The 62,125-nt window shown below is 41.2% G+C and overlaps 4 protein-coding genes and 1 long non-coding RNA gene across 8 annotated transcripts; 1 reads left to right on the forward strand and 4 right to left on the reverse strand.

The window, feature by feature from the left end:
* Positions 1 to 853: 853 nt before the first annotated feature.
* On the reverse strand, positions 854 to 11,385 carry LOC133135560 (casein kinase II subunit beta). Of its 4 annotated transcripts, none has more exons than XM_061252648.1 (7): positions 11,226 to 11,385; positions 9,671 to 9,751; positions 6,682 to 6,784; positions 6,308 to 6,423; positions 5,365 to 5,440; positions 1,659 to 1,848; positions 854 to 975 (listed from the first exon to the last, which is right to left on the reverse strand). In XM_061252648.1, exons 2-7 carry the CDS (start codon positions 9,740 to 9,742, stop codon positions 885 to 887), a joined length of 648 nt encoding a protein of 215 aa, XP_061108632.1. In that variant the 5' UTR covers positions 9,743 to 9,751; positions 11,226 to 11,385; the 3' UTR covers positions 854 to 884. The 4 variants fall into 4 exon arrangements, with proteins under 4 accessions (XP_061108632.1, XP_061108641.1, XP_061108662.1 ...); XM_061252657.1 differs by having other exon boundaries at positions 11,290 to 11,355; XM_061252678.1 differs by lacking the exon at positions 11,226 to 11,385 and adding an exon at positions 10,680 to 11,063.
* Positions 11,386 to 12,055: 670 nt separating this feature from the next.
* Positions 12,056 to 35,525, reverse strand: LOC133121809 (protein PRRC2A-like). Its single transcript, XM_061231303.1, has 17 exons — positions 35,143 to 35,525; positions 27,938 to 28,089; positions 26,368 to 26,545; positions 25,701 to 25,797; positions 24,546 to 24,621; positions 24,054 to 24,197; positions 23,364 to 23,617; positions 22,688 to 22,770; positions 21,944 to 22,077; positions 21,568 to 21,670; positions 21,188 to 21,347; positions 20,712 to 20,780; positions 19,503 to 20,052; positions 18,927 to 19,165; positions 18,509 to 18,806; positions 18,177 to 18,363; positions 12,056 to 17,974 (listed from the first exon to the last, which is right to left on the reverse strand). The coding sequence occupies exons 2-17, from the start codon at positions 28,050 to 28,052 to the stop codon at positions 14,926 to 14,928; spliced, it is 5,736 nt and encodes a 1,911-aa protein (XP_061087287.1). The 5' UTR covers positions 28,053 to 28,089; positions 35,143 to 35,525; the 3' UTR covers positions 12,056 to 14,925.
* On the forward strand, positions 33,191 to 40,838 carry LOC133121823 (uncharacterized). The gene is made up of 2 exons (XR_009708046.1): positions 33,191 to 33,326; positions 37,860 to 40,838. It is a non-coding gene; the product is annotated as an uncharacterized LOC133121823 (long non-coding RNA).
* On the reverse strand, positions 39,362 to 45,685 carry LOC133121816 (allograft inflammatory factor 1-like). The gene is made up of 6 exons (XM_061231316.1): positions 45,529 to 45,685; positions 41,964 to 42,025; positions 41,545 to 41,611; positions 41,174 to 41,215; positions 40,222 to 40,387; positions 39,362 to 39,806 (listed from the first exon to the last, which is right to left on the reverse strand). The coding sequence occupies exons 1-6, from the start codon at positions 45,545 to 45,547 to the stop codon at positions 39,719 to 39,721; spliced, it is 444 nt and encodes a 147-aa protein (XP_061087300.1). The 5' UTR covers positions 45,548 to 45,685; the 3' UTR covers positions 39,362 to 39,718.
* Positions 45,686 to 50,118: 4,433 nt separating this feature from the next.
* LOC133133235 (uncharacterized) lies at positions 50,119 to 56,377 on the reverse strand. Its single transcript, XM_061249338.1, has 8 exons — positions 56,284 to 56,377; positions 55,786 to 56,073; positions 54,952 to 55,245; positions 53,354 to 53,662; positions 51,831 to 52,100; positions 51,484 to 51,591; positions 51,229 to 51,263; positions 50,119 to 50,498 (listed from the first exon to the last, which is right to left on the reverse strand). The coding sequence occupies exons 1-8, from the start codon at positions 56,360 to 56,362 to the stop codon at positions 50,379 to 50,381; spliced, it is 1,503 nt and encodes a 500-aa protein (XP_061105322.1). The 5' UTR covers positions 56,363 to 56,377; the 3' UTR covers positions 50,119 to 50,378.
* Positions 56,378 to 62,125: the final 5,748 nt, after the last annotated feature.

Here is a 62,125-nt window from a genome sequence, read left to right on the forward strand (position 1 = left end):
AAAAAAGAAAAAGACAGAATTACAGGCTGTTGTTAAACTATGAACTTAAAAACTGCAGTAAAATTGGATTATCCCATTTGAATTCCTCTGATATACATTACATCAATAACCCAACTAGAAAAAGCTGAACAGCAACTACACACACTTGAGTATGCAACAGCGTAAGGAAGAGGTTCCTGTCAGGGAGGCACAAACACAGTAGAGTGCAGCTGAAGTCTCAATCGGCACATGGCTTTTATTAAAACAGGACCATTATTCGGTGAGATTTGCACAATTCTCCAAAGGCAGTAGAGCAGATCTGAATCCAAAAGATTTTTATTCTGTTGCCCAGCACTTAAATGAATCAAAACTGTGCTTTTGTTTGGAAATATGTTAGGACCTTTTCGTTGATACTTCCATTCACCCTTTCCATAAACAAACAAAAAATAAAAATAAAAGTGTGCTAGCCTTCCTTCTCTTAATCTAAAACCACAGCTATTCCCTCAACAATTAATACTTTAAAGCTTACATGGGAAAATGGCTTGGTTCAATTAATGGTGCAATTAAGAGATGGAAGGCACCATTTTAAAGAAAAAAGTAACAAGTAACAAACCAACTAATGAAGTACAGTGCGTAACAGGCTTCATTCCCCACACCATGCCGTTTCTGTGTCATTGCCATTGCCATACACGCAGGCGATTCTACTCCATAAAGAGAAAGAGGAACTGCTCGGTGTCTGTATTTGTGTGCATTCATTTCTGTACATGACTTTCTACATAATCTAATACATATAGTCTGGTGTCCTCCATTTAAGTAGGTATCAATATATAGCTCAGTACACCTCCCACCCCTATCCCACCCCTGCCCCCAAAATCCACCCCAATCCCTCCCCCCTCCTGAAGGTCTTAGCGAATTGCCTTCACGGGGCTCTTGAAGCTGGAGGCTGCCTGAAGCTGAAGCTGATATGCCATGGGGTGGATCTTGAAACCATACAGCCTGTAAGGAGGAGAGAGGAGATTTTTATTTGTATTTATTTTAAATCAAGCACATTAGCTAATATTAGCATAACTTTAGTAAGTGGATCTACACTCAGTGACCACTTTATTAGGTAGACCTGTACACCTACATTATCTACAATCTAATATCGAATATAATATTTTCTAAATGGATGAATGAATGCAAAGGAGTTGAAGGTATGGTGCCATGGTACACAGTAGCTGATTAGGCTACTGTTTTAAATGTTTAAAATGCTCTCCCCAGTGTTCTTTCCGACTGGATACTGTACTTCAGAATTCTACCACTTCCTTCAAGCTACCTATTTAGCTCCCAAGGAGGACAGGTTCCTGTGAGCTCCTGTAAACACCATTCAGGGTGTCAGAATGGCACTTCAGCTTGTCATGAAGGGCACAAGAGAAAAATAGCCATTCAGACAGCATCCTCACATGGTAAATGCAGTCAGACATTCAAAATAAAGGCATAAAATATCACTTGAAAAATGTTTGGGGCAAATTACCAGCCAAAACAAACGAGTTAGCAACAGCTATTTATAGAACCATGAAATTGCAAATCAAAGATGAATAAGGTGAACAGGCCATTCAACCAATCCTGGCCCCTCATTGCACCTCTACCTCCACAACTAGCCCTGTTAAATGCTTCTATTCACTAGCAATGGTATGTACCTGGGCACAAACTGGTTAGCAGGCCGTTTGGGCCGATACTCAGGGTGCACCATGAAAAGCATGTGAGGGAAGCCTGTCCCAAAGTAAGCCCCATCAGTGTGGTGGTGTCGGGAGGACTTGGGTGTGTAGACATCCATACACTTTGGGCAATACAGCTTCACCATGGCTTCTCCTGGGATGTCTGACAACCCTGAAGAACACAAAAAACAGAGCGCGGGATCAGTCAGTTTTATTTTTCAATATTAGATAATCATTTCAATGTTCATGAGTATGTACAGGTCTGAAACAGAGCACCGTGCAAAAGTCTTGGGTAACTCGGGAAAATATCAGTGTTAATTTGTTAAGAGAAAAAAAAAATGGAATTAAACAAAGAAATGTTAGCACAATGAAAATAACAAAAATGTCTCATTCTGAACAGGTCAGTCTTAGAATGCAAAAACTCAAGCAATGATCTGGTTGATTAGCGCGATTTTTCTAAAAAGCTGTCATGTGATAAATTCTTCCAAGCTGCTTGCAGGATTTGCCATACTCTTCTTTTGACTTTTTGTTGACACAGCTTCAGTTATATCAAAGATGGGGCCAATCTAGTCTAATCTGCTGATGGAAATCTTAAGTTCTCCAAAAAGGTCTTAATTGTGCTTGGGGTCATTATCCTGCTGAAAATAAAGACTTTGTCATTTAGTAATTTTCCAGCATGATGAAGATCTGCTTATATTTCCTCATAATTCCGTCTGTTTTGACCAGATCCCCAACACTGTTGGTTTAAAACACACCCCTAGACAATGAGAGCCACCATGTTCTTTACATTACATTATTGGCATTTGGCAGACGCTCTTATCCAGAGCGACGTACAGTTGATTAGACTAAGCAGGAGACAATCCTCCCCTGGAGCAATGCAGGGTTAAGGGTCTTGCTCAAGGGTCCAACGGCTGTGCGGATCTTATTGTGGCTACACTGGGATTACAACCACCGACCTTGCGTGTCCCAGTCATTTACCTTAACCACGATGCTACAGGCCGCCCTTAACAGAAGGCAGAAGACAAGTGTAAGGGTAATTTTCTTAATTGATTCTTAATTGACAATGTGGTTAACAAAGACAATCACATGATTACAAATAACCTTTTAGTGATAATCCTTATTACTATTAGACCACTTTCTGAATTAAGTGCTTACTATTAGTCTTTCTCTGTCTCTCTCCAGCAGACAGACAGCCTTTGACCTTAATGTCTTTGCTTCTCAGCTAGCACATTCTGGTCTTACAGCAAGGTCTACAAGGGGTATTCAGAAGACAAAATACCAATAAATGTTCATGGCCAGCTTCATGTATTTTTGTTTTGGTAAAGCCCCCCCTTCTGGAAAAGTGTGTATAAGCGTATTACTGCCGGTAAGCTCTCATTTTCTGTCATTTCTTTGCAAACAAATACGAAAGTAAAAGAGAAGAATAGCTATTGTTGTGTTTTTACTGGATCTGTTTCATCAGACGATGCTCACCTGTGAAATATTTAAAAAGGTATCTTATCTGGACATACGACTCCATAATACACCGTCACAGGTTGTCACCCTACGCTTCAGGGTATTCCGGTTTCGCAATCTTGTTGCCTTTGCAACAATGGTTTCTTAGCTACAACATGCCCCGCACAACCATTTCCTGTCAGACGACTTCTCACAGCCAAAACGTGTGCTTTGGTTCAAGGTCACTTCACCGGAATTCGTTCGGTCCCTTAAGGAAGTATTCCTTCATTAGATGTCAGTTCATTAGATGCATGCTTTTGCATCCTCTGCTGTGTTTTGGTTAAACTTGCCCAGTTCCTTCAAATTTCTTTACACCACATTGGTTGCTGGGAATCGCCTTGCAGAGCTGTGATTTTTTAAAATAGTTTAACCCTTTCCGCACTATGGATGTGCCTGACAAAATTATTTTCAAATACTTCATGGCTATTGAGAGCGAAGATGAAAAATCTGAACCTCCCCCAACCCCGGGCGCCCAAGGAAAGACAAGGCAGACAATTAAATATGACTTTAGTCTTGGTTCAACAATAGTTTCTGAATAAAAGAAACCACATTCAAATCTAGGGTTGGGGGTGTGAGGGGTTGTTAAGGAGGTGGCCAGTGGAGCTTTTTCACCTTAAAATCTATTTCCTGCATTCTGGAGCATTACAACCACCCACAAAAAAAAAAGCCTTCAATTAGGGGTAATTTGGGCCAGTGATCAAGATAATATTCCATAATTTCCACTGAAAAGATATTTATGAAAAGCTAATGAAAAATAAATATTCAAAGTGAAAGATCAGTATATGTCATATTTAATAAGCTTTAAAAAAATGTAATACTGAAATATTATGAAATCTAGGAAAAGTCCAGGCGAGGCTTAATGTGTAACCAGAAGGAGTAATGTTGCACAAACATATTGGAACAGAGAGTGTTTAAGTAAATGAAAGTAAATGACTATTTCAACACATAATATTTGGCAGCATATCCCTTGCTTGCAATAACTGCATCAAGCCGGCAACCCATTGACATCACCAAACTGTTAAATTCTTCTTTTGCGATGCTTTTCCAGGCTTTTACTGCAGCCTCTTTCAGCTCTTGTTTTTTTTTCAGGAGAAGTGCATGCTCAATTGGATTAAAGTCTGGTGACTGACTTGGCCATTCGAAAACCTTCAACTTTTTCTCCCTAATGAAGTCCTTTGTTGTGCTGGTAGCGTGTTTTGGGTCATTGTCTTGCTGCATGATGATGGTCCATCCAATTTGATTGGATGCATTTCTCCGTAAGTTGGCAGAAAGTTTTTGCAGACTTCTGAATTCATCCTGCTGCTAATATCATGAGTTACATCATCAATAAATATTAGTGCGCCCACTCCAGAAGCAGCTATTGTAATCTCGCCTTTCCGATTCTTACGACTGATGAGTGGTTTGCATCTTGTGGTATAGCCTCTATATTGCTGCGTTTTAAATCTTCTTCGAATGGTTGATTGAGATACCTTCACTCCTGCTCTGTGTAGACTTTTTGTGCTGTCACTGACAGATGTTTTGTTTTTTCTGCAATCAACTGCTGTTGTTTTCCTTGGCTCGACCTGTTCAATATCCGTTGCTCAGTACGGCAGCAGTTTTTCTTTTTCAGGACATTCCAAATTGTTGTATAAGCTATCCCCAATACTGGTCGATTTCCCCTCTTTTCTAAACTTAAAAATGGCTTGCTTTTCTCTCAAATACATTGCTCTAGTGTTCATATTCGTTTGTTATCACAAGTAAAACCCAAGGCTAAAACCAAGAGTAGACATTCAGAACTATTTATTGTTTGACCAATCAATCTAACAGGATACATTTGGGCAACAAAAAACACCCGTCAGTCACATGTTTAAATACTTTTGGTCACCTAAAAAAAGGTCACCTGAGGTCACACGGGCCAGGCTACTTCGTTACACAGTAGTGCACCACCTACAGTTACATTACTTACGGGAGAACTCGGGGTTGATAACTTTTTTCATTAAATGACTGAAATCACTTTTTAAAATGTGTTTTACGTTTACTCGGGTCCCCTGAGTAACAGGTTCAGTGTTAAAAAAAAATGCAATAATAGAGGAAATCAGAAAGGAGACAAGTACTTTTTTTACAGCACTAAGTTTAACAGAGCAGAGGGTAGATAAGGGTGGAGCAGACAGGGGCTCAGGCCCATTGGCAGATATAAACACAATATGAGACTCACCAATGGGGAGCATAGGCTGGTTCTCACAGTAAACTCTGGGACAGTACCCAAAGTCTCCCTGTTGGTACTTCTCCAACTGAGTGTGTAAAACAGAAGGTGGCTTTAATTCAGTACATACCATACATACCAAAGGTATTAGGCCACCTGTGGGCTTTTTTAAAATGTATTATTTTTTTCAACTTAAGGTAGAAATGTTATAATTCATAAAACTCGACTTAAAAATTCTACTTAAAAAATGGTCCTCAAAACACAACTGTCCTCAACTGTTTTAATTGCAATTAAACAAATTATTTAAAGTATATCCAATTATTTTACGAAGTAGAAGGTGGAAAGGTCCGAGGGGTAGTTAAATTGACTGAAATCGTTTTCATTTTCATTTTATTTTTATTTATTATTATTTTTAAACCACAGGTTGCCTAATACCATTGGCCTGATTTGTCAGTAAACTAGGCACAAAATAAATACGGCAAAGAACGAGGAGTTAGGCTTAGATCAAGTACTTGGCGGGGCCAAGTAAACATATTGTGTATTCCCAATGAAACCATTACATTACATTACATTAATGGCATTTGGCAGACGCTCTTATCCAGAGCGACGTACAACAAAGTGCATACCCATAACCAGGGATAAGTGCGCTGAATTTCAACTGCTACCTGTACAAACCAGTTTCTCTGGCTACAGTGAAATGATAATGATCTGCTGGTCTAAAAGGGAGTATATCTGTGAAAAAGACCCCCATGCTGTTAACAAGAAAAGACTCCAGTGGGCCAAGTGCCATCAACACTGGACCAAGAAAGCCTGGGAAAAGGCTTTTGTCACAGACAACATACAACAGAAAAGCGCACCTCTGTAAACGGATGAGAGAATTTTACATTTTCATCCAAAGTCACTTACAAATGCATACATATCAAAGAACAGACAGAATAGGAGGGTGGCAGCCTACCATCTGAGCGATGCCTCGGTTTGTGAGAATGTAACGTGCATGGATGAGGCCGTAGAGCATCTCTGCTGCCTGCTCAATCAGGTCACTCTGATTTGGGTTATCCTCCAGCTCCTCGTCTGGGAGGTAAATGGAAAAATGTCAAACCTAATCACAAATTTCAAAACGGCACAAACAATGGCTGACATTTCACTGCAAAATACACTGCAGTGAAATCTAGAGGACATCCATCCTTTGCCTGGAAACTGTGCAGCCAAGCATATTCACATTCTACCCTTCTTGAATTTTAGTGTGCATGTTGCCACAATACTTATCAAATAAAGGGATCAATGGCAAAGCAGCTGTGTAAGACTGAACAGAAGCGGTATTACACTGACCAGGTTCTAGGTCCAAGATCATGTCCAGAGCCTGCCGATAATGGGGCACTTGCTCATTGAGTCCTGTCAGGTTAAACTTATCCTGGATATAGTCCTCATCAACCTGAAAAGAGAAAAAATAAAAAGTGAGAATGAAAAGGGCTCAATTCAAACAACGGGTCAGCAGTCTTAAAGGTACAATAGGTAATGTCAGACTCCTAATAGTCAGGAGAGGAACTGCAGCAAGAAACACCATCAAACCACAACACTGTTTATCCCTCTCCATTATCTGTGAATGTGAATCGGCTGTGGCAATTGGAACCATTTTCAACCAATGAGCTTGAATTATTGTACAGCTGTACAATGATTTGGTAGTGTATCGGTGCATCAACTGTATATTTTGACCATAATTTAATGACTATAAACACAGGCAGAGGGTGAGTCAACACCTTTTCAATGATAGGAAGGGATTTACAATGGTCTTGTAACAATGTTACAAGTCTTAGCTATTGTACCTTTAAATGTAAAATAATACACTCAGGGAGCACTTAATTACGTATTTATTAGACTTATTTTTTATTCTTCTACTGCTGTAACCTATCCACTTAAGTTATCATGGGTTGTGTATTCAGAGATACTCTTCTGCATATTACTGTTGTAATGCGTGGTTATTTGTGTTACTGTCACTTTCCTGTCAGCTTTGACCAGTTTGACCACTCTCCTCATTTACAAGGAGTTTCTGTCTGCAGAACTGCTGCTCACTGGATTTTATTGTTTTTTTTTTTACACCATTCTTTGCAAACTCTAGAGACTACAGTGTGTGTGAAAATCCCAGGAGCTCAGCGGTTTCTGAGAGACTCAAACCACCCTGACTCTCCCAATTCTGAAGGTCGATGTGAACATAAACTGAAGCTCCTTACCAATATGTACATAATTGTAAGCATTGCAATGCTGCCACACAATTGGCTGATTGGATAATCGCATGAATAGGTGTGATAAAGTAAAAATGTTCCTAATAAAGTGTGTGGCGAGGGTATCGCTCATGAACAACATATACCCGAAGAAGACACAGACATCGATTCTAAGATTCAACTGAAATACTACAATCAAAGCACAAAACAAGTATTTTACTTCCAAAACAAAAGTGTTAGAAGAGAGTGTGTTAGAATGTCATTTGATTAACCAGAATGACTAACCATTCAGGTGACCGGGGCTCTCCCATATTTGACCCCCCACTCTACCTAAAGATACTGAGATCTTCAAAAATAGACATAAGAGTACGGTTTTGTTATCAGAAAGCTTACAGTCCCTTCCAAAAGTATTGGCCATAAGGCCAATTCCTTTGTTTTTGCAATACACTGAATACATTTGGAGTTGAGAAAGATGAATACGAGACAAGAGTTCAGAATTTCAGCTTTTATTTCCTGGTATTTACACCTAGATGTGCTGAACTACTTAGAACATAGCTCCTTTGGTATCCAACCACCCACTTTTTAGGAGAGTAAAAGTACTGGAACAGAGTACAAGTAAATTAACTTAAATAACACTTTATATTCGGTAGCATATCCTTTGCTTGCAATCAAGCCTTCAACCTATTGACGTCACCAAACAGTTGTATTCTTCTTTTGTGATGCATTTCCAGGCTTTTACTGCAGCTTCTTTCAGTTGGTTTGTTTCGCATCTTTGTTGTGTTGGCAGTGTGTTTTGGGTCATTTACTTGCTGCATGATGAAGTTCCTCTCAATTAGTCAAAGTCGTTTAACAAATCTAGATAAACACTACCAGGAAATAAAAGCTGAAATTGGGATCCGTCATCTCATGTAAATCTTTTGACCAGACACTGAATACAAAAGGTCAAAAGGTCAAAAGATTTACATGAGATGACGGATCCCAATTTCAGCTTTTATTTCCTGGTAGTGTTTATCTAGATTTGTTAAAAGAGTAGACATTCAGAACTATTTATTGTTTGACCAATCAATCGAACAGGATACATTTGGGCAACAAGAAACACCCGTCAGTCACATGTTTAAATACTTTTGGTCACCTGAGGTCACACGGGCCAGGCTACTTCGTTACACAGTAGTGCACCACCTCAGTTACATTACTTAGGGGAGAACTCGGGGTTGATAACTTTTTTCATTAAATGACTGAAATCACTTTTTAAAATGTGTTTTACGTTTACTTGGGTCCCCTGAGTAACAGGTTCAGTGTTACAAAAATGCAATAATAGAGGAAATCAGAAAGGAGACAAGTACTTTGCACTAAGCACTAAGTTTAACAGAGCAGAGGGTAGATAAGGGTGGAGCAGACAGGGGCTCAGGCCCATTGGCAGATATTTTTGAGAAAGTTGAGAAAGATGAACACGAGACAAGAGTTCAGAATTTTCAGCTTTTATTTCCTGGTATTTACACCTACCTTTGGTAAACACCAAAGGTAGGTGTAAATACCAGGAAATAAAAGCAGAAAATTCTGAACTCTTGTCTCGTATTCATCTTTCTCAACTCCAAATGTATTCATTGTATTGCAAAAACAAAGGCATTGACCTTGCTGTTCCAATACGACGTCCACAATTTTTGGCCCAAACTAAATAAATATGTACTTTGTAATTTGAAGGAGAAAAAAAATCTCTCAACTTTTCATTTTGCTATCGGTTGAGCTACAGCAGACTTCGGAATATATGACGGGAAGGTCAAACGAGTCCATAATGCCCATAATGTTGCCTTTCTTTCTCGCCTCAAACATTACTGAATTATTAGCTGCATTTCAGTCAGGCAAGAACTTTCAGGCACAAGAAATCTTCACTACTTTCAACACCTTTCCAGGGCAAAGGTGAAGGCACACAGTTCTTCCATTCAAATAGAAGAACCAATCACAGTTGAAAATGACCTGACCTTTGAAAAAAATCAAAGACTATGTCACACGTCAGTATGCCAGAGACTGCTGGCTTGGTATGGTGGTGTCTATTGATCTGAAGCAGCAGGTAAAACAGAAGCTAACAGATATCCGCTTACCTCACAGAAAAACTCATTCCCTCTCAGTCCACAGAACCAGGAGATCCACGACACTTCCTCTGAGCTACTCATTTTGGTACTCTGCAAAAGAATCGCAGAGATTTTTTTATTTTTATTACAGATATGCTGAAAACAGTGGTATGTCATACTTTGAAGTATTGCTGACTTTTTAACCTGAGGATGGGACATGGGTATGGCAAATATAGGCCCAGCACAGAAACCAGGGTCCGACATCAATTTTTTTTATGATGGCTCTTGCCATTTTTATGCGCACACAAATCTGAAAGGATAAAGTGCAGACTAGCAGTGTAAGGAATGCCAGAACACAAGCCAAACACCTTTACAGCATTAACCTAAAGATACACGTTTTGTGCACCCCATTGAGAATATTTGATTCATAGTGAGATGTGAATTGTTTACAAAGGGTGCAAGCTTACCTAGCGAGCTAGACTATACAGTTGGGTTCCATGGCGGGTAGCTAACTAACGTTCGCTAAATATCTGAATAGTTTTATCTAATGAAGCAATTTAACGTTATATCTAACGTTAGAACATTTAGCTAGCTAGTTACGTTTTCTAAATGGCCGAACTGACACAAAAATTAGGCAAGTTAACGTAGTATGAGTAACGCTAGACATTCGTAGCTCACACTATATTGGCTTATATTTTGATGGAAAAACAAACAAACACCAAACTTAAGTCAAATGACCTAGTTAGCAAGCGAGCGTGTAACATTAGGAAATATTGCTAACAATAAGTTAGCTAGCTAATAATGTACGCCAACTTGCATATCACTGTTGTTGCGTTTAGAAATAACGAAATTTACCTCCTACATAACATTAGATATGGTAACTGTTATGGTATAGTTACGCTAGACTAGGTCTCTTACCAATTGTACTAACGTTAGATAACTAGCTAGGTAGGCAGCGAACTAAATACAAATATAAACTACGAAATCTAGCTAATAAGAGCCGTTATGCGGCCCGCTGAAACACATTAGTTACACTTACCTAATAAAAACACTGTCAGCTAAGATAGTTAAACAGGTTGGTTTCAGACACTGTCAGCTAAGGTTAGCCAATTTGCTAAAGTTAATGCCCAGGTTAGCAAACACTGAATTTGTAATCTAAAGCAACACAGCAAGGATCATGGATCGTAGCTAACGGGCAACAACGCCAAGCTAACATTGGCTTGCCAGGTTTCTGTTTCGAATGCAGTGTGACAACAAACTAGCATAACTATATCTAAGGTATACGAAGCTGGTAGCCATATGGCTAGTAGTCAAATGCAAGAAACAGTACCGTTAGTTAGCTAGCAACTACTCTTAACTAGCTAGCTAGTTAGCATACATACAGACGAGACGGAACTCGCAATCTAGCTACTCGCCATCTCATTTTCAGTACGGATCGGCGCACTAGGCCGCATAAATCCGGATAACCGACACCGTGTTCTCAGTTGCCATTTATGCAGTTAGCTAGATAGCCTAACGTTAGATATATTATTGTTAGCTAGCCACAGCTGACTACAATCATACATTGCACACGCGAAGTACTTACACCGTATGTGCTTTCGTGACTGTAAAGATTAGTTCAGAGGTTGGTTGGTTAGCTAGTTACTTACTATATTTAAATTAGCGTTTGTCTCTAGCTATGCTCCCCCAGTAACCAGCTAGCTAACACTGCTAACAGTAATTTTCCTTTGCCACAGTGATGACGTAAAAACCCAGGGACCTAAAGTACGAAAAGCCAAACGGTTCAAAAAGTTGGCAACGACTAATATTATCTGTAACCGGGATCGACTTATGCTGGGAACAGAGATAAGGCTGGGAATATTACTCGGCTGATATTCACGGTCACAACAAAACAATCAATAGGCCACCATTTGGACATTTTATTTATGTTATTACATTGTTTTGAACCTTATGCGTTGAGCTTCATAAACAAAGCAAAACCTCGAGGTATCAATAACAATAACAAAAAAAAAGACAAAAAAAAGTATATATATATATATATATATATATATATATATATATATATATATATATATATATATATTCAGCAGCTATGAATAGCTCACCTGTTACGTTAATCAAAACTCCAATATTATTTATATTAGGCAAATAAGTATTCGGTCAGTGGGTGTTAACCCCTTTTTTGCGGTGGCACGTATGACGTGACTGAGCCTGAACTATGTAATGGAAATGGAACAGTTAAACTTGAGCACAGGGCTAAAAGCAGAGCTACATTGTTGAGAATTGCGTAAGTGGTTAAACCCTGTGACGTAGTCTATACAGACCTATACTGTATTTAGGTGTAGAACGTAAAAACTGCCAAAAATATCAGGAAGCAATTTGTCATTCAATAAAATATTACGCAGACAAAGCAAGTTTTCCAAACAAAATGAATTTTACTTTATTTTACTTTGAATTATTTTACTATAATAAGACACTTTGCTGCTCCCTTTAACTTTTAAATGCCAACATCCATTTGTGGGAATGTAAACTGGGCAAGATCAGCTTTTAATATAGAAATATACATACTTACGTATATCAGACCTGGGTCAAATATGTAACCGTTACAGATTTAAATACTTTTCAGTGCTTGAGCAATCTTGCCTGGTGCAATTCAGCCAATCAAGCAAACCAGAAGGCAGGGATTACACTTTTTGAGTCTTTTATAGGTTTCATTACACCAGACAAGCTCAGTAAAGCATAAAAGATATTTGACTCAAAAACAATTATATATTTGACCCAGGTCTGGTGTAGATTTATGGTTGCATTTAAATGTTAGAAGCTTGAACTCTTCATTTCTATTACATTGTTGGAAATACACTTAAATGCCTGTGTATATATATATATAAAAAAAGTTTCCATACAAAATTGTTATGTTGAACCTAAGAGACAAACAAGTGAAGTAATATACCAATATCATGTTTAAGTACTCCAAAAATGGACAGGGAGATTTCAATAGACCAATATCACAGGGGCGAAACCATGCAAGATGCGGAAGATCACATTGTAATTGTAAAAAAGAAACATCATACAATTACTTTTTAAACTCTGTTGATGGTGACAAAGATTAACACCAGTAACTAAACAGATGTTCATTTGGATACACATAAGCTTTTGAGAACACGTATATGCAAAATGAACAACTTAACTGTGCATGTCTGTCCTTCCTCTGTTTAAAGTACATCTGAAGAAAGGATATGCAGAAACTGGGGAAAAACATTTCCACTCAAAAGATACACGCATAATCACACACCAACACTTCAAATGTGCTACTTTCCAAATCTCTGGTTATCCAGAAAATGAAACAAATACAACTGTGGTGAAAACAGTTCTATGTAAAAATGTAAAACACGTCAAATTCTCTATTTCTCAAACCTAGCCTGACAATTTCATGTTCTCGTTTGTGTGCATGTGGTTAGAATGCACAGGAGTCAATTTTCCTGTAACTTACACAATCCTGTCATGTTTTGTTATAGTCATTAAATTCTAATAATAAAAGGCCTCTCTGTAGTGAACAGAGAATATGCAAAACTTCACATCAATCACACAGTAGTCCAGATTTCAGTCAACATACCGTCACCAACACAGTTAAGGTAGTGGTTCTGAGGGGAAGTCTGGTCAAAAAACATTTGCCATTTAGTTTAAAAACTTGTGAACACAGCTTAAGCATTATAAAACAGTTGATGACAGTCATACATGGGAGACAGTAGGAAACAAAACCAATGAAGTTGTCCATTCCATGCTTCTGGAATGTGTTTTTTTATTTCAAACATTAGTTGTTTAGCTTATGTTTTCATTAAATAAAATAAGAAAAAGAGCAAATCATCACCACACACACTACACACCGATACAAACCTGTATACATGATTCTTTGAATCTTTAATTGCTTAGAGAGCTACAATATCTGAAGATATATATATATATATATATATATATATATATATTTTTTTTTTCCAGCAGGAATTTATCTTCTCGGTCACTCAAAAAAGGGCAAAAAGCCCAGCTTACATCATTGAATATAACATGGTTATGTTTGAGGTTTACAGGATGAGAATGCTTTACTTTGCATATAAGAAGTTTATTTATATGATTTTCTTAAATCAAATATGCAATGTATTCTTTGACCAGGCTTCCCTTTCAACTTTACAAAGTACCCATGGAGAACTGAGGTCTACATAACTTGCCATCCTGGTAATTTATAAAGACATCTGAATGACAGCTGCGCAATGCAATCGTGTTCTAGTACAACACAGTACACTGACAATAACATCAGCAGAGTATAAGGTAGCATAATGCTCTGTCATATTCTGGCTCTCCACACGCAGAATTTGAAATACTGCACAAAGCAAAGCTACTCCATACACACTACATAGTGCTTATGGGGTACAATAAACAAACTGGCACAAAAAAAAAAAATGAAAAATAGCTTTGACCTGGAGGTGTGTTTGTTAGTAGACTGGGCAATTCTAGTCAAACCACTGCAGGATGAAATAGAATTGCTTGGCCATGAAATTAGAATTGACCAAGAGACAATCATTTGGGAATAAATACAAGAATAAAGCGTGGTCATGTTTGTCAACATGACCACACCAAATCTCTGTATAAGCAGCATCACAATGGCTTTCGGAACCGAATGATTCCAGATCTCAAATGCCCTATAAAGTAGCAGGGGTAAGAGGTTGACTACAAACTGACAGAGACACAGACAAGACACAACACAAAAAAGCTTTGTTCTCCTTGTTAAAAGGAACAAAATAAAATATGAAAAAGCGGGAGTTACCGACTGAACAACCAGCCCCAATTTTAATAAAAATATACATAGAAATATAAACAATGTCTTCTCTAAGCATCTGCATCATGTCCTTTGTATGTCCATAATACATGTAGTGTTTGCTACTAAGTGTGTTTGTATGTCTGCTAATTTTTTGTGCTTTTCGGTTTCAATCACATATGTCCTTTTAACAGACATGGTATTTTTCCATAATAACTGATGAATAATGCTGGAGAACAGATAAACAGGGAAATGTGTATGGAGTAGTGTGTGAATTTAATAAAAGGGCAGGAGACAGTAGAGTAGAGAGACTGAGAGATGGGGAACAAAGTAAAAGTTTATGCAGTCTTTTGCTATACAAGATAAATTATACTGGACTACGCAAAGAATAGTGTTTCAATGACAGCTGAACAGTATGTGAAAGATGGGGGGGGGGGGGGGGGGTAATTCAAAAGTTTTCATAATAATCTTCATATTACTTCCTGGATTTGAGAGATGACCAGTTGCCACACTTATCGTCAAGGCTACTGCCTGCATTGCTAGGGGCCCCTCCACCGGCTCCTGCCGGCCCTCGAAGGCTCCTTCCTCCTCCTCCTCCTCCTCCCCCACCGCCTGAATTCACTCTCCTGTTCTGACGCTCCATTCCAGGTCGCTGGCTGGAAAAGCTTCTCTTGTTGGCAGCAGATTCTTTTGAAGTCATCTCTCGCTCCCCTCCGCCTCCTCTTCCAGATGAGTGGAAGGAGCGTGACGAGTATGGAGCCTTCCCTCCTCTGCTTCTCTCTCGATAATCAGCGAAGTCACTGCTCTCTGAGGCGGTCTCCCATTCCTCATTGGCCTGGTCGGAATTCTGGTTGGAGATATCAGGAGATTTGGTGCCTATAGCCTCTTTGGATCCACCCCCTGGATTGTGGCTATGGAGGTGTTGGGAGATGGCCTGGGGAGTTGTTGCCTGGGTGTAATGGTGACTGTGGCTACTTGAGTTTGCTTTAGTTCCCCCCAGGTGCTTACTACTGTTGTTTTCGTTGGAACTGGCCACAAGACTGTGATTTGCATTTAGCGTCGTGGCTGGGATGGCAGTGCTGGGAGAACCATCAGCCTCCTGCAAAGAATTCTGGGAGGGTGCAGTCAGCTGTTGCTGCGGTTGTCCGCCTCCTCCTATTGTCCCGCCACCATTTACTCGGGCTGCATTCTCTCGTTCCTGTTTCAGCCTGCGGAAGCGCGGGGGCTTGTCATGTTGGTGCTGGGAGCGACAGTTCCGCCGGCGCCGGGGGGGGCGCTCAAAGCCGCGCGGAGGAAAGCCGCAAAGATCCGGGGCAGGGAGAGCTAGAGGGAGGCAGGGGGGATTAGCCAGAGGGTTGGCTAACAAGGGCACGTTTTCTGCATTACCGTTTTCCAGGGAGATCTGAAGAGCACATGAGGATGCTGTGAGGGTGGAGTCTGACTGGGGGCTCGGATTCTGACTCTGAGAATGACCGACATCTGCCAACCTGTCCTTTTTCTCCCCTACTGCCACAGGCCCTGCTTTTTTAGGAGGGAAGGGCTCAGGCTGTATTTTATGTCTGTGGATAGAGGAGGATGACTTGGAGGACCAGGTGAGGGAGCTGGAACTGGCCCCAGGGCGACTGATAGACATTCCACCACTACCTCCACTTCTGTACATGCTCCCTCCTGCTCCCCCGCCCCCTCTGCCCCGCCTTGATGGCACACCCCTCGGGGTAAATATGCGTGCCTGGGGGGCTCTAGACTGAGTGGTAGCAGCAGACGCTGTTGTGGTGGCAACAGTGGGATTATTGCCACTCCTGTTTTTTGACTGCTGTTTTCTTTCTTCCTTGTCAGATAGGCCGAGGTCACTGGCTGCACTTTCACTGCCCGATTCCGATCCCCTCTGGCGCCTCCGTTTTGAAACCTCTTCATACTCTGACCCTTCGCTTCTGGTCTCGCTGCGATTCCTGGGCCGCCCAGTGTTAACTGACTGTGGGCCTTTCTGTCCAGGCCTGCCACTTCCCACTGCAGCCTCCACCTTGTAGATGCTGGAATCCTTGATGCTACTGCCCTGACTACGGGCATGTGAACAGCTGTTAGTCGGCCTGTAGTCCCGGCTCCTTCCTCCTGCTCTCCCACGGCTACTACTGCTCACTCCTCCACTTCCGCTCCCTGCATAGGGTCCTCTGTAGCCCCGCCCCCTCCCATAGAACTCCCCTCCCCTGCCTCGGCTGCCTCTTGCGGGTGCTAGGTGCGGGTAGGGTGCACCACCTCCCCTCTCACGGGAACGCTCCCTCTCCCATCGGGATACAGGGGCAGAGTATGCTGGGGTTAGAGAGGTGGCATCCCCGTCTTTGGGCCCTTTAGCCAGCCCCCCTCCCATCTGTTCCTTCCCTCCATTCCGAGGTTTGACTGTTTGCGGTGTGTCACCTGTAGATGAGGGCACAGTGGTAATCTGATTAGCTGGGGCGTCTTGCTTCACTGAAACTGGCTTGCTCTCTGGCTCTTTATCTTTCCCCGAGCACCCAGGGGTTTTCTCTCCTCCTTCTTCTTCTCCTCCCTCTCGTTTACTGTCCTTCAGCACAGGTCTTTTGATAGGTCCCACTCTTTTGCTAGTGTTACCGTTTCCAGGAGGTGTGCAGGCTTTAAGTTCTGTGCCTACTCCTGTCAGCCGCTCTTCTGCTTTGCCGCTCCCTCCTGCACTCGACTTCCTGTTATGGCCACTCGTGCTGCTGCTTCCAGGTCTCGGCCCCCACTGAGTCTCTGTCTTATGGTCACGGCCACGGGGGTTCGATCTGGGATTCTGCTGCTGCCGCTGGGGAGGGGCCATGAACGAGGCATGGGAGGAAAGGACGTGGTGGCTGCCCATCTGGTTTGGCTGTCCCCCACCGCCCAACCCAACTCCCGCATCGTGCTGGGGAGGCTGATTATGCAGAGGAGATTTGCCACTGTTGTCATCCCGAGCAGAGGAGGAGGAACATGAGGAGGAAGAGCAGGAGGAAGAGAGGCAGGTTTGGTGGAGAGACCTTTTGGGGTTGTCTTTCTTTGTGTCCCCTACCCTGTCTCTCTCTCTTCCTGCCTCTGCTTTGTGAACCTGGATGGGGAAATGAGAGGCTTGAAGACGATGGGGATGGGGATGATGCAAGTGGGTTATATTGTCCACGGGAGAAAGATCGTGGCGGCCATTGCGGTCATAGTGGGGATGGGGGGCTCCCCAAAGTGTGCCTCCTCTGGGGCCCTCATCCTGTTGACTGTAGCCACGTAGAGATCCACCACCGGTACCCCTCTGCTGCTGGTGGGAGGCCACCCTAGAACCATTTTCAGGGAAACTGCTATAGTTACTCCTACCCCCCATGAAGGACTGGTGATGGTGGGGATGTTGGTTACCACCCCCACGGACTCCTCCCCCTTGGCTCACAAGAGGTGCCAGCATCTGGTTAGAAGAGCTTGAGGGAGAGGAGTTGGGTGCAACAAATGAAGTCAAGGGCTGCTGGACGGAACAGGGCCCTCCGTCTCGCAGATGCACTGGAGAGGTGCTGCACCTGGTTTTTGGGTGAAAGAAAAACAAATATAAGCTTTATGTCCGTTCGCCTATATTTCTGCCATGTTTGCTCATTACTAGCAACTACTAACCCCTCAGTCCCAACTGAGACCCCCACTGGCACATTTCTCTATTCCTTCATTTAAACCCTAAAGACCCTGTCTATTCAACAACTTTCCAGATCAGGTTTAGTCTTCTCTCACCTCAGTCCACTTTCCTCCTCCTCGAAGCCTGCCCGGCCGTCACTGCCCCCTGGAAAGACGTCTGGTCCCCAAGCTAACTTTGCGTCCATGGGAGGAGTCACTCGATGAGGGTGGGAAGGGAGCTGGGGCCGGTCGAATGGATCTGAACCCGAGCCCCCCGAATCAGAGCGCTCACGGCCAATAAGACCTGAGAAGAGAGGAAGTGGTACAGTACAGGAAAGTATAACAGAGTTCATGGATGGTCAGTTTCAATACTGGTGAAATACTTCCATCCTTCATGGAAACCTGTATCCTCGGGTACCATCAGCCCTTGAAAATAAGCAAACACTAACCTGTTGGATGCATGCTAGGTTGGTAGTAATCCATCGGTGGAGGGCGACCCTGCATCAGTCGAGGATCCATGTAGGGTGTCATCATCATCCAGCGAGGGTCAAAGTTCATGGGCATGGGTGGTGGGCAGCCCATCGAGCCATGTGAATATAAGGGGGGTTGTTTGGATGCAGCCTGGGTCCCGGCACCAGGGGAGGGGCCTTGCGATGTCGAGACTTGGGGTACAAGCTGATTTTGGGAAACCTGGTTGTGCTGTTGCTGCTGTTGCTGCCATTGTTGTTGCTGTTTCAGGAGTTGCTCCTTCAAAGAAAGGTGAAAGGAGTTGCTCCTTCAAAGAAGTATCTTTGTGACACTTGCAATCAAACTGAACTGAATAACTGCACAAGGAATGTTGACGCATGGCAAAGAAAACACACTGACCTGCTGCTGTCTTTGGAAACGAGGAGGAAGAGACTTTTGGTATTTAGAGTAGCCCTGGCCAGGGAGGCTTCCCCCTTGACGTCCCCCTCCCCCTCCCAAACCCTCAGTCTTCACCATGTCTGCACCTCCAGCAGCTCGAATGCTGGGGGCCCCTGCAACCTCCTCTCTCCCTTCCACAACTGCTGCTACATCCTGAGGCAAGGACGCCAATTCTGAGGGTGGAGGGCAATTCTGAGAGTCTGAGGTAAGGAGGGAAAAAATTACAAAAAACACCACAAAAGTAGATCGAAAATGTTTTATAGGCACTAGTTTACTTTCAATTTAAATGAGTACTACATCTTTGCATAACGTTCTGTGATTAAGAACCTTCTGAAATTGACTTGAGACTGACTTTTCATCAAATACAATGGGAGATAAACCCTTTCTTTGCAGTTATACACAAGGAAAAATGATGTGCTTGAGAAAGAGAATACAATCTCAAAACACGTTGTGGCATCAGCACACATACAGCAGTGCAGTAAAGCCTTACTTAAGCCAGCAGTGCAGTTAAGCCAGAAGGTCTATGACCACACTCACCAGTGTTGGACTCATAGCTGCTGTTACTTCCTGCTCTTTGCCTGTCGTTAGCAGTCCCTCCTGCTACTGCCCCAGTCTGAGCAGAGAGAAGGGGGGGCTCCTCGAAGTCCACGCAAGGAGACGAGGGCTGACTCAGAGTGGGGGAAGCTGAGGCAGGGAGGGAGGGGCTGGGGTTGCCAGCGGCGACGGGGGCGGGCTTGTTCTGCTGATGCTTCTCGTCCAGACGCTTCAGCTTTTCAGCGCAGGCAGCCCGTCGCTCCTCCTCCATCCTTCGCTCCTCCTCCTCCCGCCGTCTCCTCGCTCGCTCCACAGCTGCTGAGATCTCAGTGGAGGACTGCTTCCGCCGCTGCCGCCATGTCTCGTCCTCATCCTCGCCCTGGGTCTGAGGGAGCGGGGAGGCAGAGGACAGAGGCGGCGGGGTGGCTTTGGTGATGGCCGGCTTTAGCTGGGCCACTGAGGCAGAGGGGGATAGCTTCTGTAGTGGGGTGGAGGAGGTCGGTGTGACTGCCTTGGTGCCAAGCTGCAGGGAGGGACGGTCCTGGGGAATGGGCTATTGAAAAGCAAAGGTGGGGTCAGAACATAAGTCCTGCCATACGTTTCTTCCACCCAGTTCAACTTTCTAGCTCAAGAATTGTGCTAATTAGCAAATCCAGGTGATTAAAAAATAATAATGGGGAGAACTTTCTGAACCTGGACTTTTCCAGCCAGTGAAAAGAACATGCCACATCTTTAAAGCCTGGTTAATGGGTCATGAACACACTGTATATGACCCACTGCTTCCTACCAATAACTTTACTGCATATTAACTGGACTGGCTGCTGCTTCATCTCCAACATTCTTGATTTTACTTGTCAATTCAGATCTTTAGTGTCTCCGACAGTCCTTCACAGAAAATAATCTACTTCTTGGTGAGTTAAATTCAGTAAATGATGATGAATGCTGAACTGGCCCTGGTCCAGAAGTGAATTCATCTTTATAATAAAAAGCAAAAGCAAAAACCTTGTATTCGACTATTTGCTCCACATAGGCCCTCAACCTAGCCAATTTCCATTGCTTGAATCTCACAGGCAATATGTACGCTCTCCTGACAGTTTCTCATCTGAGGCGCTAACCTAACATTTGCTAGTCCAACCCAAGCACTGCATCCTGGACCCAACGAGTTTGCCCTTCTCCCTAATAACCAACCATGGACGTTCCCCCCGGGAGTACCTGTCTGTAGACATGTGGAGCCGGGCTGTGGAGCTGCTCCCTGGGGCCCGTCACACCCGGCCTCTGCCCCTGCACAGAAGGGACAGATAGGATGAGCTTTGGTTAGTAATCAGTATTAAACACACAACTGCTATAGCCTCAGTCCTGCTGCTCCGCCTACAGGAAAGGTCAGAGTAGGTGTTAATCAGCCTGGCAGCCTTAAGACGGTCCAGCAAAAGAAAATGGACTGATGTCTTCATAACCGTACAGTAATACGTTAACCCCACATGCTAGCTATAAAGACACTTTCTTTATAACTTATCTAGCCTGACTCCCTGGGACGTATCATTCATCCAAAGCTAATTTTACTCCATTGTCTGTAATACAGTACCTGCACCCAAGAAAAAATTACGGGCAGTGTTGACCACAGCTGTTTTAGTTTAATACTGATCCTGACTAGCTCTATAAGGTACACTGATCTTGACAAGCTGACATACCTGGTAGGGAGCAGAGGGGGAGGTGGAGGTGCCCCAATCCCCTAATCCCTCCTCAGTCCTGCCAGGCTTGCTGGGAGGTGGTGGTGCTTCTTTAGTGGAGGGAGGGCTGTGGGAAGCAGTCCCTCCACTGGCAATTCCCTCAGCAGGTTGCTGCTTATTCCTGGATTCCATAGGGGAAGAGTTAAAATGTAAAACAAAACTGACCCAATATTTCCAACTTCCCCATTTAATAGTATTAATAGGAAATGTTATATGTCTGTTGTCGATTGACGTGGGCTAATTTGTCCTTCCAAACCTTCAGTAAGAGTTACTGAGGACAAAATTGTGAAATCAAAGACTGCCTGTGAAGAACATGTTCACTGAATGCAGCTCCCTCTTACCAAGCACAGTTTTTGTCTGCACTCTTCTCCTCACCCCCCTCTTCCTCTCCTTCATCATCACTGAACTGCAGCTTTGCAGAGTAGTCAATCTCCTCATGGGCCCCTGTAAAAGACAGATGTTTCACTACAAAACCAAGTTAATTTCCCCCATCTGTCACATTGCAGCGTCAGCAAATCACAGACTTACTGATGCACCAGGTATGACAACGTGATACTGGCAAATACTGTGCAAAGAATCATGCTTGATATGAATGTGTTGCTAATGAATTTCAGTGCTCCCCTTCAGCAAAGTAACCAGCATCACAAACACTAATATTGTGAATTCAGGAAATTAGTTTGCGCCCTAGCAATCTCCAGCCCCTCCTGCCGCCCTCACCAGCCCAGCCCTCGTCCCCATCATGATCCAGCTCATCCAGCTCCTTCAGGTCGTCCTGTGTGAGGATGGAAGGGCGCTGCACCGCCTCCAACTCTGGAGCCCTGGGGCCCCCCTCCTGGGACGCACGAGAAAACCTGACAGGTGAAAGAGCGGGCAGAGTGCTTCAGAAACGTAGATGCCACCACCTAAAAACAATGTCATCTGGGACTTCTTTTTCTTTTATAAGTAATGCAGATTTATGTCCATGATCATGATTTATTCAAAGTATATAATTATACCAGAATTATAATTCTGAAATTGAAATGAGAACTCAAAAAGTCTCCTACTTGTGAGTAAATGTAATTAATTTTAAGTGCCTTTTGTGATGACAATTATCAGAGTGATGTTTTTCCATCCTTTTTAAAAATTTAGATTTCACCTCCCAAGAAAGACAGCCATTTACAATAGAAAAATCATAAATCATAATCTGCACCTAAAATTAAATGTGATTATGATCAAATATCAAATCGGATTACTGAACTAAAATGCCATTTTTACTTATGGCATACATTCTTTTTCCCACATATGCAATTTTCACATATCCTGTCTAGGAGGTAAAATCCATATCAATCCATATCAAAAAACCATAAAATGGTGGATTTTAATCGTTATTGTCCCTCTGGATGTTGCTTTAGTATTTGAATGGAAATGCTCATACCCAGGGAACCAAAGATATAAACTGTGGTAAATCAGTGTCTTTTTTACCTGGGAGCCTCAGGAGGCACTGCGAATCTGTAGGGCCCCTGTGGGCCATAGGGAGGAGGAAAGGGCAGGTAAGGAGGGTACATCTAATGGAGAAGAGGGAAGACAGAGAAACTGGTTAGGTACTTGATAACATAACAAAACCATTATTAAACAGCTTTATCTGAAATCTTTTCAATCAAAACAATTCATCGTTGTGCAATGACAAATTTCCAAGATTTGACAGCAATGTCAAAGACCGATAACAAATGATAGGAAGCGTTTGGTTGAAATTACAGCTGCTAAAGGTGGTACGTTTCCAGGGGCAATTACTTTTTCACAAGGGTGATATGGGTGTTTGATAACTTTTTTTCATGAAATAATAAACAGAGATAATAAAATCGTAAAATGTATTTTGTGTTCATTCAGTTTCCCTTTGTCTGATATTACATTTTGTCTAAACAATTCAGTGTGACAAATAAGCAATATCAGAGGAAAACACAAACAGTTGAAATCAGGAAGAGGGCAAATACTTTTTTACGGCACTGTATCTGTGACAACACAACAGTTGAAAATCACTTCTGGGTAGGCATGTGTCAGTATTTTATAGCAGAGACATCTGAACACTGATATTTCCATGAATATTCATGAATATTCAACATGGCTATCACAAAAACTGGCATGTTGAAACCGTACTCACAAATGGAGGCATGATCCCTCGGTAGGCAGGGAACTGGGGGGAAACAGGGGGTGGGGGCAGGGCGGGGCTTGAGGCGGGTGAGTTTCTAGGGGGTAAGTGAGAGGGTGGGGCCTGCTGCTGTTGGTGGGGGGCCTGCCCTCCCTCTGAAGACCCGTCCATCAATGCTGCCCCCCCGGCCCCAGCCTCCACCACCCCCTCCCGGGGCAGGACCGCATTCACGGTGCGGCCCCCCCCATCCCGCCAACTCGTCACATCTGTAAGTCAACAACAAAATGTAGCATGAAGGAGAGACATTGGGGGTTGACACATTGCATTAATTATTACTTCATATGCAGTTTGGCATTCCGGATGACATGTCAAACTAACTTTCAAGTTAGATGCAGCAAAACTCCCCATAGCCCACAACTGAATCCTACTGATACGAACAGTGATTGGAACCTAGCCTAGTGTGGGCCGGCTCATAGCCGGCCATGACTTCATAGCATCACTGAACTTTCCACATCAGAAGAGAAGTAAAAATATACAAAACATGAATATCTTCTTATGCATTTCATACATCATAAATAATGGAAAAATGTCAAATGTATATGTCATATGTTTAGTCATTTCTGTCCACAGCCTGCTGTCAAACCAGTGAGTGCGGGAAAAACTTCAACTTGTATCAGACAATTAGACAGTAAAGAGACTCACTCTGGGGGCGGAGGCTTGGTCCGGGCCCATACCACTGATCTGTAGTGGCCTGTTCTCTGCCAGCTCTGTCCTGGTCTCCAGCCGCCTGCAGACTCGGAAATTCCTCGCGAGAGAATGGCGACAGTTGGTTTGATCCCTTTCCACCTGCAGAGACACAACCTTGATGTTTACACACAACAAACTCAACATAAATAAAGCAAGAACAAAGTCACAGAAAAACAAAGGCAGAAAACAGACACTGGGACTTCAATGGCAAAACATTTGAATACAATTTAAGATGAAAGAAAATTGAAGTAACATAACAAAATGTAAAGATGAGATCAAAACATTTCGCCAAATGAGGCTTTAACATTGTGCATCATGATCATATTGTGATGTGCTTGCCCAATAAGAGTGATGACCACACATTTAAATACTAAAATTGGCACAAATAGCCAACATCAGGATTCCCAAAAACAGAAGTGAGAAAAACTGATGAAGACTCAATCTCACCATCTCCTAGCAGTCCATGTGTAACACTGGCCTGAGCCCAGGACTTTGCCCCTGCGGCCGGGGATGGAGCTGGGGCCTGAGCAGACACATGCAGAGATGCAGTATCATTCCCGGAGCATGAACAGGCCCAACAGAAAACTCTCCAATTGTACAACAATGCCTTCCAACAAATCCTCAAAGAACCTCTTGTATAACATTACATTACATTACATTATCACATTACATGGCATTTAGCAGACGCTCTTATCCAGAGCGATGTACAATGAAGTGCAAATCAAACACAAGTATGAGTGCTAAGAGGACCTGAGAGGACAGTACAGTTCCGAGTCCTAACCAACAATGTGTTTTCCTTAAGAGACCTGAAAAACCTAAAAACGTATTATTGAAATGCAACAGAATAGATCTAGATCATAATAATTCACAACACATTTCTAAAAGGTAAATATTCATGACCAAAATATTCCCTGTTTGTACTTTTCCCAGATTTGGAATATCTGACCACAACTCAAGGCCTGTCCCATAACTGCAACATCAGTCAGCAATCAGTTTGGGAGGTAAGGCCTGGCATGTTGTCCTCTGAAATACATCTGTAGTCAGTAAGCCACATCTTTTCCACCATGGGACTGATGTGGTGTGGGCAAGCGACCTGAATTAAGTAGTCTGTAGCCATTCCATAAAACAACCAAACATATTCACATTAAAATGATACTGCCATTTCAGTCCTTATCCTCAAGGTGTCAGTGCAGGTATAATCCCATTTTATTATCAGAATTGGCCCCAATAGACTTTAGATTTTGCATTTTAATAATATTTCACATACCCTGCTCATCTTGTATTGCAAATATTTATTTTTATTTTTTATTTATATTTACATTCTACTTTATTTCTATTTTAGTATTATTCTTTATGTTTCTGCATGCACCTACAAGCCACAGCAAATTCCTTGTATGTGAAAACTACTTAATGAAGCGATTCTGATTCTGATTCTGATTATATAGACCGAAGCCAGACACACAAGTGAGGGGAGGTAAACAGCAAGATCATTATCAATTATACCATCCAGGACTTTTTTGTCCTTAAAGATAATACCGGATATGGATTTGGCCTACAGTGCTTCTACACTGGTACATATGGGTGTAGATTTCAGTGCAGTACCTCTTGGGGCAGTGGGGTATTCAGCTGGGTCGATGCAGGCGTCTGTGTAGCCACAGGTTGCTGCGACTCCAGCGGCTGTGCTGAAAATACATCGGTACTGCGGAGAGCAGAAGAGCCCGCTCAGTAGAGAGCATCACACTGTTGTGCAGTTTTGTGTACCCTGAGTATTCATTTCCTGTACCTTTATACAGGAATAAATATAGTACAGCATATCACAAATGTTAACATGGTAAATGTGAAAAGTTTTCAGATGCTCACATTTCTTATACCCGTTCTAAAAAAAAAAAAATTAAAAAAAAAATTAAAATACCTCAAAAATGCTTTGCATTGTATGTAAGTTTGTGGGATTACCTATCCTACACATTAAAGTTTTACAATGCATATATTCATTCATAAAATAGAAGCAAACTATTTTCACAATCTTGGTTAAATATTTGAACTGGTGATCCTCTAAAGAACCAAGGAATTGGAGAAACTGCATGTCTTTCTGTTCTCTAAGAGAGCCACGTTTATTGCATGTAGAGAAATGTATGCAGTTTTACTCATTCACTTCAATAATGTCAGCATTCATTTGAAATAATCCCTTTCAAACTGTGGCAAAAGGCATCCCATAAAACTGGAATGGTTCAACAGTGCTCTGTAAAGACACCATACTGTAATTAGTTACCTCTTTGGGTCTACAGATTCCTGCTTGCTTGCCCATCCTGTTCCGTCTTTTGGGACGAGGGAAACGTTGGGGTCGTTGCCTTTGTTCTCTGCCTTCAGACTGGGCAGGTTGGCTGGGGGGGGCATGCGGCGTGCAGAAGCAACTTTACCAAGGGACTGAAGGCCATGACGGGGGGTAACTGACCAGACACCAGAGAAGTGAAAGAGAGGGGACTGAGTACAACAGAACTCACAGCATCTATAATCAAGCCAATTTAACATAAATGCAAAGAAAATCCATTCAGAATCCAGATAGTAGCCTCCTCAGTTCATCTACCCTCAGTGAGCAATTTATTAGGTAGACTTGTACACCAGCTTGTTAAAGCAAATATTTCATCAGGCAATCATGTGGCAGCAACTAAAATGCATAAAAGCATGCAGACATGTTCAAGAGGTTCAGCTGTTGTTCAGACCAAATGTCAGAATGGGAAAGAAATGTGATCTATGTGACTTTGGACCTATGGTGCTGGAAAGGGTGGTTTGGGTATTGCAGAAACTGCTGATCTCCTGGGATTTTCACACACAACAGTCTCTAGAATTTACAGAGAATGGAGCAAAAAACAAAAAACATTCAGTGAGCAGCAGTTCTGCAGGAAAAATGTGTTGCTACTGAGAGGTCAGAAGAGAAGGGCCAGACTGGTCGAAGCTTACAGGAAGGTGACAGTAACACAAATAACCACGCATTACAACATTGGTTATACAGAAGAGCATTTCTGAACACACAACTGTCAAACCTCTAAGTGGATAGGCTACAGCAGCAGAAGACCAATAAGTCTAGAAAATAAGTCTAATAAATACCTAATAAAGTGCTCACTGAGTGTAATTATTTTCATACTGTAGATTTTATAATAGATGTTTTCATCATTTTTCAGATCTAACCCTGTGTTTCCATGTCTTATTTGATGTATTTATGTATTTCACCAAGAGGAGCCTGATGGAACCAACCTGTATGATGCACAATAATAATAATTATGAATGTCAAAATAATAATAATAATAATAATAATAATAATAATAATAATAAAATAATAAATAATAAATAATCTTTTTATACGTTTTCATACACTGGTTTACAGCCCAAAGTGCTTCACAGAAGATAATTTGCATTTACAAAATATAACCAAGAACAGAGAACAAAGAAATAAACAGAGAATAACTTTGCCCATTTATTTACATTTCAACTTACTGCTTCCTGTTTCAGACAGACAGAAAAAGGATAGCTTGTGTAAAATATAATCTCAGAACACCTTCAATTGCAATCTCTAAGACAGATCCCACACAATAGAAAGTTGCTCCATTACATAATTTACTCACAGTACAAAATGATGGCTATACAACAAGTGTAGTAACTGGGACAAAAAAACTAACATTTTTAAAGTGAACATTGTTTGGTCAAGACACAGCACAATATATTTTTTCTATAAAAAGTTACAAACGGGAACTTTATAATTCTACAGTCAGTAGATAATGTGTAATTACATCTGTAAACCAAAAAGGACAGAGGTGCACAGGAGGAGAAATATAGTCCCTTACCAACTGGCTTATGTGCTTCAAGGCTCTTTCCTTTGTATGTGTCAAACAAGTTGAGAGACGCGTACTTGGCTTTGCCATCCTTCCCCTTTGCCGTTTGCCCAGAACGCTCGGACATTGCGCTGTCCGCTCATTGAGTACGGTGAGCCCTGAGACTGAGAAGTAGGGAAACATTAGGGAACTGTGGGTAAGAATGTGGGCTAGCACCAACGGCACCGGATGGGCACCACCTGGGAAAAACGTAGTGGTGCTATCATAGCCCAAATCACCACCTAGAATTTCGTCCAAAAACACAAACTCAAGAAATCGAATAGTCCTGAAATAAAGCATATTACTACTCAAACTAAGATAATGGCAAGTTAAACACAATCACTACAAAAACAATGTAATGTAACCGGCCAGAAACTGACAGACTTATTTACTGTTGCTATCTCCTCAAGCTGTTGTCATGAAAGAGCGTGGACTCAACATGATTCCACGGACAGAACAGCACTGATATCATAATGAAATTGGGTTTTGTATTTATAATAATAAACATAATGAACACTTCTCCTCATTACTATGTAGTCTACACACGCTAATATGTTTTTATGATAGCTTTAGGCAGTTAGCTAAGTCGATCACTTTTGCTGCATTACTAGCTAGCGCTTGTTAGCATGCATGCCATGTGTAGAATAGCATTATCCTTAACAAACTTATGATCCAAGGTTTTGTGGGGTAAAAATACACAACGCCATTTTCTTCCGAGTAAAGCGTTTATTATAAACAGGTGGATAAATTCAAAGGCACATAAACACAAAGTCATTAAAAGCACTAGCTAGCATGGAGGCTAATTTGTTGGTGACCTATGGCAAAGCGATGTGAATCATGGGACAGAATATAAAACTGACGCATTTGAATCGGCAGTACATATCAATGAATGGGCTACACAGGTAAATGAGGGTGAGTGCGCAATCAGATTTTCAATGTTGCTTAAACCCCCGAAGTGCCGTCCCAGCCCTACCACTTTGACTACGGGAAAACTTGCACACTGGGCCTCATTTATAATTATTTTCGGAAATCCGTGTGCAAATGTATGTGTGATCAGAAAAAAACTCACAACTTTCGCAAGATTCATGAAAGAGGCGTAGACACAGCTTTTTTTCATATCCACGTGTGTATGTTGATAAATGTAGATATTTTCATTTGGCTAGGTAAGCATTGTATGGCTAGGTAAGCGGTTCATACATTGTTCATGCATTTGTGTGTTGCGGTACTACGATTAAAAAATTAAAATTAAAAAAATAAAATTAAATTAAAAATTCCAACGATCAAATAGGTCCTGGTCCTTATCTTCATTGTGCAGGTAGCACCTGAAATTGTACTTCCCTCTAGGGTCTTTCAGCACACTTATCCCTGGTATGGGTATGCACTTTGCACTTTGTTGTCCGTCTGCCAAATGCCATCCATCCGCCAAATGCCATCCATCCATTATCTGAACCCGCTTATCCTGATCAGGGTCGCAGGGGGGCTGGAGCCTATCCCAGCATACATTGGGCGAAAGGCAGGAATACACCCTGGACAGGTCGCCAGTCCATCGCAGGGCACACACACCATTCACTCACACACTCATACCTACGGGCAATTTAGACTCTCCAATCAGCCTAACGTGTATGTCTTTGGACTGTGGGAGGAAACCGGAGTACCCGGAGGAAACCCACGCAGACACGGGGAGAACATGCAAACTCCGCACAGAGAGGCCCCGGCCGACGGGGATTCGAACCCAGGACCTCCTTGCTGTGAGGCGGCAGTGTACCCACTGCACCATCCGTGCCGCCTCTGCCAAATGCCATTAATGTAAATGTAATGTAATGTTATGTAAAAATGCCAAGTAATTGTAAATCTCACGCCAACGCCGACACAAAATTTGAGTAGCATAAATTGACGTCCCTAAAACACCATATATTTCGGCTTTTTAAAGAGATAGTCGAAAAAAGAAAAACATTTCTCTGAAGCGGAGATTGAAGATCTGTAAATGGAAGTACAACAAGCCAAGTTTTTTCACAATTAAAAATGCTTTAAACTGTTTAAATCTGTCTATAAACACTTAATAGTGCATTAATTTTGTTATCGGAATATCTTAGTATGTACTGGTGTTCATGATCACATCTATCTTAACAAGTTCTCCAGGAAATAAAAAAAGACCCGCCATGTACACTATATTGCCAAAAGTATTCGCTTGTCTGCCTTCACACGCATATAAATGTGAGTGACATCCCATTCTTAAACCATAAGATTTAATATGATGTTGGCCCACCCTTTGCAGCTATAACAACTTCAACTCTTCTAGGAAGGCTTTCCACAAGGTTTAGGAGTGTGTTTATGGGAATTTTTGACCATTCTTCCAGAAGTGCACTTGTGAGGTCAGACAGATGTTGGACGAGAAGGCCTGGCTCGCAGTCTCCGCTCTAATTCATCCCAAAGGTGTTCTATCGGGTTGAGGTCAGGACTCTGTGCAGGCCAGTCACGTTCTTCCACACCAAACTCGCTCAACCATGTCTTTATGGCCCTTGCTTTGTGCACTGGTGCGCAGTCATCTTGGAACAGGAAGGGGCCATCTCCAAACTGTTCCCACAAAGTTGGGAGCATGAAATTGTCCAAAATGTCTTGGTATGCTGAAGCATTAAGAGTTCCATTCACTGGAACTAAGGGGCCGAGCCTAACTCCCGAAAAACAACCCCACACCATAATCCCCCCTCCACCAAACTTTACACTTGGCACAATGCAGTCAGACAAGTACCGTTCTCCAGGCAACCGCCACACCCAGACTCGTCCATCAGATTGCCAGACGGAGAAGCGTGATTTGTCACTCCAGAGAACATGTCTCCACTGCTCTAGAGTCCAGTGGCGGCGTGCTTTACACCACTGCATCCGACGCTTTGCATTGCGCTTGGTAATGTAAGGCTTGGATGCAGCTGCTCGGCCATGGAAACCCATTCCATGAAGCTCTCTACGCACTGTTCTTGAGCTAATCTGAAGATCACATGAAGTTTGGAGGTCTGTAGCTATCGACTCTGCAGAAAGTTGGCGACCTCTGCGCACTATGCGCCTCAGCATCCGCTGACCCTGCTGTGATTTTACGTGGCCTACCACTTCGTGGCTGAGTTGCTGTCATTCCCAATCGCTTCCACTTTGTTATAGTACCACTAACAGTTGATTGTGGAATATTTAGTAGTGAGGAAATTTCACGACTGGACTTATTGCACAGGTGGCATCCTATCACGGTACCACGCTGGAATTCACTGAGCTCCTGAGAGCGACCCATTCTTTCACAAATGTTTGTAGAAGCAGTCTGCATGCCTAGGTGCTTGATTTTATACACCTGTGGCCATGGAAGTGATTGCAACACCTGAATTCAATGATTTGGATAGCTGAGTGAATACTTTTGGCAATATAGTGTAGGATTAGGTGCCATGCATGGTCTTTATTTCTTGTTAAACAAGTGTATACAGTTTAAAGCATTTTTAATCATGAAAAACTAGTTTCAGTAGGTGGTTGGCTGATCAGTATATTTTATTTCCGTAGTGTAAGCAGTGAATTGTCAGAGCTGTGGAAGACTAAAGCCTGGCAATGTAGCCTAGCTGTTGTAAACTCTTTCTCAAGTAAAACGCACTATGCAACAGGTAAAAAGAAAATGGTTTCACATTTGGCACTTTCCTTCCCACATTGATATCTGCAAGGCAGCCGTTTAAGCTCCACCAACCATAGATTATGTATACATATTATTACTTCGCTAACAATGTTCTTTTAATGTATTTTTATGAAATGTATCTGTGTTTATGTTACTGAGCCAGTTAGTTTGCTAAACCCGTCGCGATTAGTTTACTATTTTACTATTTGTCGTCACTGAGAGAGTATACATTGGACTGGAGGAGCGTATTGGCCAGACGGTGCTAGCAATAGCCTATAGCTAAGTTTTCCATATCCTTGCAGAGAGCCAGAAGGAGGGGACACAAGCCTCAAACAATGTGATTATCTTCTAATAAATGTAATGTAAAGCCATAGCAACGAAGCCTAATGCTTCGTTCGTCATATTAGAATGAACAAATTGGCACCTTCCGACTGGGAAAAACAGTTCACATCAACCTCTGACATTAAACGTGAGGCAAAAAACAAAACTCCGTAAACAAATCAGCCACATGTCATGCCACTTCTATAGCCTACTTGAACTCACCATTATAATTTGTTGTTTCGTAGGCGTAGTAGGCTACGCCATGCCCCATACGTGTTTTATGGAATTTATATTAAACTCCACTTAAACATTAATTAAATGAAACATCACCTATTTTAATGTTGAATCCTGTTACGTTTTTATATGATATAATTATAATATCCAATTGACATATACAAATAATTTAGCCACTCTAAATAAAATTATATTTATATATACGCAAAAAGAGCAAGGGAACAGTCGACTGTCGCAGAGCAGTTACATTTTGCTTTGAGTGTCTCCAATAGGAAGCGACAGAATGGCCTTTTAAAAACAGTAACCAAGAGAATGCCGATCCGTGGCTACAATGACACACGTCACTTGACATAGCCTAAATTTTTAGAACCATATAACATGTAGCTATCGTATCCCATTCATGTGGTGATTATATTTTATTGTGCATGGCCTCTTTTTATAGGCGTTAAAGAGCTCAACCTGCGGACTGTTTAGTGTAAATTCACATGGTCAATTGGTTGAAAGTTTGGTTGGGAGAACGCATACCGTTATTGTAGTTAGCTAGCAAGCTATTTTTTTTATAGCAATGATCATGAATTTGAATAGCCTTTTCTCCGGTTATTGTTGAATACAAAGCAGTCCCAAAACGTGAACGTAAATGACGTAAACGACATGACGTGATGAAGTAAAACCTTTTCCATAGTGGCACGCCATTGATTGACAGCTTTGGTTGTTGCTGTGGTTGACTGGCACCGAATGAATGAATGCATGAATGAATGAATGAATGAATGAATGAATGAATGCTGCCTTAGCCCACATACCCTCATTTTCCATACGCCTCGCCGTAAATACTGGTATGGCTCTCGAAAGCTATGTACATACAGAAGTAATGATGCAGAGCCCACATAGTTTTTAAAAAAAATATTGAAATCGGAATACTGAAACAGGAAGCAGCAGGGAAATTACAACATAATTCGACAGTTATCGAGAAACCACCAATAAGTCTGTACCATCATCCACTATAAAACACAAGACTAAATTTTACTCAACTGGTTTGAACTTATTATTATAAACCATTTGAGGAGGGAAACATAATTGTAAATTAGTGTATTTTGAATGTATTCGGAATATTCGGCCATTATCTGAAAAACCAAACAGGCCACCATTATATATTCAGCAAACTTCAAGGTACAGTAACACAAGAGGGACAACAAAAGTGTAATCCTTTTTGAATTTCAGCAAAGGGGGTACTACTGAAGCTATTTGTCTTGGCAGTGACGTTTAAAATGTTTGTTGGCTAGAAAGGAGTATGAAATCGGTACCGCGACCCTGATGTTTATGCCAACTTGCATCAAAACAAAAGGAATTGCGGGTAGATTGCGATCTCGATAAAAACTGCAGAATATGGAGAGCTAGCCATCTTAAGATTTAAACCAACCATATTTAGGTTAAGTTAAATACCTGGCAATGTCAGGTACTTATCGTTATATAACGTGAGACTAGCATTATACCCGTAACGTTAATTGTGTACGACAATGGTTTGGTGTATTACAAGTAGTTATTTAGCGAATAAATAAATTGGCCATTCATGGGTCGGATTTCATGTAAGGGAATTTATTCATTCCCGCGTAATGTTAGACTAAGTAAGTTGCATAGGGTTTACTGATATTATATTCGTTAGCCATCAATCACAACGTAAACTAACTCACAAACAGTTGTATGTCATATTATACAGACTCGCATTTGCCCGTTTCATGATTTACCAATACAACGTTACCCATTATATGTATACTAATGAAATTACTCACTATCAAAGTAAATAGCCATGCCATAACATCACAAATGCACGTCAAGTGCTCTGCTAGCAGCTAGCAAATAGCTAGCTACCTACTTAGCTCTAACGTTAGGATAGCCTAGCGACTTCTCATCCCATGAGCAAACTGTACGACACATGAACGACGGTTCTAAACATGCTGTAGGCTACCTAGCTAGCTCTGACGATAAACTATCGATAAACTATCGCCAATACACACTGGCTGTCACTACGAAGCCAGACATGTTAGTTTCTTGTGCCACACCTTAGACCGCTAACGTTAACCCACAATTCTACAGGTACGGTACCTAACTTTGATAGCGAATTTACCACCACATTAGCTAGCTCTTACAAGCCAACTACTTCTTAACTCAGAGGTAACGTTACTAACTTAGCTAGCTAGTCCGATAACGTTAACTGTCACTTGCAATGGTAACATCAGCTAACTGCTAATCTAGCTAGCTAATATGTGCGTTAAATCGGATAACGTTACTTGAAAGCTCGAAGTTACTGTATTAACTTATCTTGTGCATAACTAACGGTATACAATGTTAACGTTTGCTGGCTAATTTGGTTATCTTTGAGATATCGTTGACATGCATATAACATTTATGCGTGGAACACAAATAATTTATCCAGGATTTTAGCCCCTGGCATCAGCTAGTTCGTAATGTTGAGCAATACTTCGAGTTAGCTAACGGTACCGCTAGCAAGGTAATGTTAGCCCAGAACTATCTAACGGTAGCTACCAATTGCTAACAAAATGGCGACACCAAACTCGTAGCTGTCTAATGTTAACCAGCGAGCTCTTAGTTAGTCAACAAGGTTAGGCCCAAGTAGCTACATGTTGATTCACTTGCAGTTGTATTCGTGTTGGTGAGGCAAAAACTGTTCTGTAACGATGCTGACGAACTAGCTAGCTATAGCTATCCAGATAATTAAAAGCCCAATTCCGCAAAATCTTCCTAGCTAGCTACAGCAAGTTACATTCATAGCTAGATAACGTACAAACCAAAACTAGCCAGAACCCCATTTTACGGTAGCTAGTCAAATTGTTTTCAATTTCACAATGCAAGATAGCACTAACGTTACACCATCAAGTAACGAGCGATTTTATTTAGCTAACTAGCTCTAGCTATAAGCTAGCAAGCGTTAACTAACGTTTAGCACAATAATCAAACTGATACTAACCTGGCCTCGTCCCGAATATGAGCAGATAACTATCCCCGAATGTGAATGAACTTAGCTAGCTAAAGCTAGCTGGCTATACAAACTCGGATTCGCTGTTCTATAACGTTAGCTAACTAACTAGTTAGCCAAGGACGTGCTTGCCAGCTAGATCAACGTCACATTGCTAGCTACCTACAGCTAGCAACAGCAACTGTCAATGTAGCTTAGCAACTCGGAAAACCAAAATGAGACGAAATAATATATTGCAAAATTGTGTTAACAGGACGTAGAACAGATAACTGGTATGGCTGAGCTGCCTTTCCCTCTTATCGTTAATTAAAAAAATAAATACTGGATAGCTTCTTGTAAAGTGAGGGCATCCATCACTTTGAAGAGCCGTCAAAGGCTACTGGACACTGGCTGTGCAAAAGAGGCGGAGCAAGTGCAAATTGAACTGGTGCGGTAAATGTGCATAATATGTTCTGTTGCTGTAAATTACCTGTTTGAATCAGTTTGGTTATAACCTTATTACTTGATCTTTCTTAACAGTTATGTTGTTTCTCCGTGGTTGGAAACTGTTCTTCAGACTACACCCCCAAATATAATCCCTGCGTTTGTGTCATGTAGCTCAAATCTGTTATTTTCTGATATCGTCCTCACCGTTTTAATGACTTGCGCTCAATAAAGGGAACCCACAGAGGCGCCACCTTTTGACCCAGTATATCCAAAGTATTCAGGCCACCCTGCTTTATTATGAAGACAACTATCCAGTTTTGTGTAGATCCAACTTTGCTTTCAGATGTTAGTAGCATTCATGAGATAAGGCACAACCTATATTTATTCAACCACATTGTAACAAATCAAAATGAATAATGGGTTGAAGAAGCTTGGTTCTACAATACACCAATCTTCCTGTAAGTTTAATTAATTATTGTATTGCCCTGTATTAACTAATTCTCACTACGTTTAGCAAATTAGTCCACACTGACAAGTAGTACACATGGGCCAAATTTCAAGATGATTGACCCTTCTTAAATCCATCAAATTCGATGAAGGGAACCCACACAGGCACCTGCAAAACCTTCAAAGCACACACAGAAAGCACCCTGGCTGGATTTGAGCCCAGGGTCTCCTTTCTCAAGGACAACTGTGCTAAACACTGGACCAGGTTGTTTGATATTTTGGAAGAAGCTTGGTCAATGGGGGCAGTACCCAATCTTCATGCAATTGGTCAATTTCCCAGGAGAAGAAGCATTTTAAGCATTTTGCAAGAAATGCAACTAGCTGAAATTGAAATCCAATATGGGGGACATGGTGGGTCATTGAAGCACATTTGTTCTCCAGGCACAGACACATATGGTTAAATAAAGCTATGCCATGCCGTGAAGCACTCAAAAAGTTGATATATCACCTTTGCGCTGCCTATTGACCAAGTTTTTGATTGATCTGATTGTGGCCGTATTTTTTCAGATCTAACTTTATCATTGTACATTCAATTGGGGGCTAACAGAAAGACATAGCATGCAATGTTTAAATTTGAGTGGTTAATGAATTGAGGAGTTTGAGGTGTTTTATTTACAGCTTACATCGCCACCTATTGGTGAAGCTATACAAAACTGCTACATTGGCATGCTGCCCCAAACTATTGCACAAATTTGCCTGATGTTCAGATAAAGCATTCAAAAGTTACAGCTGTTTCAGTAAAAATGGGCACACCCACAACAATTGACTGACATGTCATGTACAAACGGTTTGAAGCATCGAAAAAACAGTCATAACATTTATTGGCATTACTCCCAGCATGCTCTGTGTCAAATTTGCTGAGGATTAGATTAACTTGGTGGCAGAAGAAGCAAAAAAAGTATTTAAAAATAAAAATATGCTGATGTTGTTACTTGCAGTTAAGTTATTCATTGGAAGGAGTATGATCTGGTGATGTTCTTTATAGTTTTATAATTTATTATTTTCCTTTAACAATAGTCAAGGTACACTTTAACAAGGTACACTCCTTCAAACTCCTTCAAACCTGCACATTTCCTATGATTGGGGCAGTAGCAGGTTAGGACAAAGCAATAAAAATGTCTGCGCCCATAACAATTGATTGACATGTCGTGGTCAAAGGGTTTGCTTTATCTAAATAAAGTGATAACTTTTTCCTGGGTTACACCAGACATTCCCTTTGTCAAATTTGGTGAAGATTGGATCAATTTTGTAGAAGAAGAAGCAAAAAAACGTGTTTCTGAAAACATTTTTATGGCAGAAAGTTAAAAGGGTTGTAACATTATTTTTTAAACTTTGTGGAAGTTTGATAAATTACTGTAGTGTCCCCCATTGGCCAATTGTCACTAAGTTTTAGTTAGTACACACAGGATGTGATTGGATCATTTATGCCAGGGTCAGTTTTCTCATATACAGTATTATTATCGATAATGTTACATGAATAATCAGGCTGGAAGTTAGCTCCGTTCCATTTCACTATTGTAAAAAAAAAAAAATGTAAACTATGACATGACAAAATTATCGTACGTTTAGGATTATTGATCATACATTGTACAGAGGGCTTCATTATCGTACAAATACAATAATTATCATACATCTGGCAACACTGTGCCCAGGGCTGTGCCCTGTGCACTGTGCCCAAATCTCTTGGCCCTGTTATTCCTGCTCATGGTTTGTCTTAGCACTGCTATGCTGATGGCACCCAACTCTTTTTCTCTTTCTCACTATCTGACACACAGGTTTCAGCCCGCATTTCTGCTTGCCTGAGAGACATCCAGAACTGGATTTACAACCACCATCTAAAGCTCAAACCTGGTAAAATGGAAATTATCTTCATTCCTAATCTAGGAATTCCAGCGAATCCGTTCCTTTCTCACCCCCTACTCAATCCAGCTTCTGGTCCAAGCGATGGTTTTGTCCCGCCTGGACTACTGCAACTCTCTCTTGGCTGGCCTTCCGGCATCTGCCATCAGACCGCTCCAGCTCATCCAGAATGCAACAACTCATCTGGTCTTTGACCTTCCCAGACACTCCTATGTCATCCCACTGCTCACTTCCCTCCACATCAAATTATAAAAATTGGTACAAGCTTTCCAGACAGTTAACGGGACAGCCCCAACATACCTCCAAATGATCATCAGACCCTACACGCATGCCAGCCCTCTCTGTTCAGCCACCACAGGACACCTGCCGCCTCCCCCTCTCTGCAATTCCACTTTCCAGTGACGACTGCTGTCTGTTCTGGCTCCATGGTGGTGAAACGACCTCCCCATAGAGGTCAGAACAGCAGAGACCTGCAACCACCTTCAAGCGCAGACTGAAGACGTACCTCTTCAAGCTACACCTCTCCCCACCCCTCCCTGTAATCTCTAATTGTGAGCTGTTATTTTTTAGTTTATTTGTATGTATTATTACTAGGGTTGGGTTTTATTGCTACTTTTGCTTGTCTATGTAAGCTGTTTATTGTTGTTCATACATAAGTATTGTTTAAAAACGGTTTTATCGCTATAATCCATTGTCATATTAATCAACAAGGCCCAAGTCCTTATCTTTGTTGTATTCTTAGAACTTGAAACTGTGCTTCCCTCTAGGGTCTCTCAGTGCACTGGTCCCTGGTTATGGGTATGCACATTGCTGTACATCACTCTGGGTAAGAATGTCTGCCAAATGCCTAAAATGTTATGTAATACCAAATTTCAACCTTATCGGTCAAAATTGGCATGTAATCATAGTCATATCACATAATCATAGACTACATATGTTTACCAAGTTTGGTGACGATCAGCTATAGGGTTCACAAGTTTCAGCTGTTTTAGAAAAAATGGCCATGCCCCCAAACAATTAGTTGACCTGTCATGGACTGTCATTACAGTTTGTCACATCAAAAAAGAAAATGATAACTTTTATCCGGATTGGTCCCAGCATACTCTATATCAAATTTGGTGAAGATTAGATGTTTTTGAATAAATGTAAAAGGGCAGAAATATGTGGGAATATACATTTTGTGTGGCATAAGCAATTGAATCTGGAGTGGTTGTGTTACAGCGCCACCATGGGGCTAATATGCATCATTGCAATAACTGGAGTTGTGGTGGAGTAGCTGAACCTACCTGCCAAGTTTTGTAGCTCTACAATTTGCAGGTTTTGCTGCCTATTCACTTTTACCAAACAAAAATAATAATAATAATAAAAAGAACAAAAACAATAAGGTTCCAGCACTTTGTGCTTGGACCCCTAATAATAATAGTAATACAGTATCTTTATTACCAGTCATGTAACAATTTATAACAATGATGGCTTGCTTTTAAGGCTTTTTTAAAATGATGCAGATTTTATTGATATTTGATTTCAATTCAAATTGCAAAAAGGATTTAGAGCGAACTTGTAGCCTATGCGCTTTATTTCTCATTCATCCTCTCCACCCCCCTCAATCCGTTGGGCTGCTTTGAATCTTTCAAGCAGAAAACTGCAGCAACTACTTTCACATAAGCTGTACTCTCATGCGGAATGCATGCACTGTCCTGTATCATTCTCTCAATATAGCAGTAAGGACCATATACTGTTAAAACCTTTATTCTAATTGAAAATATGAATGACTTCAGGGCAGATCAGAGAAAGTCTTGCGGGGAGGTGGGCCAGGCTCCTTTGTTTCTTGTTCCTTTCCCTTGTCCTCAAACATCAAGATTCTGTGTGTGTGTGTGAGTAAGAGAGAAAGAAAAAAGAGAATATATATTTATAGGAGTAATACAAATAGTTAATATGTTTGTAGTGATAAAACAGAAGCACATATCTACTCCACACTGATACTGAAAGTTTCAGCCCAGTCCAACTCTGGCCTTGAATATAACAGCTATACACTTGGAGCAGCATTGAAGCTTGATACAAAGTGTAGTAGAAAAACTTCCTCTGTTGAAAATCTTTTATATCTCCTATAAAGAAACGCTTCATATTTATATCCATTTGCAAAGAGGTTTAGTCTTTGTCTCAGTCAGTATAATGTTCTAACACCACTCATTTACTGGATATTTTCTCTGTCTGAGAAAGTTGCTTGTGGATAGATTATTGCTCCTGGCAATGGATGTTTCTGATACGGAAACTCACAGTTTCAGTATGGCATTCCTCTTGCCCAGCATCATGCTCACAAAATCTGTATAGCTGATTGTGTCATGTGAAGTTCCTCCCACTATCTCTGACATCATCTTCTTCAGATCCAGGTGAGTCTTGGCCACTCCCAGCTTCTCCAGCATGCGCTTGAGTCCCATCATGTCTAATGGAGCGTGGTAGCAAGATAAATGCAAGCACAATGAGCAAGAAGGATGGTGAATATGGAAAGGTAGCACATTGTTTAAGCTGTATATGGCAATTATATTTCACTATGTTCATTTGCTCAAGGTTGAATGATATCCTTGCTGAAAATGTAGCAGGATTGTTTGATGTTGCATTGTATTATTTTTCATTCCAGGACATTCCTGAACTGAGCAGTAACATTAAATGTGATTAAATATGTTGAATGTAGTGATTTCCCATACGCAAGTAATGGGAGTATTAGATTTCCCGGGATAGCTTTGGTTGAGAAAGTGATAAGGATGGATACATGATTTTGTATAGTGCTGACTGGTGGCAGTTTGAAAATGTACTTTGCTGCATTGTCTCCGTACATTTTAGTACAAAATATACAAGGTAATCTATAATTAAAGTTCAAGTTTTCCACAATCAAAGGCTTGTTCAAGAGTATAATTCAAGCGTTATTATTGTCAGGCTAGGAGATCACAGAAGATCTGTCACAAATCAAATTATTAAAGTTGTCATATTCTTTGCAATGTCTGAATTAATAATTTAATAACGCAAGGCACTATTACACAGTAATGTGTGTTTTGTTGGTGGATGCACCCTGATTTTATGCAGACAGCTGCCATTTTATTGCTTAGTTTCTTCTCTACTGTTTCATATGGTAAAATAACCCACAAGATGGCCCTTTAGCTTTAAAGAGATGGTTTTGTGAGTTAAAATGTATTTGTGTTTTAACATCAGTATCTATGCTTCTCAGTGTTACCTATGTCTCCTTGGTCATTGAGATCAAACTCCATGTATTTCTCTGTAAAAACAAAAAGGCAGACTTGTGTGATGATAACTCTCCACTGACGTGTATTGTGCAGAGAAAAATTCACAGTACAAATTCAGAAGTATGCACTGCTTCAGATCATTGACACAAAAGTTAAATGAAACACTGACACTTATTTCATATGCTGTAATCACAAAAGCAGGAAGAAAGAGTGTTTATCTGTTTTGGATAAATGATAACTGCCTCATTTGCAAACCTGGCAAAATATCTGAGGGGACAGCATTTGGTTCTTGGCCAGTTCTCAGCCAGACAATATTAGCACATGATTAATGAGAAATAAATATGTTCAGGTTGATAATCACCTTTAAAAGAGACCAGTTTGACGCCAAGGTCCTCTTCATCTGCATATTTAGGATCATTGAGAAACGTCTTCACAATACAGAGAAACAAAATTCAAAACAGGCACATTGTGTCCTTTCATAGTACAATTGTTCTGCATTCCTCTGTGAATGTGTTGTGACTGTTGTTTATTACAACACATTTGGTACATGGTTCAAACCTTGTCTGAACAGGTTATTTCGAATTGAACAGTTTTTCCAATTGGACCTTTGTCTGGAAAAATTGAGTAATACTGGGCAGCAACATTGTATCATGACTTGCACATTGTTAGGCCTATTGTCATGTGTATGTTATGGGTACTCATTGAATCACAGTTAAACACAGATGGGCAAAGAAAGATGGACAGAAACAGACTGATACAGTAGACAAATATGTAACACACCTCATTGATTGAGTCCAATTTTTCTTCTTGCTGTGCCTTAAGAAACCCGAAAGCTTTCCCACCTTAAACAGAATGTACTGTAGGTAACATTTATAAGCTCCAATAGTCACTTCTCTAAAACGCACTGAAGTAAAAAATGGTTTGAGATTGGGAATTAGTCAGCTTGAAGCATATTTCCTTATTTGGAGGAAAGCAAAAATGATTTAAATATGTGGAAGAACACAGAAAAAGAGGAAACAGCTTGTATTGTGCATGAAGTTTATGGATTAAAGATCAGGTTTCTGTGAATATTCGACTTTCCACCACAGGTAGCCCGGGGTTTTACATTTAAAGGTAACCTTGAGAGTGATATCCAAAAACAAGCATGTTCAAACAATACATGTCTTATCTGTAATGATCTTAGAATTCAGAATTAATTTCCTCTGGTGAAAACAGTACTTCCCCCTTTCAAGTACAAAACCTTTTAGCTGTTTAGATGCATTACATTAAATGTTAGTAATACAATAAGAATTAGTATTTAGTCCTTATATTGAAATATTTACAAATGTGAAAAACTGAATTGGCTTATTTGACGATTTCATAACAAATTATGACACACAATGCTTAGATATGAAAATACACACCATGCATTATGCCTGAACTTAAAAGAGTATTCTACATACTTTTTAAATGGCAGAAGGGGAGACCAGGGAACAAACCAATACAGGGCATGTTGAAACATGGGGATTTTGCATTGTAGCATTTGTGCAAAAGAATGATGTGTGTGTTTTCACTTATGTATTATAGCAACCCACTTCTCGTGTGTAAGTGGCGGGGCGATTTGACAACTTCATCGAGTTATTAACAAATCTGTGAAATAATGCACCCTGAAAGTAATGTTTTCCACCAAAGTTTTTTTCGCTGAAATCACGATGTGTGAACGCCACAGATTCTAAATATACGCTATTTAAATCATGGTCTTGTGGGTTACAAATGAGTATAGCTTGGCACATTTCACTAGCAAGCAGAGACTGTGAGCCATGCAGGAGTACAACATAGCCGGGGCATGCTGGAACGTTGTGTTTCAACATGCCCCCACCTATTATAAATGCATCAGCCATAATAACTTTCATTTTTATGTAACATTGTATATTCCGTGTGTAACATGCACTTGTTCTTATCCATTTCTTCCCAGGCATTCATGACATATTAATGTTGCCATATGCAGTTAGTATAGACAAAATATAGATCATTTCTGGATGAAAAATACAGTCCCCTCCAAAAGTATTGGAACAGCAGGGTCAATTCCTTTGTGTTTGCTATACACTGAAGGCAACTGAGTTTGAGTTCAAATGATGTACATAAGATGACAGATCGAAATTTCAGATTTTATTTAATGGCATTTTTATCTAAATTTGTTAAACAACTTTGAACATATCACCTTTTGTATCAGACCACCCAATATTTAGGTGAGCAACAGTATTGAAACATGTGACTGACAGGTTTTTCATATTGCCCAGATGTGTCCTGTTAGACTGATTGGTTAAACAATAAATAGTTCTGAATGTCTACTCTTGGTTTTAGCCTTTGAGTTTGACTGTGAAGACTGCATTTGTGTAAAAAAATATGAACCAACATGAAGACCAGAGAGCTGTCTTTGGTTGAAAAGCAAGCCATTTTGAAGTTTAGAAAAAGGGGAAATCCATTGCACAAGTATTGGGGATAGCTTGTACAACAACTTGGAATGTCCTGAAAAAGAAAGAAACCACTGGCATACTGAGCAGCAGGCATCAAACAGGTCGACCAAGGAAAAAGACAGCAGTTGATGACAGAAACATTGTAAGAGCTGTGAAACCCCCCAAAAATCAGTCAGTGACATCACAAACAATCTCCACAGGGCAGGGGTGAAGATATCTCAATCAACTGTTCGAAGAAGACTTAGAGAGCAGGTCTATAGAGGCTAGACCACAAGATGCAAAGCAGCCATCAGTCGTAAGAATCGGAATAGCGAGATTACAATTTGCAAAGAAGTACAGTGATGAGCCACAATAGTTCTAGAACAAAGTTTTATAGACTGATGAGACCAAGATTAACCTCTACCAAAGTGATGGACAGGCCAAAGTGTGGAGAAAGAAGGGATCTGCTCATGATCCAAAACATATGAGCTTGTCTGGGGTGGCCTGTAGCATAGTGGTTAAGGTACATGTCTGGGACCCACAAGGTCGGTGGTTCGATCCCCAGTGTAGCCACAATAAGATCTGCACAGCCGTTGGGCCCTTGAGCAAGGCCCTTAACCCTGCATTGCTCCAGGGGAGGATTGTCTAATCAACTGGGTTGCCCTGGATAAGTGCGTCTGCCAAAAGCCATTAATGTAATGTAATCTGTGAAGCATGGTGGAGGAAGTGCCATAGCTTGGGCTTGCATGGCTACTTCTGAAGTTGGCTCACTAATATTTATTGACGATGTAACTCATGATGCTAGTAGCAGGATGAATTCTACAAAAACCTTCTGTCTGCCAACTTACAGAGAATGCATCCAAACTAATTGGGAGGACCTATCTCATGCAGCAAAACAATGACCAAAAACACACTGCCAACACAACAAAGGACTTAGGGAGAAAAAGTAGAAGCTTTTAAACTGGCCAAGTCAGTCACCAGACTTTAACCTAATTGAGCATGCACTTCACCTCCTGAAGACAAATGAAAAAGGCAGCTCAGTTTGGTGATGTCAATGGGCCACGCCGGCTTGATACACTTATTGCAAGCAAGGGATATGCTATGAAATATTAACTGTTATTTAATTTAATTTACTTAAATACTCTCTGTTCCAAAATGTTTGCTCACCTAAAAATTGGGTGGTCTGATACCAATGGTGTTATGTTCTAAGTAGTTTAACACAAATATGTGTAAATACCAGGAAATAAAAGCTGAAATTCTGAATTATTTTGTCTCGTGTTCATCTTTTTATCTCAACCCCAAATGTATTCAGTGTGTTGCAAAAACAAAGGAATTGGCCTTCCTGTTACAATACTTGTGGTGATTGTATTTGCTCTAATATGTGTATATAGTTTTTAATGAAGCGAAAACCTAAAAGTGTTTGGTTGTTCTCCGGTCTCTCCTATATCTGAAAGCCATTGAATCTTTTTACACTACAATTGCAGACCTGGTCAGTTGTCTTGACATGATGCAACCAAGAAAAATGTCCTCTCTGACGAGAAGTCACTACTCCAAAAATACATACAGTAGCTCAGCATTTTCCAACACAAGTGTGGGTAAAATAACAAACTAGGTTTGTACCATTTGTATTTTGTATTACGAAATTGTAGTGTTATGCTACATTTCCCCACTGGACAGCATACAAAACCCCTAAGTGTTTGAGCAATCTACAACATCTACATCTACAAACATAAAACACGAGAGCCAAACTAAATTATTTGAGATATGCTGTTCATGTTAAAACAGCACAGAGGGGTGACAGGAGTTTCATTGAGAGAAAATGGAGAAATGTGTCAGTGAAAGTAAAGACATTCACTGGCAAAGATGAGCATACAGAAATATGAACAGTAAAATGATATCAATGACCTTACCCTGTGCAGATCTGTCCATGTCAGTCTTCTTTTGAATGTGAGTAAATGAGTGAGACAGATAAGAAGGAAAGATATGTGGGGCCAAAGCAAAGAGGTTGGGTCAAACTCTAATACTCACTAATACTGTGAAAGACTTTGTGGTGTGCGCTGTATATAAGGACTAACGTCAGAGCATAGAGGAAGTGGGAGAGATAATGTTAGAATATGTGGGTTTTTAATTCTCCAGCACCCAGTGAATTAGGCCAGACCAAAGAATGAGCAGAGGAAAAACTTTTTGCAGATATACATGCAGTATAATCAATACTGCAGGCCAGTGTGTTTGCAAGTTTTAATATTAAAGTGAAAGCATTTAATTGTAAGAGTGCGAGAGAGAGAGATTGAGAGAGAGAGCAAGAGAGCGAGAGATAGAGATAGAGAGAGTGAAATAGGCCGTTCAAATGATGAAAATGGACACATTAAATGTGGCTATTCAAGCAATGATTTATTCAAAGGAAAGGATAAAGTATTATTAAACATTTGTTTTATACTCAAATTTATACCAAATTGAGCCTTTGTAAAATATACAAGCAATGATTTATTCAAAGAAAATGAGATTCTGACAACTGTCAAAAAGAAAGGTTTCAAAGGGGAATTTTGTCAATATGTATTTAGTGCAAAACATGTATTTAGTGCAAAACAATACATCAAATACAAACATTTTGGATGGAGCTTGGGGGAATAAACTGGGGGAAATGGGCCTTAGATGTGTTAGAACACCAAAATGTACAAGTGCTAATTTCACAACAAACTTCCTGCTTCCTGACTTGGTTAACAGTCAACCTCCCTTCCCCCCACGCAGTGTGTCTTACAAGTGTCTAAACCAAAATAGTTGTATGCACTGAGAGGCTGGCATTAGTGGCGGTGCTGGTTGGATTAGTGCTTGACTGCAACCGTGTTGGGAGTTGCATCTGTCTAGTAATCTAAAGTTGTGCATATTACTTTGTGTTTTTTGTAACACATGCCTGCAAAGTGGTTGTTTGTTGTGGTGTTAGGATTTGTTTTATTTCTTTCTGTGTACTGTTCCTGTGTGCAGCGATTCTCGTCTCAGGTAGTGCTCGGTTTAGGTTCTGTGAAATGCTTATGGCATGATCAGTATTTAATGTGTGAGCCAGGTATGTGCGTGGCAGGGACAATGCCATGTCTAATGCTTTGTTGTGTGTGTAGTGTTCCGCGCTCCCCTGCTTTGCTTGTTCTCTTGATTTCTCTTCCGTTCACAGGTACCAGTGGTTGTCCTTGATTGGCGATTATCTAGGATACCTGGGTGGGGAGGGCAGCCACCCCACGTTTGGGGAAGAGGATCCGGTAGTTGACATTTCATGGCTTTGTTTAGTGTTCCTATTTTTCGTTGTGGTTAATTTTATGGTAAGCCCTGAGTCCAATGGCCCATTGTGTAACTAATCTTTGGGAGCTTACCTTCCTGTCGTTCTTTTTGGCTGGATCCCTGGATGCTTATTGTTTTTTTTTGTCAAAGTCTTTTTTGGTTTTGTAAGAAAATAAATGTTTATTTGTCCCTTTTAACATGAGTCTTGAAGTATTTATTGTGCCTCATTATTCAATGAGCCAGGTTGGAGGTCATAACAGTGGCAACAAAATCTCTGATGCTAAACCCTGGTAAAATATCAATATTCCACATGTAGCCAGTGTCTTAGCAGGAAAGTTGTAGAGGTGTTGGCTCACTCCTTCCTCATACTCTGAGTTGTTTGCGCCTAATGTCGGTTACATTAGCTCAGCAGGCAAGGGACCAGTGGTGGTGCCCAGTTACTACCTCAAGTAAACAAATAACCAAAGAGTGCTGCAGTTCAGAGTGCTCTTCAGTCCTAATGTATCAATGGGTTAACCAGCAAAAGAGAAACCAGCCAGTCTAGCAAGGAGAACTGAAAACGGTAGCTGACTTATAACACCATTAAAAAGAGAGGAGACAAACTCGGACAAACACCAGAAACCATAGTATTACTTCAAAGGAGAAGATATGCATCAGACGTATTGGATATTGTTATTTCCCTTATTCATAAGTAAAGGGCCTTCAAAGTGCTGCGGTAAGTATTACATTCCATAAATCCAAACATTTTAAATATGGTTTATTACTAAGGCTGTGCATAAATGGTAGTTTCAGTGTAGCACAATTATGTATAGTTCACTGTGCAGATGCAGATGAAATGTAATAGTGAATGGCACGACTACACCAGACCACATTATGTCTATTCTTGCCTGCACTGGTTCCTGGGTAGTTTTAGAATTGATCTTGTTGTTTGGCTTTAAAGCTCTTGATGGTTTGGCTCTTTTCTATATCTCAGATTTTCTTCACCCCTATTCTGCACACAGGTCACAAGGCCCTCCACCCAACTGCTGCGTTCTGTTCCTCAGTCTCGGCTAAAGCTAAAGGGTGACAGGGCCTTTACTGTGGTCGCCCTGAGACTGTGGAACAGACTGCCTTTTTGCATTATGTCTGTACCTCCATAAACACTTTTAAATCTCTCAAATCACATATTTTTTCCCTTTTCAAAATTCCATCTGAGATCTGTCCCGGTTGTTGTTTTTGTTTTTGTTCTATTTTTTAAATTATTAGTTGCCTGCTGTGTATTTTTGTGCATTACAATTGCTTTCTTGTGTACTATTCTCTTTTTTTATCCTCCTCTTTTTTTATTATTAATTTATTATTATCATGTGCTACAATATTTTTTAAAATATATTTTCTCCTGTCGTGCAAATTGCTGTCAAATTTCAGATAAACTGAGGGAATTTGGGTTAAGTAAGCTTCCAAATTGAATGAAAGATAACAATCGTTCATGTAATCGTGAGGTACAGTAATAGACCAGGTTTTGTCACCAGGGGGCACTAATATATTATTCATTTTCTTCCTCTCCCTTAAGACAAACTTAATTCCTGCCTAAAGGTCAACACCCATGAGATTTCCACTGCTTTGGGTGGAACTGCAAAGCTACCCTGCTCTGTTCCCAGCAGAGATATACAGCACGACAGAATGAACTGGGATACCCATTCATCAGCCAATGCTAAATCATACACAGTGCAGGCCTGACCAGACCCAATGCATTTGTATGGAGCACGGCTAACCCTTCAGTGGGGAGAGGAGGGTGCGAAAGCAGGGAACCTGTCTCTCTACCTGGGAGATGCGAGGAAGAATGACTCTGGGACATACACCTGTCAGGTCCGGAAATGTATAAAAGTAAGCTAAATGTATTAAAAACAATATTTTATAAAATGCATAAATATACATTTTAATAAGAGCAGTGAATCGGTTTAAGCACATGTGCACTGTTTGATTACGAACGATTAACCTCATAGCAACCACAAGCATATTGTGGCAATATTTACATTTTACATTTTAGTCATTTGGCAGACGCTTTTAATCCAAAGTGACTTACAAGTGCATAGGTTCTTCCACAAGTCAAAGCATCACATCCATAACTAGGAAAATACATGGATGCTGTTCTAAACATATAGTCATCATAAGTGCAATTATTATTATTTATTTTTTTGGGTTAGACAAGGAGGATAGGGATATCAGAAAGGGGGGGGGCGGGGGAAATCAGGAGGGAGGACTAAGGTAGTTTGAAAAGGTGTGTTTTGAGTCTGCGTCAAAATAGGGGGAGGGATTCTGCTGTCCTGACCGTGGTAGGCAAGTCATTCCACCACTGAGGAACCAGAACGGAAAACAGGCGTGAACGTGCAGCTCGACCGCCAGGTGCACGTAGAGAGGGAACCATAAGGCGACCAGAGCTGGCAGACCGGAGTGGCCTAGCTCGGGAAGTAGGGAGTGATCAAGGATTGTATGTAAGGTGGGGCAGTCCCCTTAGCAGCCTGAAATGCCAACACTAGGGCCTTGAATCGGATGCATGCGGCAATAGGAAGCCAGTGGAGACGGGAAATGACGAGCGCCTGGACTAGGAGCTGGGTGGCTTTCTCCGTCAGGAGATGACGGATACTGCGTATATTATACAGAAAGAACCTGCAGGTTCTGGCAGTGGAGGATACTTGTGGAGCCAGGGTGAGGCAGTTATCAAGAGTCACCCCAAGATTCTTTGCCGTACAGGAGGAGGAAACTACAAAGTCCTCAACAGTCAGTGAGAGGTCGATTGACGGAGAGGACTTAGCAGGGATGTAGAGAAGCTCAGTTTTGGCAAGGTTGAGCTTCAGGTGGTGGGAAGTCATCCACGCAGAGATATCAGCCAAGCAGGCAGAGATCTGTGTGGTGACTTGGGTGTCGGGGGGGAAGGAAATAAAGAGTTGGGTGTCATCAGCGTAAGAATGATAAGAAAAGCCATGGGAAGAGATAACAGAACCAAGAGACATGGTGTATAGTGAGAAGAGGAGAGGCCCAAGAACTGAGCCCTGCGGGACTCCAGTTTGTAGGGGTGAGGGTCGGAGACTGAGCCCCTCCAAGTCACCTGGTAGGAGCGACCAGAGAGGTAGGAGGAAAACCAAGCGAGTGCAGACCCTGTGACACCCATCCCAGACAGGGTTGAGAGCAGAATCTCATGGTTGACTGTATCAAAGGCGGCCGACAGGTCAAGGAAGATGAGGACAGACACATTTTATTTTTCATTGTTTATGAAAAAGTCCACATACTGTACTTACAATTAATGAATTTCCATGAGAAATTGAAAATTGTGACTTTTCTCTCACTAAAAAGGAAAATGACAAATGTCAAAAAATATTTAGTGCAAAACAATACGTAAAATGTAGACATTTTCTGAAATCTTGTGAAATGCGAAACTGAGATAAGCTTGGAAAAAATATAATGAAGAGTAGAGGGAACCAGGAGTCAATTGAGCTTTGGTAGCCAGTGGTTATTACTGGTTCACAGCTGACTGCAGAGCATAAATGGTGCTAATTGAGTGTGCACCTCCCAAGTCAATTTTCTCTGGAGCTCTTTTATAGGCTGGCTCCCCACACTCTTCGTAAAGAGCCATCTGCAAGCACAAAGCATAGAAGTGATAAGTAAATGTCAGAGCTTTGTCTGTGTCATTCCATGTCCTATGTTTCAGCTATTTACCCATACCTGGTACTTCAAAACACTTCATAAGTACTCTTGATAAGCATCAAGGCCCACAGCAAAATAAATAAATAAATAAAGTTACAATGTTACAATTCTAAAGTCTTATAGTATTGTTGTTGCCTTGTGGTATTTGAAGGCAGCCAATGGTAAAATGGTAAACATGAACATTGGGCTTTTCACAAAGCATTATGCTACTTAAATAGTTTTATCCAGTTCTCACCCCAATCTGGAAAATTACATGAGCGAACCACCCTGACACATCCTGGAGGAGGGCCCTGGTACATGCACGGTTCTCCTCCAAAACACGTTTTCCAATCACAGATCACAGTGAAGGAAGATCTTTCATATGTAACTTTGATAAGCAGTCATTTGAGTGCCCTTACCAGTTAGTAGGGGTCAGCCAATTGTGATGAAATGCAAATCCCAATTCGACTGAACCCTCCCATACCCTGGGCGACGCAGGTGCCAATTGTACATTGCCCTGTGGAGCTACAGAACTTAAAAGTGTCTTTGTGCTGTTTAGGAAGATCTGTTTAATTATTCTTAGAAAATGATTATTTGGTTTATTCATTGTAATAAATGTTCAGATGGAGTTTGAATTTTGAATCATGGAACAAAACAAAAATGTATATTCAGTGACTTACATGGTTTCCCACTCTGAAATTGGCATATTCATCTCCTTTGAAAGAAATAGAGAGAAGGTAGAAGACACAGTGCATTATATTGTTACACTTGGGCTAAAAATTATTTATATAATCCCTCTTAATTACAGAAAATGTGAATATACAATACCGTACTAGTATTATTTAATCCAACACAAAAATGAAATGTTTTCACTGTCAGCAAAAATGTGGAAATCACACTTTTAAACCTCAAATTTTATTGTGATGCATGCATACCAGTGTGTGTCTCTTGCTTCCTCTTCAAATAGATTCCCACTCCAGTAGCAGAAAGTAGCAGTATCAGTAGAAGGACACAGCTTACTATAACAGGCAATGTATAATCAACTGAAAGACAGAAAGATAAGTGGACCCGTTACCATAAAACAATCAAACTCATAACAGCCGCAATACACATACTGTTAAATGCAACAGTATTGGAATGGTGATACAATATGTTAAATGTTAAGCACATGTTATCGAGTGGTTAGTTACAGTTACTGTGTAAGGAAAAGACCCAAACTTGTGCTGAAATGTATGAGATCAGGAATCCAGGGGGACACATAGAACATGTCAATTATTATCACCTTGCACTGCCCAGCCTTGTGTCACTCTTTCTGTCCCATCCCTCAGCACGATGCACACAATCCTCTCTGAGACTTCAAGCTCAGGGACAAATAGCTGGGAGATCAGGGTGTTGTTCACTTGCACAAAAGTTCCGCCCTCTTGGCCGGCCGCTGCACTGCGATGCCAAGTCAAATTCATGTTTTTCTCACAGGCATCTGCACAGGTGAGTGAGCAGGTGAGAGTAAAGTTGCTGTTTTGCTGGGGAGGAACGCTGGTGTGGTCTCTATTCACTGAGAAAGAATTGGGAAGAGTTATAAAAGAATTGAAAAATGACTCTTTGCCTCTCTAACTGATGTGTACTTCTGATGTCACACAGTATGGCTGCCATGTACCTCTAAAGGTAGGCAACAGATTAGGGAAGATAACCCTCTTGAAGAAGGCTTAGCAATACAAATGATGATATAAAAGTGGCACACACAGGTATACATGCACAAACACAAACACATTGCGCACATGAATATACTATAGTTTGAATATACTGTAGTTGAAACAATCATATTTCCACATACAGTGGGCTCCATTGGCACCTCTGACAGGCAAAGCACAAAAAAACTTCATATAAAATAAACAATATAATTACTGAGATATTTGAATTCTGTACTTTATAAATTTTTCAATGGAACCAACCAAAATCAAACATTTATTAAATAAAAATTTGATTTCACCAAAATCAAGGTTCCATAATTATTGGCACCCCTGGTTTGGTACTTGTTGCATCCACCTCTGGCAAGGATAAGAGCATGGAGTCTTTTCCTGTAATGCTTGACGAGGTTAAGGCACACATTTGGAGGGACCACTCTATACAGATCCTTGCATGATAGAAATGCATATACGGAGATGCGCCTCAAACCCACTGTGAAATATGATGAAATTTGGGGCTGTTTTAATTCTGGGCCACGGGTTAAAATCAATGGAATAATGCCACCTAGTATCAGGCAATTTTATTGAGTAGTGACTTGGCTGTAGGTGAAATGTCCAACAAGACTATTTCCCAAAGAAACACAAAAATGGTTAATTGACAACAAAATCTATGTTCTACACTGGCTCAATTTTCTCAAACCAATGGAAAACCTGTGAGCTGAACTGAAGAGGGTAGTTGATATGCGCAAACACAAGAATGTGAAGGATCGTGCAAGGATCTGCAAAGAGGAATGGTCAAGAATTGCTCCAATGTGATCCTTAACAGTTTGCCAATAGTTATGGAACCTTGATTTTGGTTAAATCTTTTTTACATGAATGTTTTATTTTCCATAGAAACATTTATAAAGTATGAAAGTATGCTTTGTGCATTGCCAGCCAGGGGTGCCAATAATTCTGGAATCCACTGCTCATCATGTTTTGAAAAATGTTCACAAACACATTTCCGAAACATGATGCAAAATTTTTAAAAAGCTTCAAGATTTCTTTGATTAAAGGATTACACGCATGTGCGGCAGAAGATCCGGCAGTTTGCTTTTGATGTTTCTGCGGTTTGACTACGCACCCTCCAGTGTGTGCAGCAGTATTCTCCTGTGTGCGGTGGCGAGGCCTGCGTCGTTGAGCTGTGAACACTTGTAGTTTCCAGAGTGTGCTGTTGTCACAGACTTGATTAGTAATGAAGAGTCTGGTTTCACTATAAAACCTTGGATCTTTCTGTTGGCCAATGCTGCGTCATCGTCCTCCTGGGTCTGAGTAATCACGGTTTTTTCTCCCATAGACCACTGAAATATTTCTCCCGCACCAAGGAGTGCAGGGTCAGTGCAGGGCAAAGTCACAGGCCCTCCTACTACTGCAAACACTTCCTCTACACCGTCTGAGAGAGAGACAGAGACAGAGAGAGAGGTACCACTGGTAGGTATCACTGGCATCGTATCCAGTGATACATCAAAAAAAAGTCTGTGTTTGGCCGCTCCACGTGAACCCCAGTCCTCGATGTGCAACTGCAAGGAACTGAACTGCAACAGCAAGGGTTGTGCCATGTTAGCCTATTGCCCCACTGCGCCATCTGCTTTTTCCATTCTCACTTCTTCTTAATAAGAAGTTAGTCATCTAAGTTGCTCTTATTTTTTCCAACCATGAAGGCTGGCCTGACCCTCGCCCCTCATAGGGCAAAACACTTGTTTTCAGGAAATGGTAAAACATTTTTCTGTGGTTGCGTTCACCAACTTCTGCAAATGAAAAAGGTCAAGTCCATCTATCCTCAGCTTGAAATATTCCATCCATCCATCCATCCATCCATTATCTTAACCCGCTTATCCTGAACAGGGTCGCAGGGGGGCTGGAGCCTATCCCAGCATACATTGGGCGAAAGGCAGGAATACACCCTGGACAGGTCGCCAGTCCATCACAGGGCACACACACCATTCGCTCACACACTCATACCTATGGGCAATTTAGACTCTCCAATCAGCCTAACCTGCATGTCTTTGGACTGTGGGAGGAAACCGGAGTACCCGGAGGAAACCCACGCAGACACGGGGAGAACATGCAAACTCCGCACAGAGAGGCCCCGGCCGACGGGGATTCGAACCCAGGACCTCCTTGCTGTGAGGCAGCAGTGCTACCCACTGCACCATCCATGCCAGCTTGAAATATTGCAAAATGAAAATGTTAACAATCAAATATAACACTGAAACTTGCATGTAAATTGTAATTAGCCGACACAGGTGAGAATATTGCACGCTAGTTTACTTTACAGTTGTATTTCAAAATAGTATTAGTAAGTCCATACTTAAAATCAATGGTTATTTTTATGTTTTAAATCTTTCTTTTTCACATTTTAAATCTGTTTTCCTAAGAAAAAGTCACATCAACAAGCTGCTGTTATCAAAGTGCACAGTTCTTGAGGTGGCACATTTCTATGAAGATATAGTATGCCCAAAAATCCATCTTACTTTTACATGTATACTAAAGCTGCCGTACCTGGTTACTTTGGTCTGAATTTGATGCTGAAGTAAAAATAAAAACCAGCTCAACTTGTGGCTCTTCAGAGCCATGGTTGCAGACCCCTGAACTAGGTCTATAGGCTACAGAAGCCTTGCAGTCCTCACAGCATAGCATTGAGCAGCCGCACTAGAATATTAAAAAAACTACTTCCAGTACCTATGAGTTTGGTGACATAGCTCTGTGTGGTCTTCACTTCCTTCCCCTCGATCAGCTGACACCTCCAGATCTTATTATGGTCTGTCCTTGTGAGTTTCACTGCTAGGATGGAGTAGCATGGAGATGGATGGGAGATCTCATACCTGCTGCCCGATAACTTAGCGCCGGTCTCACTTACCCAGCGGAGACTTACCCCAGTGTGGTTACAAAATGCAACACCGGTGGAGACAGACAAGTAACAATTTAGAGTTGACTTTGTTCTGGCCATGAGGCCAGTGTTTGGGGTCACAGTTACTGTAGAAAAATACAGGCACAGACATCATTAATTTTAATGTTGTTCAATGTCTCCAGGTAAGATATGGTTAATTAATTTATAGTACAGTGCCCTCCAAACAAACCACAAACAAACTTTTTGTAAAATGCCAACACATAGTATATGCATATAAATACTGTGAAATAAAAGCTGATTCTACATTAGTTCATATTCATATTTTGATCTTAAATCCAGATTCCTTAAGTATATCCTTCTGTTCAACACTGCACTGAATGCTCACTATCATGGGAATCATGGGAAAAAATTATTTTTACAGCCATATACATTCAAGGTCCAAATATACCATCCTGCCTTTTTGGTCACTACTGTGGAGCCTTCAGACTAACTTAATTTCTGATACGTAAGACTTACTTTAAAAACAAAATGTATGAAAACATCATCGATGTTGGTGTATTTCCAATTACTATTTCCAAATAATGCACAAAATGTCGTTTGTACTACGGATGTACTGTCTGTCTGAGTTTTTACTGATTTTAATAATAAAAATGAGATTGACATACTGTTGAGCAGTTGAAGAGATGTGTTTGCAGAGATGGCTCCATCCTCACAGGTGTACTGTCCTCCATCCTCTGTACTCAGATTAGATATGTGCAGTGAACAGTCTGGGCCCACACTCACTCTCCCGCCTCTGCTCTTGAAGTCTGTCACCTTCCCAGAATGGACTAAATCCTTAAAAAATATGAACCTCTCCCTGAATCTCCAAAGGACCGCTGAGCAGGATCTGTGAGTATTTGAGCCACATGGCAGAGCCACAGTAGCTCCTTGTGATGAGTAGATAACTGTCCCACCTTTGGGGGAGAGAGAGAGAAACAGAGAACAATTCACTTAACTGGATAACATTAGCAAATGACACAATCCAAATAATAATAATAACAATAATAATAATAATAATAATAATAATAATAATAATAATAATAATCATAATTAAGCGATAATTAATAATGAAAGGGACAAGACAGCAAAGGAGCTTAACTATATCCAACAAATAATTACTGTACCGCATAATTGCCATTGTAGTCCTATCAGAAGCAGTTCCAAGAGATACAGGGCTGTGACAAGCTGTGAGAGATTAACCATTTTTCACTCTCTTTAACTTTCATTGTGCCGTTTCCTTTGTTGATGTGTATTTATAGGACACAAACCCATGTTAAGGAAATGACACTGTGGTTGCGTTCACCAACTTCTGCAAATTAAAGAGCCATTGGTAAAATTGTAAGGTCCAGCTACCCTCAGTGATAGCTTTCCTGCTCTTCATTTTGCCCCTTTCATATTTCAAGTCATACTGTATTTTGAACAATAGTAAAAGCATCCAGACTACGGGTCTTTAAAAATCTCCTTATGTGTTGTTCTTAAAAGTTTAATTGTATCTTTCCTTTGAATAGATTTGGAACAGTTTCTTATTTACACAACATTTTTCATGAATGTCAATGAATGCTAATAGTATTGGCTTCAGCAAATATCCAGATATCTAAATATAAGAAGTTTTACCGATATTTTGTGCACCCATGTCATTATTATGTATTTAAGAAAGCATGCAAAATTTACAGTATTCACAAGCTTGCTCTCATGTGCATAATGAGTCTAATAATGTCTTCACAAAACACATTCAATTAAAATAGGGAGCACAGCTATCAGAAAGGCTGTAGTGTGTTTATAACTTTGGTAATACAGTACTGTGCCAGTATCCGGTTTCCTCTGGGTACTCCGGTTTCTTCCCACAGTCCAAAGACATGCAGGTTAGGCTGATTGGAGAGTCTAAATTGCCCGTAGGTATGAGTGTGTGAGTGAACGGTGTGTGTGCCCTGTGATGGACTGGCGACCTATCCAGGGTGTATTCCTGCCTTTCGCCCAATGTATGCTGGGATAGGCTCCAGCCCCCCTGCGACCCTGTTCAGGATAAGCGGGTTAAGATAATGGATGGATGGATGGATACTGCCCTCTGTGGGTTTTGTCAATGTATGTTCATTTTTATATTGTGCGCAGTGTATTATGTAAGTTGTGCTGGGACTAACAGCATGTTAATAAAAATGCCACGATTCACTCCCCACCCCCCTAAATAAATTAATATACAAAGCTCTTAAATACAAGTAATGCATTTTATACACTCACCGAGCACTTTATTAGGTATTGATTAGACTTACTTTTTTTTTTACTTCTACTGTGGTGGGAATTTTAATTTATTCCTGTAAGAAAACACTCAGAGACAGAGACAGTAAATAAAATCCTATCTTTACTATGCGCATAGGGTCCAAGTTACATGCAAAAACAAGGACAAAGGTTCCAGGACCTTTGTCTGGATATATGTAGGCACAGAGTGCAACAAATGTACGCCCCTTCATTAGTATTCATTAATATTTCTGATAATCAATATTCAGAGACAATCCACCGCTCTTCTCCTTACTATAGATTGTTTATTCATATCGTCCCCTTCAAGGTACGTCATGCAGATGCATGTTCTCAAAACATTCCAGCATGACGTATATGCAGGGGCCTGTGCATTTAACTTGCGCGTCTGAGAATAATCTATCTTATCTTGTTTTAACTCCCTATTTCTAGGAAGATAACCCCCATGGTAGCTTCCGTCATGAGGTATTATGTTTTTGGTTCTGCAGGCTCTCAGGCACCAAGACAAGATAATCCAGAACACACAGTTAATGGCCGTGGCCTTGGAGGCCCATGGTACAGACAGGGAGAGACATCTCCACTCACACAGTTACAGAAAATAATATTGAGTAGCACAAAGCAAGTTATGATACTTTAATAAGTGTGTATACTCTGGATCATTCCAGCATAAGCAACCAATAATAGTATAAGAAATTAGTAATCACATGAATATATAATTTCAACAACATTTCCCTTCTCTTTTTAATTGATTATCCGCTAACATGCCACTTCTCTCGATTTTCGACATGTGCTTCATTCACAGGTACTTTATTGTTGAAACAGGTCATTTAATGGTCCTATCGCATCTTGGTATGATCTCTCCGACATGTCAGATGGAGCGATTACTTCATTGAAGTCCTGTAACATAATCAACTGAAATTGCGGGTTAGCACTTAACATTCTTGATATCAATCCTTTAATTATGGGAACCCCACAGCAGCTACAGAAGAACAGTACTGCGAATCCTGTTACTATGAGGGTCAGTACAGATGTTATTGCTGCCTTCCATTCCCCAGAAATGAGCCACTGCCACCAGGAGTCATCAAGTACGTAGTAGTTTTGTTGTGCATCCGACAGGTCTTTCAAGGGCTGCAAAGCCTGATCTATTTCTCCGCCTTTCTCATCATTTGCTGGTATGTAAGTGCAACACGAGGTTCCCACGATATGACACACTCCCCCCTGCGCTGCCGTCAACAGGTCTAGCACCACCCGATTTTGCAGTGTCATTAGCCGTAAAGCAGTCAACTGTTGCTGTATGCTTCTAGTTATGTTGCTGGTCTCATTTATAAGTGCACTTAAACGGTAATCCACAGTCTCCAAACGAAGCATTATCTTCCCCACCCCTGTCCAAGGAAATAGAGCGAGGGCTACCTTCTGTCCTGTTGTCCACAATTTTGCGTCATCTGGGACATTGGTGCCCCAGATAGAATCATGAAGCGCACTGGCGTCTCGCCTCCTCCTCATGGTCTCATGCGCGCTCACAATGTACGTGTGATCTCTCAGTTGTATATAAGCACATACCCCTCCCCAGTTTGGCGGTAATGCCACATATATCCGATGTCCACACAACCAGTACCAACTGTCCACGGCTCTCGTCCCATTCCAATGTGGTGCCGATGGGTTACATAGCGTGCCATTTGGACTGTTCTCTCTAGCATTTGGACTGTTCTCTCTACCGGTGGAAAAGGACTGTTCGTCTATTAACGGATATCCACAGAAAATCAGTAGTTTCCCCTGACACCCCTCGGGTTACTCCCACAAATCCAGTGCCATTTCCCTTGACACAACGCCAAAACTTTCGCCCCGATTTATACTGGACTACCATGAGTGGAATATTAGAGCTCATATTCCCCAATTTTAGATATCCATCTTTATCGGTACAATATTTGAACCCAAATCCATTATCAGGTCAAGTGGGGGTGCACTGGGATCCATTGATGTTAATGTACTACGAGCAGTGGATACCGCAATAGCGCACTTTACCGTACCATTCACACTTCGTGTAGGCCCTGCGGCCTGTATCACCTCTAGCCTGGGTGAAGATATAGAGGCCGGCAATTGTGCACACATAACATTCAGTGCGGTTTGCAGAATGCGCTGATCTATTTGCATATCTTCACCATGAATTAGTAGCATATATGTGTGCAGGATTTCCTGATTCAGATAGGTAATCATCCGCCCCTAGATATCTTTTAGCTTTAGGCGAGGTTGGCGTATGACCTTCACTGACCGTGCATGTCCCTACGAACAACAGAAACAGGGCAGAGAGAGGCATATCTGGGAACCGGTCTGGAGTCTCTACTGACTGTGGAGAGTAAACAAGTTCTTCACCAGGTTTGAGACGGACAAGCTCTATATGCTGCGCCCTTTAAATAATAGTGGAATGCACCTACACACCAGCAACCGGAGGCTGTACTACCTTACAGTGTGATTGATGTATCCACGTCTCTCTATCCTGGATTCTCACTGCAGTAGGTGTGGTCAGGAGCACTTGATATGGACCCTTCCACGTCGGTTCACTCCACTTTGTCTTTTTACCGACACTTCGCACCAGGATCCAATCTCCAGGCTTAATCTCTCCTGGTGGCAGCTCCGCTGGCAATCTGGGAGGAAGCACATGTCGAATCTCACTCTTATTAGTAACCTAGGCGGGTCAAGACTTCATTCCTAAATTCTGGCCCATTATCACTATATAATGCCTTTGGAATCCCCCAGCTATGAATGATTTCTCTACTCAGACATTTTGCTACTGTGATTGCATCTATAGATGTGGCTGGGAAAGCTTCTACCCATTTAGAGAAAGGTCATATCATTACCAATACATATCTCTTCCCTTCACACGGTGTTAGATGTATAAAGTCCATCATCCATGTATGGAATGGCTCAGGGGGTGTAAGAATTGTCCCCTTTTGTGCAACCACCCCACCCTGTGTATTATAACTTTGTGATGTTGGGCATTTCTTAGAAAAGTTTTTTTTTTTTTTTAGGTAAGTGGTGAGTCCAATGGTATAGTAACTTTGATCTATTACCCCCCTCATCCCATCTCTTGATACATGGCACTGGCCATGTACCAAATGAGCAGCAATATGGAACCACCCCAAAAAAAAAACGGCTAAGGAAAATAAAGCAACCAATAATAAATAAACCAGGGCGAATAACCCAAACAAAATGAGTGCTAAAAGGCGAGCGCTGCAAGGCGATACCAAAATAACAACCTAGTATAAAAGACTAGGTAAGCAAAATAAAAAACCTTGAGTCGCAGCTCAGGAAAACGCACAAACTACATACCGGGGACAACGTCCCTCGCCCACAGGCTCACACGAGCCGAAAACAAAAGAGAAAACCAAAAGAACCAATAGGCGTTCGCAGTGTACACCACACTAGCGAGCAGAACACCTTCCTTACCTTATTTTCTTTTAAATGAATTCGAAAACCCAAACCAGCACAATACCTGACTCCTATAATCACTGAGTCTACCGTGTGCTTTACCAGCTTGGTGACAGAGCGAACAGTGACACCAAAGCCACGATGGCGTCTGAGGCTGCCATAGGGACGGCATATATCAAATCTAACAGTGGCTGCACAATCTGTACATAGTCAGGAATTCAGCTCCGGAAAAAATTTACAGTACCCAAAAGTGACATCATGTCCTTTTTAGTTCTAGGTTTCGGCATCTGGGCTATTGCCAGTTGTCGCTCAGGCAATATAGTCTTTCCCGTTTTTGAAATGTTATGGCCCCAGTTTCCTGCCACAGTTGCAATTTGCTTTTGTTCACCTTGTGACCCTGTCAGGCAAAAAATTTCAAACATGCCACAGTATCTACTTTACATTGTTCCACCGCACGCGAGCAAATTAATGTCATCGACATATGTTATAATTTGGCTCCCTTGAGGGGGAGTAAATTTCGCTATGTTTACCTCCATTGCTTGCGTAAATATTGCTGGTGATTCTACATATCCATGCGGACAGCGAGTATATGTATATCTCTTTCGCTGAAATGTAAATGCAAACCAAAATTGTGAATCTGGGTGAATGGGCACAGAAAAGAAAGCATTCGCTAAATCAATCACAGAAAAATGAGCAGACTGTGGTCACATATCATTTAAAATAGTATTGGGGTCCGGTGAGACAGGAGCCTTTGGAATTACCGCTGCATTTACTGCTTGTAAATCCTGCACTAATCTCCATTCTGCGTTCGCTTTACGGACTGGAAAAAGAGGCGTGTTACGTGGAGAATTTGGGCAAGACACAATTACACCTTTATCAAATAATCGTCCGGCGACAACTGTAATGATGCCACTGCTAACTCATCGGTGTAATAAAATCATAGAGCTGTAGCAGAAGTCGGGGTACCCAATTTAAATTTGGATTCGTATCTCGGAACAACTTTTTGTCATCACCTGCCCGCTTCATTATATCACGCATAAGTTTATTCGTATGGGCAGGCTTCAGCAGTCCACTAAAACCAAATGCCTTTACCCAAAATGATTCCCATTTCCCCGAACCATTATACCGACACTCCACACTCTCCCCAGTCATAGTCAAAGTCACGTCATCTGTCCCACAACAGTCTTTACAACAATTACAACACCCCCCTTTACTGTTAGTGTGTTAGTGTTACTGTTAGTAAAAAAATTTTTTTTTGTTTTACTCTCTCTGTCTCACATAAACACAAGC

Source organism: Conger conger, chromosome 1, assembly GCF_963514075.1.
Source record: "Conger conger chromosome 1, fConCon1.1, whole genome shotgun sequence".
NCBI classification, from domain to species: domain Eukaryota; kingdom Metazoa; phylum Chordata; class Actinopteri; order Anguilliformes; family Congridae; genus Conger; species Conger conger.

Excerpts from the sequence above, each read along its gene's own strand:
- LOC133135560 (XM_061252648.1), bottom strand. The coding sequence starts at position 9,742 with ATGAGTAGCTCAGAGGAAGTGTCGTGGATCTCCTGGTTCTGTGGACTG. Across the intron at positions 1,849-5,364 it reads CCAGCCTATGCTCCCCATTG|GGTTGTCAGACATCCCAGGA; the intron begins GTGAGTCTCATA and ends TGTGTTCTTCAG. Across the intron at positions 976-1,658 it reads GCTAACCAGTTTGTGCCCAG|GCTGTATGGTTTCAAGATCC; the intron begins GTACATACCATT and ends TCCTCCTTACAG.
- LOC133121809 (XM_061231303.1), bottom strand. The coding sequence starts at position 28,052 with ATGTCCGAGCGTTCTGGGCAAACGGCAAAGGGGAAGGATGGCAAAGCC. Across the intron at positions 18,807-18,926 it reads GTTTCCAAAGACAGCAGCAG|GAGCAACTCCTGAAACAGCA; the intron begins GTCAGTGTGTTT and ends CTTTCTTTGAAG. Across the intron at positions 17,975-18,176 it reads GAGGAGGAAAGTGGACTGAG|GTGCAGCACCTCTCCAGTGC; the intron begins GTGAGAGAAGAC and ends CCCAAAAACCAG.
- LOC133121816 (XM_061231316.1), bottom strand. Across the intron at positions 41,612-41,963 it reads AATTGGACTCAATCAATGAG|ACGTTTCTCAATGATCCTAA; the intron begins GTGTGTTACATA and ends TGTATTGTGAAG. Across the intron at positions 40,388-41,173 it reads CAATGACCAAGGAGACATAG|ACATGATGGGACTCAAGCGC; the intron begins GTAACACTGAGA and ends ACGCTCCATTAG.
- LOC133133235 (XM_061249338.1), bottom strand. The coding sequence starts at position 56,362 with ATGGTTAATCTCTCACAGCTTGTCACAGCCCTGTATCTCTTGGAACTG. Across the intron at positions 55,246-55,785 it reads ATCTCTTCAACTGCTCAACA|TAACTGTGACCCCAAACACT; the intron begins GTATGTCAATCT and ends ATTTTTCTACAG. Across the intron at positions 50,499-51,228 it reads ATTTCAGAGTGGGAAACCAT|ATGGCTCTTTACGAAGAGTG; the intron begins GTAAGTCACTGA and ends TTGTGCTTGCAG.